This window comes from Mya arenaria, chromosome 3, assembly GCF_026914265.1.
Source record: "Mya arenaria isolate MELC-2E11 chromosome 3, ASM2691426v1".
NCBI lineage: Eukaryota > Metazoa > Mollusca > Bivalvia > Myida > Myidae > Mya > Mya arenaria.
The window spans coordinates 10466919-10518353 of NC_069124.1; the positions used below are offsets into that span (position 1 = coordinate 10466919).

General features: G+C 36.7%; 3 protein-coding genes and 1 pseudogene across 3 annotated transcripts; 2 read left to right on the forward strand and 2 right to left on the reverse strand.

The window, feature by feature from the left end:
- Nucleotides 1–14483: 14483 nt before the first annotated feature.
- Nucleotides 14484–19687, reverse strand: LOC128225657 (cytochrome P450 1A1-like; annotated as a pseudogene).
- Nucleotides 19688–22006: 2319 nt separating this feature from the next.
- Nucleotides 22007–25732, forward strand: LOC128225658 (uncharacterized protein K02A2.6-like). Its single transcript, XM_052935570.1, has one exon. The coding sequence runs from the start codon at nucleotides 22007–22009 to the stop codon at nucleotides 25730–25732; it is 3726 nt and encodes a 1241-aa protein (XP_052791530.1).
- Nucleotides 25733–29031: 3299 nt separating this feature from the next.
- Nucleotides 29032–31614, forward strand: LOC128226708 (enkurin-like). The gene is made up of 4 exons (XM_052936697.1): nucleotides 29032–29185; nucleotides 29815–29960; nucleotides 30190–30419; nucleotides 30649–31614. Exons 1-4 carry the CDS (start codon nucleotides 29121–29123, stop codon nucleotides 30961–30963), a joined length of 756 nt encoding a protein of 251 aa, XP_052792657.1. The 5' UTR covers nucleotides 29032–29120; the 3' UTR covers nucleotides 30964–31614.
- A 1751-nt stretch (nucleotides 31615–33365) lies between these two features.
- On the reverse strand, nucleotides 33366–40849 carry LOC128226774 (TCF3 fusion partner homolog). The gene is made up of 6 exons (XM_052936820.1): nucleotides 40746–40849; nucleotides 37855–37925; nucleotides 37424–37493; nucleotides 36323–36643; nucleotides 35563–35646; nucleotides 33366–34046 (listed from the first exon to the last, which is right to left on the reverse strand). The coding sequence occupies exons 1-6, from the start codon at nucleotides 40827–40829 to the stop codon at nucleotides 33903–33905; spliced, it is 774 nt and encodes a 257-aa protein (XP_052792780.1). The 5' UTR covers nucleotides 40830–40849; the 3' UTR covers nucleotides 33366–33902.
- Between the last annotated feature and the right edge of the window lie 10586 nt (nucleotides 40850–51435).

Sequence of the window (51435 nt, forward strand, 5' to 3'; positions counted from 1 at the left end):
TTGTTGATAAAATATTAGGCGGATGGGGTAAAGTTAATCACTTAATTATTCGGGAAGTTTGTACCACAAAGTTAAACAGTTTAAAAAGATGTTTGAATGATGATGAATGATAACATCGAATTGATGACCGAAAGCAAATGTTCAAACATTTAGCTTCAAGTTCAAGAAAACGTTTGAAAAACAGGATGTTATGTTTATTTGCAAAAATATCCTTATTCAAACATATGCTACCTTTTTTAATATCAAATAATTCTTTTTGCAACATCTACTGGTCAACATTGATGATCAAGGGGAAGTAACAAACCTTGATTATAAATCTCTTAGTTGATATTTGTACTCCTTAGTTTACAGAATGATACTTTTACTGTTGTTATTAAACTGAATTAACTCGATATTTATCGAAAAGCATGAAAGAAACCGCTTGATTCGTTTCGTTAGTGTCAACGCTGAAGAAAAAACGCTACTCTATAACAAAGAGTGGCTATCGATCATAATTTCCCCAACCTCGTTTGCGTTTGTCTCCCTTTTAGTTCCCAAAATAAGTTTTTATTAAGAGTTTAAACCGCTCAATTTAATGTGACTGTGAAGTTATACTGCACCCGATAAAAGGCCATTATGATTTTACAACAACAATTTGTCGCAGGCTTATTTGTATATGTGTTTGTCATTGTGTGTTTCTTTATGTGTCTAATAGTATTCATCATAGTAATAGGAGAACTTAACCCCTGTCACTCACTTTCACTTTCAGTCTGGTCTTCATTATTCTTTCACTTTCATTTTCACTTTATTTTTCTATATCCGTTAACCTTAACCTTTCACTCGTGCACGAGGAATCCGCGCACTCGTATATTAGATTTTGGACATCACAGACGTGTTTTGTTTATTTCTTGTAATTATACTTTGCGTGGCTATTTCTTCAGGTAAATTCCATTTATATTTCATTCTGTATTCATTTTATGTCTTACATGCCGTATTTGTATTTAGGCACTCGTATATTAGATTTTGGACATCAAAGACGTGTTTTGTTTATTTCTTGTAATTATACTTTGCGTGGCTATTTCTTCAGGTAAATTCCATTTATATTTCATTCTGTATTCATTTTATGTCTTACATGCCGTATTTGTATTTAGGCACTCGTATATTAGATTTTGGACATCACAGACGTGTTTTGTTTATTTCTTATAATTATACTTTGCGTGGCTATTTCTTCAGCACGCCTGGGTTTGGAACCCTCGTACTCCGAGTATCGCGACAAATTGAATCAGGTTATAACTTTCCACAGACGGGCTGCAAAAAGATAATCGGTCATCGGCTCGGACACACCGAGTCATGCAAGCAACGCGAAACCCCTATACAAATGTGTAGCTTTATTTAGTAACTTGTAAGTATTTGATAAATGTATTTAGTGATTTTGCTAGTACGTAAGAATGCGGAAGTTTCAAATGGACGCAACTAAGCAAACTTCCTTAACAGTACCGTGACAGGAAATGGAATATGTCTAAATGGTTTGTACATTCACAATCAAAAAAATCATAACTTATTTTTGGCCAGTCTCGGTATGTTGACATACACAATGTCAAAATATGTTTAAAGTTTGATACCGTCTTGTTATAACTTATGAATGTGAGAGTCGCGTGACAGTTTTAACTTTATTCGATTATCCCGTTATGTACCAGTTACACACATGTCGCGGGTAGCTAAGTCTATCTGCACATAGAAAAGAATTATTCCGTATCGATCCGTACCGGAGCTGTACCTCAACGTAGTATTCCGTATTAATCCGTACCAACACTTGGTCGAAAGATATTCAATAATTATCCCATACTTGCAAGTTTCTCAAACTTTGGAACATGCACAAACGTTTGAGCGATCGGTGGCCATTGGTGCAGTATTGTTTGCAAAACGCTATGCTCCGCTCACTTATCGAGTGCATTAGCATATAGTAAGTGAGTAAACAAATTCGTGAATCCGTAGGTATTTCCTACACATTTTTATTAAAAGGCATCGTATGATCCTCGGGGTTTTATCTAACATTAACTGAGAACCTAAAAAACATATTTGGTTTATTATATGGGTTCAACGACTAGATCATAATTAGGGTAACATTATTATAAAACATGTGTTTAGGTGTATATATCCGGCTATAATAACTGGTAGTTCTGAGACTTATAGAGTATTAGGAAGCATAAATCAAAGACAACATGTTCAAGGGCTTTGGTATTTCGCTGGCATGGACGTTTCAGTGACGGACATGGACATGTGCGATTTAAGGCGAAGCGGCAGGCCGTCAGTTGTGAGTGAAAGTGACGTATGTTAAGTGCGGGACATGTTACAAATAGACCGGCGGAGGACAGTGAGTGAAATTGGCGACTCCGTTCAGCTGAAGAGGACATCTACAGAGGAAAAGGCGGTCTGTGTAACGGCCTCCCAAGAGTTCATTTGTAGATACGAGAAGTTCTTACAGCGAATAGTAACCATAGACGAAACCCACATTAGCCTATACGAGCCAGAAACAAAGTTAGTCCCTATGGTTTGAAAACATCCATCTTCTCTTCCCCAAACCTGAAGGCAAAAAGATCCAGATCAAAAACACGATACATGTTCATCTTTTTCATGGACTCTCAGGAGATGGAGCTCCAGCACGCTGTACTAAATTATAAGTTGCGCTATGTGCAGTTAAACATATACATATTTGAAATACATAATTTTAACCCTTATTTTAATTCAAGCAAAAGTATGCGATGACATCTTCAAGTATATCTGAAGGTTACAATTCATAATAAAAATTTCAAGCACATGTTAAAATTAGGCATACACATGTGATACGGATGGACCTGATGAACGCCATACTTAATAAGAGACCTTACGCCGAGGTTAAAAATCTTCTTTTTCACCAGGACAACGCCCCTCCACATCCATGCCACGACACCTTGATGACAATCGACTTTTTGGAGTATTAGAGGATAAGTCACGCACCTTATAGCCCGGACCTGGCCCCGTTCGATTTTGCAATATTCTCGAGGGTAAAGAATGATATACGGGGAAAATCGCTACGAAGATCTACATGACCTTCGCTTCGCTGTGAGAACAGCAATGGCACGATATCAGAAAGAGTGGTACGGACAGATATTCAAACAATGGGTTGAACGCCACCGTAGGTGTGTACGTGCAGAAGGAGCGTATTTTGAAAAACTATTAATGACGTGACGCAATGAGACTACGAAGTGCTCCGTGGCATGTAACCTGTTCTTTTTTGTAATGTTTGTTGTATACGTTCACTTCGTAGTAAATTGTTGAATTTTTCGGGATTTGTTTATATAAGATAAAACTGTCAGCTTATAAAATTTTAAATGCATCCTATAAGTGGTTTGTTTTTTATGAATGCAGTCTCAAAACTTTCCGGACAACCCTCGTATTATGGGATTCATCCTCTTCTTCAGCGATTTTGTTAATTCAGTCACTGTATCGCCTACTATATTAATGGCGGTCATCATGCTCATGCGAGCGAGTGTCCAGTTTGTCAGATGACTTGGCTCGTGATTTAAGGTCATCTATTTATATCATGAGTGGCTGTACAGCTTCATGTACTCATGCTTTCAGAAGCATGGCGATCTCCATTTGAATGGAGGCTTTGAAACACTTCAATAATTAAGAAAACAGATACTTTGAATTGGAGAGGCGGCATTGAAACATGGTGGGGCTAGTTTTGGTTTGACATGATGCTTGGCCTCTGCAATGACTGAACGAATATCTGCTGTTGACATTGGCTGTGCTGTCTGTGACTGATGACCCTCAGCCGAAATAGGTGTGTTTACATTGACACAGTGTTGGTCAGCAAATAAAATACCTGTTTTATGTAGTTATGTTGTAAAACAGGTTGGCGAAAGAACAGTGTTTTCATACAGGTCGTTTTTTATACTGATAGTACTAGTTAGACTCGTAACACTTTTATTGTCGCTCACTCTCAGGGTCTTTTTCAGACAGGCGCCGAGGTTTTTTAAACTTAAACAATTCAGGGGAAATCACCCTGCGTTTATTTTCAGTTGTATCACGCGATTTCTTGTCATTTTGTATAAATATATTTTTGTACGCGAATAAAAAATCACAATATCATCATTTCTTATCACATTTTGTTCTATATTTACTGTGAAAATTATCTGCACGTTTTGGTACTCTTGCTTAGGGTTGTTAATATTTTACGAAGCCGTTATCTAAAAGTGTTTATTTCGAAACGGTTTCTAATCTGCTTTACGTTTCGACTGTCCGTTGACAATTTAGCTCTGTATATTTATATACTTACATTCTGGTGCTCCCTTACCCATATGCAATAACAGTCAGCATTTGTTTAAAGATGCATGTTCTTCTACGGGTTTGAATTTTTCTTTACCCCGAAACGTTTGATTTCTTTGTCTCTATGTGGATTTTAACGACTGTATTGCATGCCTTTTTGACGCTGATTTTGATTGTATCGATAAGAGTGAGGTTGTACACACATCATGAATTTACTGACCATGTCAAAGCGGTACCATTGATAAACACCACTATTTCTTAAATATAATATATGTGGTGTGCTGTTTGTAAAGTTTTGGGTTATTGTTCCATGTTTCTGATTTAAAATTGTGTTTTTTTCTGTTCTGTGTCATTGTCGTTGACCCTGAGCCATTGAACAGGTTTATCTTTTAACTTTCGACTACTGGACTTATTTCTGTAGTTTGCCGTATAAATATTATTATTGGAATGATATCTGTAATGTGAGCTTGAAATAGAACAATGGCGTTTTCAATTTAATTAGAGTAGAGTCTGTGTTGTGCGCATCATCTAAAGGTTTTTGTTTAATTTTGCAAGATTTCTCCAACTTCTGAGATTCCAAGTCATATCCATTCCCGTTACATTATTTAAGAGACTCTTGGGATCGAGTCAAGAAAATGTTTAACAAGCTCTGTTTAACTGTTCGGAACTATTTCAGTTTTGCTATTACTTGAGACCGAATACTTGATCTCGCTGATTTTGCAGAGATGCTTTATTGCTCTTCAGCAAGCAATAAGAAACGTACTCGAACGAGAACGCAGGGCATTGCCCTTTTTTATTATATGCCCGGCAATCTGCGTAAACCAGGCCACATGCAAAAATGACGATAGGGGAGAAATCCCTTTTTTTCAACACATTAACATTTTAAGAGTGCCATTGGTTTTATTGATGCTTATTCTGTGTTATTTGACAGAAAAAAAATAGAACCACTGTCAGGCTTAAGAAAATCAGCGTGTCATTTTCGCATGAGGCCTGGTTTTCGCAGTTTGCCTCACATAAATAAAAATGGAAATGAAAAGATGTCAATGAAACCACCGAAAAAAGAGCAAAACCATTCATTTCATTATTACCACGTCAATATCATGGCAATAAAAGCTGTCGGCGAATTCCGTTATTTATTTTTTTACAAGGCTGCACTAAATGTACATGTAACTAATATATTTAAGTATTTTACATGGTTAATATAAAAGCTTGTATTTCCATCATAGACTAAAAGTTTCACCATGATTAATTATGCTAAGCTCTCCTTATTTACATGAATGCGATAATTTACTCAAATTCCGGAACAAGAAATAAATAACACCGAATGATATTTATAAGTATTGCTAATTGTCGCGCCACAATAATAAAAACAAAACTATGTAATTAAATCAACGAACAGCCAAAATAACATAAATTCTTAAATCATACTTAACATCTATATTCATATGAATTCAAGTCAATGTTACAACAGTGATTTATGTTAATATTATACCTACCCATGTTACATTCTTATATACACGACAATAGCCAATCCGTGCCGTTACCCTGTCATAAGGCTATTTACCGAGGGATATATCAATGTTGCTCTCGCGGGGGCTATAAAAGTCAATTGGATTTTCCAATATATCGAGTCGAGTTTTTGCAGAAAACACACTTTTTGTCAAACAGCTACCTGCCTTGTCAAAAAAATTATTGGGAACTGATCAACAAACTCGTTATTTCATTAATTGTATACAAAAATGAAGTTACTCATGTTGTGTGTGTTGAATTCATTTATAAATGTACAAGTAATTTTGATAAATTGAAAATCCGTGATAGAAGACGCAAAAGTCAATAGAAATTTCAATAAACTGGAAAGTTTATCAAATGATGTAATAAGAACACCGGCAAATTTCAATCACTTCGTAGTTGATAATTGTGATTCCTTGTTTAATTGCAGACGTAAACAGTGTAAACTATAGTTGTTCGGTATAATAAAATAAATATCAGATGCCGTGTATGGTGATAGCATATAATGTTAAACCTAGAATCCGGAAAAAAGAATTTGCCGGATATTTATTTATATTTGAATTTCAAATACTATCAATCTCCACATGAATGAAATATTAATGTATTAATGACAAAACATGCAAGCAACTGTATACATATTAAGGCTGATGTGGCAACACTGAATGATTCAAAGCAATGTATGGATTACTTTTAAACGTAATCCGTTCCATACTTAAACCGTTCAGTTATGATGACCTAGTGTTTTGTTAAGGCAATGTACACGAACAATATCCGAACCCGGCCATGTCATTGTCACTGTACCAGATTCATGGTCCTTACAACCATTGATCGTTTTAACACAAACGTCATTTACATCCAAGTTTTACACCTCCTGCTATATTTTGTATAGCCGTCATTTCAACCTTGTTCTGAGCAACGTGAAGCGAATAATACAGAACTTTGCGTCATACAAAAGACAATAAAGACAAGGCTAACAAACACATTTGGTTGCCCTTAAGGCTTGTTAGCAAACGCAATGAACCGTATAGTTAGGTTAAAGAGTGCCTTGTATTGTTTATTGTTCCCAAATTACAATTTCAAAGATATTTCATATTTTGTTTTGACCTATATAACGGATAAGAGCGATATAACATACATATTTAGGGGCATTAAATGGAAGAACCAAAGATTAAATTCCTATTAAAATGTCTTCGGCAGTGCTGTTATAAATTATAACCCTCAAGTGGTATATTCGCAGTCGGTATATTTCATAATATTGCAAAATCTGCCAAAGAACTTAACGGATGGATTTAGCACATTAAACGGCATCTTCATTGGTTAATATTCTCATATGATGCATATATAAGTGGGTAGATTGGCACAGAAAATGATTTGAATTGCAAGGACAATATACTTTGAAAACCATTGACTAGCATACAAGAGCCTATGCTGACGTAATTTCATTAGTGAACGTTAAACAGTACGTCATTTCCGTACGAAATGATCAGTACAGTGTGAGTTATGGTTTTTTTTGCTATGTAAAAAATGAGTGTTTTATTTGTGATTAAAAATTAAAATATGTACAGTCTTGTAGAATATAGTTTTTGCTTTAGTTCGATGCAAAAAAAAATTCTAATCCAAAAAATGACAACAGTACAAAGGCAGTCCGGGAACTTTTTGACTGCACCTTGTATGACTCGTTTACTTAATAATACAATAAAAACTACAGGGACAAAGTCTAGAAGTTGAACATTCGAAAAAAGACCGTGTTTAGGGGAGGGGCACAAGGCAAGGGTCCAAACGAAAATGAACAAGAAACACAAATATATACACAAACACAAAACACCACAACCGTTTATTATGAGATTAACGCCTTTGAACACGAATCTACTGGGGGCCTTATCTAGTTCATATGGCCGTAACCTCACAATTGTCCACAATTTAATCAACAAAGTATTTACAGTACGAGTTCATGGTCAAAACGAAGAACGGAAGACAGAAGAACACACTGAATGCAAAAGAAACAAGCAGTATATTAATAAACATTGTGGTACTTCAGTTGATTGTCAATAAAAACTCTCAGGATTTTAATTTTGTTCTAAACTAGTGTGTATGGTCAAAACTTCAGACTTCTCTCAATGTTCATCAATACTTACAATAAAAAAATATAAGCTCCATATCAGACAGTATCAAAGAATAAAGCAAAACAAGACGGCCTTAATTACTCTGATTCGCTCACCTGAGATATGTGAAGAAAGACACTGCTTATAATATGTATTTGTTGGTAACGACCAATAGGAAATACTAAGTACGTCATTTACAGGTGTTTTCCATCTATTCATTTTCATCTTTGTTTTTCATCAGTCTTTAAAGGATTGATATTGGCAATGCAACCAGTTCAACTTTTGCAAGAGATTGACAGCAGTCTGACATGAATTGTTGACAGGAAGCGACTGATTTCGACATATATCTTAAATAATATTTCTTTGGTGGCTGTAACAAGTTTGAATTAGAACTGATTCCAAGACTTCTGGTTGTTTAGAGGCTAACAATCTGTGGTAAAGTAGGTAGGCCGTTATACATTTGGGGAAACAGAAGTCTGTGTAGGGTGGTTAGTAATGCATGCATATCAGTGAGTTAGGATGGACTACTGTATAACATTGTGACAACAAGAGAAATGTAAGTGATAAAAAAATAAAATAAAATGAAATGAATATTTGAAACATAAATTGTCAAACATGGTCCTTTTCATGTAATGTTCTAAATAATGGCCAGCGCTATGTAGCGATACTTGCACCGTTGCTTCTAATGTGTAGTGTAATTATAAGATTGTAACAATATGGAGTTTACACTCTGCATAACATTTCTTGATTTTACAATTAAACCATACACAGCCTGTGGAATAGTTGCGCGGTATTTATTGAAGTTAAATCAGGTATTAATAGTTTTGCTACATCTTAATAAAGCTAGAGCAAATGTAAAACAGAAAGTCGGCCATTTTTGTTGTTGTAGTACAACCATGACGCCTTGTTGTATTTTTGAGTATGGTCATTTATGAAAGCTTCAATCAATTTGACGCAGTTGTTTCAGAGGAGATGGTTCTTTTAAACAAATCAAGACGTCGGCCATTTTGATATTGTTGTTGGTAAATTGCAGCGTCTAGTAGAAGGTCAACCTTGGGCTCCCTGTGAAATTTCATTGAATTTGGCCCGATGTCTTTCAAACCTGTTGAGTGACGTACGTACGGACGGACGCCGGACAAATACCGATCCTATTACCCCACCTCGAGCACGTGATATGTAAAAACAAAATGTATCCAAACCTTTAAGCACAGGGGCAGCATCGGTGTTAAGGCAAATTGAATCGCTGAAATTTTCATTCATCTCCCTTTGACAGAGCAAGAAATGTAGTTGGAGAACCTACAAGGACGCTCTTCAATCTTAACTTATTTCAAAAGACATTTAAGATAATTTCCTGATAGTCATCTCACAAACATATCGTAGTAAAAGCTTCCCGTTGAATTTTGATCAAACTATATATTTGCTATAAATGGAACTTCCATTTATGACAGATTATATATTGTTTAATTTAATGAAAAAGAAGTATTATCTAATGAAAAGGCTTTTAAATTAACGTTCTCACTTAACAGCTGTCCATTTTTTCTTGGATTTAATAATTATTTCTACAGAACATTAGACAAATCGTTCATTTAAAATCGGTCAAAAACTGCAAATGCTTCGAAGGAAAGGGCAGCATCTGATGTCTAAAAGGAATGAAATTAATTTATGCACTGTAATAGAAATAACTACATTGTAATTTTAAAATTTGCTACGGTATAACGCCTCCATCGTTGAACATATATGCGACCATAACACAAGGGATACATAGTCGCATATATCAGAATTACAGCACAATTACTTATAAATTTTAAAAGAATTTAATGCAAAACGGTACGAGTATTTTGAGTGAAAAGCTGCGGTGTTCAACTATACTTGTTTACTCTAATGAACGTTCAAAAGGACAGCGAGTAAGACTATTTTCTATATCATTCATTTTTATCGCATTCTGTAATTGTTCCTGTTAAGAACCTTGTCCTAGTTTATTATATGTGCGTGCGAGTTTCTATAAAGTCCATATACCATAATATATGACACCACAAACTACCTTTTCAATGTAAATCACGCCCACTTTTGCAGATCCAGTAAAAATAGTTGATATATCTAATTCTGATTTTTGCCCGATCAAATTGCATTTTAATATAACTTCATTAGACTAAGCTGATTGGCATATCCATAATCCATATTAAGTGCGAACACTATCGTGAGTGAATGTGAGATGGTGATCTATGACTTCTTTTGTGGCTTCTCCATCTTGTGCGAAACATTCAGGAACATGTCAACGTGATTTTATTTAATAATGTCAGTGTTTTTCGGAAATTCATCCTTAAAATCAGAAGTTCGTAAGTATCGAACATTCAAATGCGGTGAAACCACATTAGCAGCATGTGACGGAGGTTTTATTCCAATTGTAAACAGTTTAGTCGAAAATAAACATAATAGAAAGTGCATGTGGTTTCAGTTTACAATCATTCTGTACACACTTATGTTTGCTTTTAAGCTATTAATGCATGAATATGCAAGATAGATTACAGTGACAATTGTCTGCATCTTTAATTACATTTCAATTCCTAAAGAACTTCATTTCATTTCATCCTTTTAATCTTTCCATACAGAAACTTAATCATTCAACTCATTGCTACGACTAATTGAATTAAACTAATGGAAAATTATTTTTAAACAACTTAACATTTGTTTTAGATTACTTTAAAACATAAGATCAGCAGATGTTCCGACATATTTTAAAAGAATATTTACAGGAGAACGATCGTATCACGTGTAATAATTTTATTTACTTGTATGTTAATTACCAATCTTTGCAAACCAATATGATAATACTGATCATGTTTTAATGCTTAAATTGGAAACTTGAAATTGGAAGTTGTGTTCAAGTTCGTTAAGATATCCTTATCCTTTTAACATCAATGTTCCCTTTATCTTAATTTTAAATGATTTATTACAACTTTTAAATTTCTGTGGGTGTCTCCCTTTGTTTTTAAGATGAAAATGAGTCATATCTGTTCAAACACCGGATTGACTCTGGTTTTATGTTTCTTAACGATATAATTTCATTATCTGGAGAGATGGACATGAGAAGAAGTGTGCAAACTTTAAATGTGAAATGTAACTGGATTTTAGAGGTGAACACAATAAGAAGAGCTATCCCAAACAAATGGTCAAAAGCAGTAAGACGAACTTATCAAAATTAGGCAGTTATGATATGTATTGAAACGTTGTATTTGAAAAACCCTATATACATTAATAATGGCAAGAAGCCTTCAACAAACCAATCAACTAGCGATCATGGTGTTTCATTTTAGATTGGATCATTCCAGAAAATAAAGTTCAACAGTTCAAGTATAAACTACTTCATACCATCATGACTACAATTCTAAACCTATTTCTCTTGAATGTCTCGGCAAGTTTTATTTGTAATCACTAACCAAGCCGAAGACTATAACCACTTTCTTATTAATTGCCCGTATATTTTTCATTCTGGTCGTTTATAAATGGCACCTTTAAACATTGTGATATACATTAACAGATGAATAGCCTCGAAATACTTATAATTGGATATAAAATTGAATTCAAAATGATATAACATTTAATACAAAGAGTATAATATTGTCAACTCTATTCTATCTCAAATAGGATACTCTATTTACAAATCGTACTTCCTATCTCTAAGAAGGCAGAGTCGTTTTAGCATTATTATATGCTGACCTTTTAGTTATTCAAACACTATATCAAAATTGACGGAATTCATTGTCCTCTTCTCAATAAATTGATTATGAAATGTAAGTTCATCTAAGAAAATTTTGTTAAACATTAAGTTATATTTATCTCAACATATGCAATACTTTACAATGAAATAGTTGTACATGATGATTTTCTTGTTCATTATTTGTCATGTATAAAACTAGTTTGTAATTCTATGAAAATAACAGGATCATCATTTAGTGATTCCAAATAGAAATGAAGACAAATCATAAGTGACAAATCAAAAAGGCCAGATAATCCAAAGTGACGATCTAGGAGTGGCGCTGAGATTCCAAATAATGAGGTCATCCGCCGCATCAAATGTAAAGTGCAACGTGTGAATTCCGGACGAAATCCCAATGAATAATCCGCCGTTTCCGTTAGTGTGATTCACCGTGACGTTAACAACGTCAAAACTTGGTTTAGCGTCTACATCTAAAGAACCTTTAGCGAATAAAGATTAATATAAAGTTAAAGATGGCGCCCCCCCCCCAAAAAAAAAAAAAAAAAAAAAACATTTTACTTCTATGTGCCAAGTTATTGTATAGCAACTGTGCGGTGTATACAACACAACGGTTATTGCAAGTAGGGAGGCGTAACTAATGTATATGTATTTTCGCGGCCGATGTAAGTTCACATTGACAACAAAGACAGGCAATACAATAAAGTCATTTACTAGAACTGTTTGAAACGTACTCAAAGCCTATCACATTACAATAGTATTATGTGCATCGAAACAAACAGGTCGTACTAGAAATGTAATATCTTCATATTAATTATGAATATTTGAATATCAAAACACAGTTTTGTTGATGAAAACGTTCATTTAATAAACTTATTTAATACTAATGTTAATATTAGAATTTAATGCATATTTCAGTTTTTGTCAGTCTTATCGAAACAAACATTTATAAGGACTTTTATACACATTTTTCTTATAGACAGCATTATTCATGCTGACCTTTTTAATAAAAACAGAAGCTTAATACCCAGTCACGAATTCCAAGCTCCCCGTCAGTGTTTGATTTAATTTATTACATAAGGATAGAAAAAGTCAAAATCAAAATTTATCATAGTTGATTTTGTGCTATGATTGTTCCATGTTGATAGAAATGTCTATAGTGTCACCACTACATGCAGTTTATGAATGTATTCAGAATAGTCAAAAACGATAATGCTGACGTTTAAACAGACGGATACACTAAACGCAAATGCGCTTGACCCATAAACTGATTTTGATACACAAGCTTTTTATAATTCTTCCTGAGAAAGTATGAACCTGTGTAGTTATGATGATAGTCGACAATTCGTTTGTTCATCCGTACAGACAAGCGAACGGACATAATCATAATAAGGAACGGACTGATGGACAAGGGCGACCGGACTGGTAGAAAGCGGAACATTAAGAGCCTAACAGACATTCCATATCGTTTGCTCTTTTGTTTTTTAATAAAATCGTCTTAAAGAACATTGTGTCACACATGCGTACGGTCTGCGGCTGATGAACCAACGGATGATATGCGGCTGATCGACAGACTAACATTAAGACGGAAATGCCAGCCGACAGACAGTCATATACCGAAAATAGATATACATGCAAAAAGACAGACAAACAGTTGGCAGATGCAACGAGATGTTAAACTGACGGACATGATTTGGAAAATGAAGTCACAGGCAGACGCAGACACATTGGCGGATGGACAGACTGTCTAACTCTACTACACAGTTCTGCTTACAACGAAAAATCTACAGACTTTCGGATATTCGTGTCGGAAAATCTTGAAAATAACAAAAATACCTATTGCGCAATTATTCAAATTATAACATATATTTACACAGACTAATTCCTGAAAAACAGTGACGCGTAGCATTAAGTCGGCGCGATGGAAATAGAAGAGGAAACAAACAATCATTTAGATCAACAATGAAAAGTTTTTGTGTACATAGTGATTACATATTTAGGATACATGTATTCGGAATATTTTTTTGATGATTTTACTGCGACAAATGCATTTGTTCATGTGAACACCCTTTACTGTATTGAGTAAATAAATGCGAAAAATGATTATATAAAATGAGGAAACAACATGGAATGTATTGCAAAACGAACAATCAAGGAAGCACAATAAATGAATTATGCACAGTATTAGATGTTAAAACGTTCTTTTTCAGGGACAAGTAGGTATTTAATATCAACTTTTCAAACAAATAAATATACTTGGTCATTACAATTGAAGACTTATTAATTAATTTTTTTTTTTTCAAATCTCATCGTCAATCACATATTACCATGCAACGTGGAAATTAACAGCCAAATTCTTCTGCAATTTATTTACTGGTCCTTCTGTGAAGCCACTCCACTAGTACCACTCAAGATGTCACTTGAGGGTCACTTGGGTGAACGGTATTGGAGTGTGAAATATATTTTAAGCGCGACTTTTTACGTACACACTGACGTTCTCAGGGTCATACCCAAAACCAGAAATCGCAGCAACTTACGGATTTACATCAAATTCGAATTTAGAATTGTGCCTTTCTTCATTAGCTCTCTTCATTAATCCTAATTAGAAAAAGGATCATGATCGTGAGCTGTCACCAACGAATCGCCTGCGACCCAGACTTAACGGATGGGATATTGCTTTCATCTTGATATCTAAGCCACGATTTTCCCTTACGAATATATCTGATTGGAATTATCTGAACTTAGCTGTTAGACGGGTCACTTTATACTGGATTTTGGAATTCTATCGTATAGTCTTCAGTGAAGCCGATTAACTGTCTGTGATCACGTCAGTATAGGTCTTTGATGTTTGTTACTAACTCGTCTTTTCAACTATCACCGCTGGACTCACAACAGTCAAGACACTTGATGCCGTTCTGAAGAGCCGACATCATCTCTTCAACCTGGACAACTGTAGTGGCACAATCGATGGACTCGATATCTTAAAAGACATATAGGCAATTGCTCTTGTGAAAATAATATCACATTGACTGCATCAAATCCTTGACCATTCGACCTCATGCCGGATTTCAATCATAACGATTTGCTGATTTAATTATAAAAAACCCATACAATTTGACATATGGTACATACATTGTATTGCCATATGCGTTATACCATAACCTTGTGTTACCGAAGTCGTAGTCCTATTATTTTGATAATTTGCATCAGAAATATATGAACACTGCACATTGTTGAAATCTTTACATTATATCATGCATCCAATAGTTCTGGTTGAGGTATGGTATATTCAGTGTAATTGACCAGCAATGGTTTGTGTATTAGTGGCGCCCTTGTGCTCCTCAATGAGACTTGCTGTCATACGGGATGCATGACGGGGCACCTTAATGGGGCTGCTGACATTATGGTTGATGTTGCGGACAAGGATTATACGGCGGACCTTACCTGAAAACATGTTTGAAGTAACTCAGATTACAAAAACAAAGTTCTAAATTACATTTTTACATACAGATATTGTTACTGTAGCCATTGGTTTTATTTGACCATTTTCTTTTTCACTGTTATGGACTCCATTCGTTAATTGAATCCGACCAAGAAATAAGCTAGTTCTCTGGTAACTCCCTAAATCTTAATGTTAAATATAGACATCTGATGACCCATATAATTAAGTTATCATTTAAAAAGTTTTTACTAATGAGTAAAATAAATTATCAAAGTTATAACATTAGCTCTTCAATTAAACTAAAATTGGATCTAAACTGTCCTACTTTGGAATCTTTGTGGTAGCATGTTCATGAATAGTTTAACATTTTCATTTTTCCACACAATACTGATAATGATACTAAAACAATATGGGGTTACGAGGTTCACATATCAGTGGGGTAGGAAACCGTTAAAGGTATGGGAACATTATACTAAAAGCAATATATTATTAGGTATGCATTATATCGATAACTTCACATTTCGCTTTTTTGACAATTAACAATTACCTCAAAGTCAGTTATGCTACCATGATTTACACTCCCTCATTCGTTTTATAAATGCACTTTTTCTTGACCTTCACATAAAACAGTGATTATTTTCATCAGACTTTTAAGGTATAAGAAGTTTTAAATCAATCTGTATCTTTAACTCTAAGAGCACAGGTAAAATTAGCTATGGATGACTCAACGTTTTTCCGTGATGTCAGGGGAAGTAACCGAAGGTATACGTCTGAGTGAGAATTTTCTGAGTTCTCGGAGAGGTCACATGATAAGTGCACAAGAAGTAACTGTTTATATATATATATATACAGTATACTTTAACGTTAACCCTAACTTAGACGACTTAATCTATGTTGCGTTGTTGGTTTAGTTCTTACAACAACAAGCGGAATGGGTTAGATTCATAAGATCTCAATTGGAGTTACATGTTTAATCATTCATGCCCAAGCATCAAATGAAATACAATACTACAGGCATAGCTATATATAAAACATAGTATTTAGTAAGAATAACTACAATAGAGAAATATCCTGTAGTATATCAAGAATTGTGTCCCTTCGATACATTTAGATAAAGAATGCAACAGCAACAATCTATGCGTTCGATTTGTTGTTTTCCTTTTTTATGCGTAAAGGACAGCAGATGCTCCAGTTAGCATTTAAATTGACAAGTAACAGGACCAACGTTCGTGACATGTGTAATAAATTATATTTACTCATAAGTAAATAAACACTCCTTGCAAACAAATAAGATACTGTAACACTTATAATATTACTTTGATTAAAGAGTATATAATTATATTTGTAAATGTTCTTTTCATGATTACGTTTCTTTTATATATAATCTAGAATCATATAATACAAAATTTACATTACTGCAGGGTGGCTCTCTTTCTTGTAAAAAAAACTAGTACGAAAAGATTTGAAACAGTTATGTATTTAAAGATTCATATATGGCAAAACAGATGTGAAAGCTGGCGTCTGCTGCGCGCTCATGAGTTATACTCTCCCGTTCCTTGATACTTGGTGATGAGGTAATGGCAAACATTTATCCCAACACCAATCAGAAACCCGGAAAACACAAAAAAGCATTTTAATATATTAGCTGGATTCATCATCTTGAACAGTATAATATTCAAGAATATTCAAGAACTGTTTGGCAATTGTGCACAGCCAATAACATTACACTACTATTCACTGACATGGTTGGAATTTAAGAGTCCATCATAGGTTTTTTATTTCTTTTATCTATTGTTCGAAGGTGAAACAAACATATTTGTGCTACAAGTGTTCCATCGTTATGGAAATGTGTATGATATCATCACTATATAAAGCTGATGAATGTATTTGAAATAGTCAGAAACAACACTACTTTAAAACAAGATGCCCGTGAGGTCATATGCTCTACTGGCATGATACTTGTGGTCAAGGCCATTCGGGTCATACACAAAACCAGAAATCGCAGGTCATTCCATTACTGTAGCTTCAAAATTAAGAAATTAGGTCAAAAGGTCACAATCAAGGTCATCCAAGCACAACATTGATGTTTGTTTTCAAAACTGTAAATATGGTCCAAATTTCATTGCTGTAGCTTCAAAAATAAGAAAATAGGTCAAAAGATCACAGTCAATGCCATCTGAGGACAACATTATTATATGTACGCAGTGTACACATGGTCCAAATTTCATTGATGTCGCTTCAAAAATAAGAAAGTAGGTCAAAAGGTCACAGTCAATGTCATTCAAGCAAAACACAAATATTTTTCATTGTTGTAGCTCCAAAAAAAGAAAATATTTCAAAAGGTCACATACAAGGTCATCCAGGGACAACATTGATAATTGTTTTAAAAACTGTACCAATGGTCCAAATTTCATTGCTGTAGCTTCAAAAAATAAGAAAGTAGGTCAAAATGTCACAAACAAGGTCTTTAAACTCCAATATAAATATTTGTTTTCAAACTGTGCACATGTTCCAAATTTCATTGCTGTAGCATCAAAAATCAGAAAATAGGCCGAAATGTCACAGGTTATGTTATCCAAGCACATCATAAATATTTGTTTTCAAAAGTGTATATATGGTCCAAATTTGGTAAAGGGCCATCATAGGATGCTCCACCACAAATATCAGAGGTATGAGCCTTGTGGTTTGAAACATGAAGATTTGTTCTTTTATAAATATCTAGGAAACTTGTGACTCCTGGGGAAGGGCCAGTTTTGACCCGAGGCGCATAATTTCAACAATCTTGGTAGAGGACCACTAAATGATGCCTTATTCAAAATATCAAGGGTCTGGGCTTAGCGGTTTCAAACAAAAATATTTTCAAACATTTTCGTATATAAGTATACCAAACTTGTGAACCCCGGAACGTGGACAGTAATGACCCCAGGGGCATAATTTGAAAAAAACATTCACAAGCAATGATGCTCAGACAGACGCAAGAACAACAGACCCTACACCATCGCATAAAGTCAACCAACACCTTTAAACTGTAGATTTGATCTCTTTTTAACAAGGGCAAGGGAGAGTAAAACATTAATCCAAATGCACAAGCTAAAAACAACTTGTCTCTCTTTTATTCTAGACTTGGCTAAAAATAGCATTTTTTCAATAATCCACTCGTGCTTGGCATACGTATTAAAGTCTCGGGATTTGGCCAGTAGAGCTAAAACCGGAAACTAAATTTAAATTTACTATATTTATTCACTGGTTTTATACATGAGGTACATGAGAATACATTATGAGAAAAGTAGGGCATGGGAATAATGAAATGATGATGGTCGATAATTCGTTTGTTCCTCCGTACAGACAAGCAAAGGGAGAAAATCGTTATCAGCGGAAATTAGTCGGGTCTCCCCAAACCGTGGAGTCATGAGCCAACGAGTAAAGTTGAATAATACAACGGTGTCTTTGTCAACTGTTTTACCCTGGATGCAAGAGTCCTTCATCGCGTAATGCGGAAGTGACGTCGGGATGATTGTTTCGATACGCATGACCTCATGTATCACAGCGTGTGTGTACATCAGGTGAGGTTTATCGTCTAAACACGGCATATTTATTGGGTCCACAGTACAGTCTAATTCTTCTTGAACGCGCTTTTGTACAGCTGGGTATTTAGCCATGTAAAGTATGAGCCACAATATTGTCTTACTTGTGGTGTCAACCCCTGCACCTTGTAAGTCATACAACACGTTAAGAAGTCTGCCTTTTGTAAGTTCATAGAAACTGTCACCCGTATCCTTAAGTTCATCTTCTGCAACAATAAGTGAATCCGCAATATCCCTTACGTTTCCGTTAAACCTGGTTTCATAATGTTCGGCTACCTGGGACATGGCAACGTCGTCAAACAAATGCATCAGGACCTTGAAGTCTTTGATTTTTTTAGGCATCACATATGCTAGCCATGACATGACATCGATAGGATTTCCACTTTTAGAAAGCTCATCAAATTTTGTGAGAGAATCAGCGAGAACACGAACGTGTTTGTCAGTGTCCACTTCTTTGTCTTTACCGTAAAGAATATGATAAATTACACTCACAACAGCAAAATAAACGTCGTCTGCAATAGAGCCTGATTGACAAGAGAATTTTCTGACGATATTTGTTGTTAAAGTCTCGACCTCAGAAGTAATGAGTTCCTCTACAAAATCCTTGCGATCTTTGGTAAACAGTCTTAAAGCATGTGTAGTGATTTTTTTCTGGTGCAGGTAAGCAGGCGAAAACGTCCCAAAGGCAATTGGATCGTCTCCAGTACGACTACGTAGAATTTCTGTTGTCACAAAGTTAGGGCGTCCGGAAAAATGCGTCACCCGCGGTTACCGCTGCCTCATGAATGGCCTTGTGTCCGTTTACTACAACAGTCGACCAGCTGCCCAGTCTTATCTTAAACACATCTCCATATCGTTTCTGCTAAGCTGCAAATGTCTTCCGTGTGTCATTACCAAGCCATGGTAGATGACCTACAATTGGGAAGCCCCAAGGTCCGTCTGGATATGTCTTCGTAAAGATGAAACCGCGGAGCTTTAGATAACAAAATGTAAAGACGAACACAATCCCAAAAAGTGCCAGTGAAACCAGGTCTTCTGTCTTCATTATGAAAGACAATGAGTTCTAGTCGAAATCAATGAAAATAGCTGTAGATATTCAAACACGGGTTCAGAAAAAGGTACACGGTATGACATATTTAAACTAGAACACGTCAAGGTAAAGTACATCATTAAACTGTCAGATGTCAATAGAGATAGCAAGCGTTCACCAAAAGCTACACTGATATCACTCAGATTAGGTCAACGACTTAGAGGACATACGAATTTCAAATATATATTACAGTGGTATTGTGATATCTGCTGGTGTTGAGTGTGCGTGGTCTTCTTTGCGTTACACTCACATGCAGTGAATATAAAAGCGTATGATAGACTCCAGAACATATTGGACCATTGACTTTGCTATGCACTCGGAGTATTTCGTAATTCATTTGCAATCATTTCGCATTGTGGCTTATGGGAAGACTGAGTTTGATGGCAAACTGTCCGACGCCCATTGCGTCGTCGGTAACAATTAAGTTTAAAAGAACTCATTTCCTTCATATACTGTAGGTTGCAAGCTTCTACGAAAGATTGCCATGGCATGCTACATACGTCCTAGGAACACAATAAACGAGTGTAGTTTAGTCATTTTAGCAGTAAGTTTAACAAATGAATGGCTAATCCACATGAAGGTCGCTCGGTACCTATATATAAATGTGTTAATTTTTAAAGGGACTATACACCAGATGGCCCCAAAGTCGGCAAATACATTATTTCCTCAAAAAAAAAACCTAGAATTGTCAGAACGAGCTTAGTGCGAAGCTGATAATACATTACTTTACATGATTTAAAACATATTTTGTCACCTTTTTAGCTGTGTTTACCCATTCAAAAATAGCGCATAGTGGTTTCTCAGTTTATAGTGTGTATATTTAGCATGTGATAGTTACGTGATTAGTATAGAAACATATACGGACGCTATTTTAAATTTTACTGGTGTTTACTTGGTAGACACCACCAGTGAATTTGAAAAATACGCAAAAACTAAGAAATATGGATGTGTAGTAAACGATGTTAAATATCAGTAAGTAAGATTCAATTCGTTATACACAACGATATCAATTTCATGCAAGTGTTTGACAAGTTCTTTTTTCTTGCAATGGTATCATCTGGTGTCTAGTCCCTTTAAATCTTCATTTCAGCTATAACAATATATATTATGCCATTATTGTAAACGCTATTTTTGAGCATGCCTTTCCTTTTTCAGTTACTATAATTGTGTTCATTCATGATCAACATTTACTAAAAAAATGCACATCTTTTCAAATATTATGTCACGGGTGCGAAACAGTGGCTCCAGCTCTTTTAGGAGCTGTGTATAAAAAGGAGCCAATGACACTTCCGAGCTAGAGCAAAAGAACGGATATCATCGTAAAAGGTAAGTATGACTCGTTATTTTATCTAATATCACAATTATGAGGGCTTATTTGAGAAATCGGGGAATGCAGTGCCTTATAAATATGTTTAATCTTCACACGTATTTGGGTTATTTTGTAAACATATTGTTTGTGGAGTTATAAAACCGATTCTCCCATCAAACACATCAATGTTTACAAACGAAAGTAGAACATTTTCACCAATTTTCAGCTGAATTTCACTCAAGAAGCTTACATTTAAGATAAAGCCAATATTATCGAGTGCTTTTATTTTGTCGGGAATAAAAATGACCGCCTGATTACCGAAATAAGCTTGTTTATACTCCTTTTCTGGGTTGAGCTGGAGCCAAAGCCAGGGAGCTGGAGCCAAAGCGTGGAGGCTGAGCCAATACGCTAATATGATAATGCCTGTTTTGATCGGCCAAATTCCGAACGCTAAATTCTTTATTAATAACGATTATTGCATAAAATGTGTGTTTTCGGTCCACTATTGTGGTGTGTTAAAATGCAATTACCCGGGCGTTATCGGTAAAAAAAACGTGCATTATTCAGTAAATTCACGTGCCGTTAATTCCCGGCTTTTTTGTTTATCACAAGCTCTATCAGGGCCCGCATCATAACAATGGAGACTGAGCGACCGAAAGTGGGTCAAAGATGCAAATAGTGCACTAAAACATATTTCAGCATATATAGCTTTATACAAACTTTAAAGAAATGAAATAAACCACATATTACTTACATATTTCCTTCTGAAATATATTTTCCTGGCAAGCTGATGTGTGTTTACTAGATAGTACGTTCTGCAGTTGTTTCGACTATGTGTTTGCTCTAAAAGCACTAACATGACTAAATTAAGTCTAAAACGTTTAACTCCTCCCAACTTTAGTCATTTCTGTTGATTTTATTCAGAACAAACGACTTATATGGACATGATGGTTTCAATTCCCAAAATGGATTGGGAAAGCACGAACTTACCTCAAGCCTGGGATAAGTTTCAAAGGCACGCCGAACTAGTGTTCTCTGGGCCCCTAAAGAACAAAAGTGACGAAGAGAAAGCGTCGTACGTCCTTCTTTGGGTCGGAGACAAAGGAAGGGATATTCGCCAGACGTGGACGACAATTAGCGAGACTGACGCTAAAAAGCCGGCAACGTTTTTTAAGAAATTTAAGGAATACGTCCAGCCGAAACTTAACCCGATATTTGCCAGGTTCAAGTTTAACAACATAGTTCAAGGTGCTGACAATTTTGAATCATTCGTTACAAAACTGAGATTAGCGGCGACAGATTGCCAGTTTACCAGCTCAGACGAAATGATTCGCGATCGGATCGTTTTTGGAATTTCGTCGGCCAAACTGCGCGAGAAGCTTATTAACGAAGGAGAGAAACTGTCGCTGGACAAAGCTGTTCAAATAGCACAGAACTTTGAATACGCCAGAGAGCAGATGCGAACCATGACGACGACTTCCGGCGAAGAAGCCCATTCTTCAGCTGTATACCAGGTGCGGCGGCAACCAAATGAGCGATACCGGAAGTACCAGCCAGAGAGACCAGCTGCGGCGTATAAGCCGAGGGACGACAACAAAAACTGTGGTAATTGTGGAAACAAACATTCAAGGACAGCCAACTGCCCTGCAAAGGGAAAACAATGCCATGCGTGTAAAAAGTGGAACCACTTTGCACAAATGTGTCGTACGAATGAGGTGACCAAAAGGGTAAACGAACTGAGAGTGGATTATGAATCAAGTTGTGAATCAGACGACGATGCATTCTATGTGGACACCGTGAAAACAGCAGGTAAGCTGGTTTCACAAGCCCATGCCACTCTTATCATTGGCCCCGTCAAGAAACCTATAAAGTTCAAAATTGACACAGGCTCTATGGTGAACATTTTGCCTAACAATGTTTACAGGCAGCTTAAAGTTCACGGCCCCTTATCAATAGCATCACACAAGCTGACCTCTTACACTGGGGATTCTCTGAAAGTACTCGGCACAGTAGACTTGCCATGTGGCTACAAAGAGCACATGGTAACAGCCACTTTTTACATTGTAGAAACAAATTCCCAACCTCTACTCTCGCTGACTACGTCTGTTGACTTAGAGCTCATCAAACTGACATACGCTGTCGATAAATCGTCCTCTAAACATGACATTGTGACAGAATATAATGACATTTTTCAAGGTGTTGGTCTCCTTCCAGGTAAATGTCAATTACACCTGCGAAAAGATGCAATTCCCGTAGTAAACGCTACTAGACGGGTACCGTATGCAATGAAAGACAAACTCAGACAGGAGTTAGATCAAATGGAACAAGAATCGATCATTTGCAAGGTCACAGAGCCAACAGAATGGGTCAATTCTCTTGTTTGTGTAGAGAAACCCCAAACTGGCAAATTACGCATTTGTATAGACCCTAAACACTTAAACGACGCCCTACTGCGACCTCACTATCCAATAAAAACACTTGAAGAAGTGACCTCTGACATCTCAGGTGCTCGCTACTTCTCTGTGTTGGATGCCAAATCAGGTTACTGGAGTATCGAGTTGACAGAAGAGTCTTCATACATGTGCACATTTGGCAGTCCATTCGGACGGTATAGATTTCTTAGACTTCCTTTTGGAATCAAATCAAGTCAAGACGAATTCCAAAGACGAATGGACGAGTGTTTAGAGGGTCTCACTGGTGTAAAATGCATTGTTGATGACATTCTTGTTCATGGAAAAACGCTAGAGGAACATGACACTAACTTACGCAACGTACTAGGACGATGTAGAGAAACGGGCATTCGACTCAATCCTGACAAATCCAAAATCGGACTGACAGAAGTCCCGTACTTTGGTCATATTCTTACATCCGACGGACTCAAACCAGACCCTGACAAAGTGGCATCCATCCTACAAATGAAAGCACCAACGTCACTTGCAGAGCTAGAGACTCTGTTAGGAATGGTTACATATCTCAGCAAGTTCTCACCAAAACTGGCCGAGTTGACAAACCCATTGCGGGCACTGCTAAAAAATGACGTGCACTTCCATTGGGACAGACAACATGACAAAGCTTTTGACGATGTCAAAAAAGCCCTGACTGAGAGCCCTGTGCTAGTATATTTTGACACGCACAAACCTGTGACGCTTCAGGTAGACAGTTCAAAATACGGACTAGGTGCATGCATATTGCAAGATGGTAAACCTGTCATATATGCATCAAAATCATTGACACCTACAGAGGTAGGATACGCACAAATTGAGAAAGAAATGCTTGCTATTCTATTTGGGTGCAAACGTTTTCACCATTTCGTGTACGGACGTCAGGTTCTTGTTCAATCAGACCACAAACCGATTGAGAGTATCGTAAAAAAACCACTCTCTGCTGCCCCAGCCAGACTTCAACGTATGTTATTGCAACTGCAAGCATACGACATTCTGGTCACGCACGTACCTGGAAAATCAATACCAGTCGCTGACACACTTTCCAGGTATTATGCCGAAGACACATGTTCAGACTTAATTGACGGTCTAGATTTCCAAATCCACTCAGTCAAGTCAAATCACAACATGAGCGACACAAAACTAGACGAGGTTAGGATATCGACTGACAAAGACGCCGAACTTTGCACTTTGAAACGTGTCATTCTCGATGGATGGCCTGACAAACGCACACATTGTCCTTCGTCTGTATTGAAATACTGGACATTCAGAGACGAACTAACTGTCACGGACCGTATGATAGTGAAAGGTGAGAAAATTCTCATCCCTCGCGAAATGAGATCTTCCATGTTAGAAAAAATTCACATAGGTCATTTAGGAATCGGCAAGTGCACCAGCCGAGCACGTGACGTAATGTTTTGGCCTGGAATGTCGAGTGACATATCCGACATGGTTCAACAATGTGACATTTGCCTGACGCATAGGAGTTCAAATAACAAAGAACCAATGCAACCTCATCAGATTCCAGAACAGCCCTGGCAAGTTGTTGCAACTGACATTTTTACACTGGACGGTGTTGATTACCTCGTTACCGTTGACTATTACTCCAGATTCTTTGAAGTTGACAAATTATCGGACACAAAAAGTATCACCGTAATACGCAAACTAAAGACACATTTTGCTAGATACGGTATCTGCCAAAAAGTTGTCAGCGACAACGCAGCTCAGTTCACATCAGAACAATTCATTACATTTGCGAGGGAATGGGGTTTTGAGCATACGACTTCTAGTCCCCTTTACCCTCAATCTAACGGTCTGGCAGAAAAGACGGTACAGACGGCTAAACGACTGTTACGAAAGGCAAAATCTGACAACAGAGACCCATACTTAGCCTTTCTAGAGTATCGAAACTGCCCACTGGAGTGTGGATACTCTCCCTCTCAACTGCTTATGTCACAACGATTGAGATCTATTATCCCGACGGTAAAATCTCTTCTTAAACCACAGACGGTTAACACAGACATTGTGCAGGACAAGATCAATAAATCGCGCTCCAGCCAAAAACACTACTACGATCAGACTGCTAAATCGCTACCGCCCTTGGCAGACGGACAGACGATCAGGGTTCAAATGAAAAAAAGATGGGTTCCGGCAAAACTTATTAAAGACAACCATGACAGATCGTACACAGTTCGGACTGAGGACGGTGGTATTTACAGACGAAACAGACGATTTATTATGAGTACTTAAGAGAAATGCCCCGAACTTTCGGAAAACTTTCCAAATTTGCTGCATCAGACAGATTGCGGCAAGTCTCAGTCCAATGAGTCAGCCGAAATATCTCCCTTAATCTCTCCACAAAATATGTCTGCGTCCCACGAAAATCAGCCATACGTAACTAGATACGGGCGCTCTGTGAAACCAACTTCCCGCTTAGTAGAACACGCTTGAATGAAAGCATGTGAGGTTTGTTTACTATTCGTAGTAAATGCCATGCATAGTAAATTCCCGAGTGCCACAGTCCAGACTGTAAACAGCCTCTATAGACTGGCACGCGGGATTAAATCACCATGCAGCACATGTTTTATATGACGTGTTGATATACCGGACTACATCAAACACATGTTATTTTTATACTGTTTATATAAGTTATCAAATTAAGATTCTTTGATGAAATATGTATCTCTCATAAAAATGTTGTTCAATCTCAAAAGAAGAAAGATGTAATGATATCATGTATGTGGCCAGTCTATGGTCACATGGTCAAGCATGCTGTAATTTGATAGGCACTTCCGCCCAAAGGTGAAGCGCCAGTTCTTAGAATAAACTCACACTGCTAACATCGCTGTTCTCTGTGTTTATTACAATCCTAAACTTAAGTGGATTTAATGCATCCGATTAGCATATCTTTACAATGATTCCATTACTTCGTATGCAATGAACAAATAGTTTTCAAATATATTTTTTTCTGTTAGATGCTGAAGATGCTGAACATTTTGTCAAGAACATTTTGACAATTTTTCCCGGTTTAAATTAGTTGCCAAAACATATAAATGTTAAAGTAGGAATATATCGGTAATTATTCGATTACCCGATAGGTATTGTGTGTAAATAATCCAGGTAATCCAGTAAATTACTAAAAAAGAAAACACCTTCCAATCGACTGAACACTGAAAAAAATGGCGTTGAAACAAAAATGAAACTGTCGAGTTTTTTTGCAGCCCCATTCGGGCTTAATGTAAAACTTTTTCAGTGACATCACTCGTGACGTCACACAAGTACATGTTATTGAGGTTATTTTGAACTAACTGTTTCTGTATTTTCGTGACATTAAACAGCTTTTCAACAAAAAAGTTACTCATGGTGTGCAATTTTATGCAATAATGGTAAATACACCTTCTTGCGGTTGTTACCACCTGCAAAGGCCCTTCAAATGGTTTACAACCCTCGCGCTACTCGTCGGGCTGTAAACCATTTTGCGGGCCTTTGCAGATTGTAACGACCTCAAAAAGGTGTAATTACCCTATATTAATTAATAAAAAAATGTTAATATGTTATCGTAATAATAAAGCAAACCTGTGTTGTGTTATATTATGACAAAAAAAAAAAGTTGTAAAAACGGTTTATCTGTGAGAGTGCAGCTTTAATATCGTGTGCTTACTTATGCTGTATAGACACCTTGCAGGTCCAGGAAACAATGAATTATTGTAAGAATTCACACTAGTTTTCTCTTAATCTAAGCCAAGCTCGCGTTTAATGTCGGTAAAAAGGGTACCTCATTTTTTTAATATAGCAAATATAAATCAAATGTACAGAAAAAAAGAAAATTAACACTTACACGTATTCAATCCGATTGATGTACTAGCGGTCAGTTGATGTAATTTAACACATAGTTTACCAGTTTTTCGTCTATCTAATCTTTGTTAAATGACACACTTTTCTTTCATCCACTACTATTAATTTATTTTGGAATCTGATTGGAGTTAGAAGACTGTTCAAGAAACAGTAACCATATAATTATACAGATGTTGTGAACGGATTGTTTAGCTCCATCGACATTTCTGAGATTGCAACGCCCATTATCAGATGAATTGCATTAAATAATCAAAAATAATTATATATTTTAAAAAATACAACACTATCTTAATACTAGTTATAAATAAATAAACTGCAACTATTCCAAATATGACCAGTTGAATGCATTATTATACAGCGTATTGGCTCAGCCTCCACGCTTTGGCTCCAGCTCCCTGGCTTTGGCTCCAGCTCAACCCAGAAAAGGAGTATAAACATACTTATTCCGGTAATCAGGCGGTCATTTTTATTCCCGACAAAATAAAAACACTCGATAATACTGGCTTTATCTTAAATGTAAGCTTCTTGAGTGAAATTCAGCTGAAAATTGGTGAAAATGTTCTACTTTCGTTTGTAAACATTGATGTGTTTGATGGGAGAATCGGTTTTATAACTCCATAAACAATATGTTTACAAAATAACTCAAATACGTGTGAAGATTAAACATATTTATATGGCACTGCATTCCCCGATTTCTCAAATAAGCCCTCATAATTGTGATATTAGATAAAATAACGAGTCATAATTACCTTTTACGATGATATCCGTTCTTTTGCTCTAGCTCGGAAGTGTCATTGGCTCCTTTTTATACACAGCTCCTAAAAGAGCTGGAGCCACTGTTTCGCACCGTGTATGTGTACATATTTAAGTATCTGCATATTTTTCGTAAAAAGAATCAAATATTGATATCTATGAAATTAAATTCAAATCGACAGTAGTTGAAATATTAATGTCAGTAAAGTTTCGTAAAGTAAAGAAAATGCATGTACAATTACAATGTATAATAATTTGAGTAGTATTTCTTAATTGAAGAAATACTACTACAAATAGTATAGCTGTAATTGTATATGCATATCATTTGGCTTACATGAATTAAGAAGATTCCGGTGAGTATATTATTTTATCACTAGAGTATTGGTAGTTTCTACTATGTCTGACTAACAGAGCAGAAGAGAAAAATTATGCAATAAATATATGCATAATTACATTACAAGGCGTTGTTTAATATGTTTAGTTTAAACTCATTTGTTTAACAACGACTGTTTCAACAAGTTATTACAGCATTATATCAATCACTTTCGTTGACACCATGCTACGCCAGAGTGTGGTCTTGCGTTGTGGGGGAAAACCAACTTTTCCGGCTTAGTGACCACTATTTTACACATGTACAGCAAAGCCGACAACGCTTGCTTTTATAATTGTGAGTTGTCATGCGGCCCCTATTTGCACTTCAAACAAAAAAAAACAGACGAGCATGGGCGTTCACTCCGCGACGTCTTATTCAAACCTGCTGTAAAACTGTGTTAAAAGAAATCAACACAAATTTCCCTGTTAAAAATTAATACCTTTCAAATCCGTGAATCGTTTCATATCGTTCATGCAAACTCGTACGATCGTAGCTTTATCGGTACGATTTAAAACGGGGATTAGCAATTTGCAGATTTCACGATACAATAAAATAATAATTTCCTGGATACCGTTGCTATGTTTATTTCCTTGTAACTTGACAGTCAATATTTTCAACAGGAATTATCATTTTAGCCACTTACATTCCAAAATAAGGATGGAGCTAGGGACTATTTACAGTCTTATTCCTCAGGAAGAGGTGAAGCAACAGAAACCACCGAGGTAAATGTTCTTTTGTGATATTCTGGATTTTTTTATAAAAAATCTCTCACAATCTCGTAAAAATAAGTCGTTGTCAACAATGTCTGATTCTCATTTCGCTTCATTTTCGACTTTTTTCCTTCAAGTAAATGCCTCATATTTGGTCAGCATTGACAAGTCTTAGTATTTCAACAAACATGTTTATTTTGTATTATTTGGAGGTGCCTCCACTGCATTTTATTTATAAACACTATCCACACAAAAATGTATCGATACTTTGTAAGTTGTAGTCATCAAAATTAGAATATTAAATATATTAGCTGTATTCTTACACTAGCTATGCTACCGTTTAATAAAACAAGAATTTGAGCAAGCCTAGAAAGAATGTTACCAGTGCTCACTGCTGAGCTTAAAGGCGTGTTCTTTTTTCGACCTCTGACACTTGCACTACATAAAATAAATGGTTACATTATTCATGTTTATCATTTTAATCAGTCATGCATGATTGTATGAAAAAGTGCTTGGCAATAAAAGTGGCCATTTGGGCACAAATGTAGTTATTAACACACTGTGACAAAGACATTCCCTCAGGTATGTTTTAAACTTCTATTTCCAGTTCATTGAAATATTTATTACACATTTATCTCCAGACATGTATCCAAGTTCAAGCAGCCAGTTAAAACAGAGTATGTCTCAAAGAAAGCTGACTACAAAACTATGGGTCAGGCCAAGGTTCCTGTTCCAACAACAGATAACTTCCTCAAGAAACACTCCAAGGAACCACAACTGCCAGACAGTAGGTTTCATGTTCTTTCGTATTTATTGACTTCACAGATACTGTATGTCTTGATCATAGGTGAAAGTTGATTCCATCACCAAGACACACAACTTATTAATTGATAAAGGTCCAGAATGATTTTAAAAATAATTCATATAATGATTAAGCCCTGACAGAGCTGCCTTCTTAAAGGGAAAAAATAGACACTTTAGGAAAATGTTGAATTTAATGTTGTTATATATTACAGAGAGAGAATTCAAATACCCAGATGGGGAGAGGAAACGACCAGAAATCCCAGAGAAAGCAGACCCTCCACTTATGGGACTGAAAACAACAAAGAATTTCATCACTACAAATGCAGTTCAAAACATCACATCAGTTCCCAAGAGACCAGAGAAAATTTATGTTGACACAAGAAAAGGAGACAAGAACTATCTTCAGCCATCTGGTCTTGAGCCAGTGTTTATTCACAAAAAGGTATGTTGAACATGCTGGTTGTACTATCAAAGGCTCTTGCTTACACTTTATAATGGCCTACATATTGTTTGGTAAAAAATAAGTCTGATTCTCCTATTGTTGTTTGTGACTTTCGATTGAAGATTAGAAGCTGGTAAAAGGTTTATGTTTATTTGTAAAAATGTATATTTTAATGGGTTTTTTAAATGTTACTCACAACCAGCTTATTCAAATTCTGTGTTTTTTTCAGGAATATGGGAACAAACCTCAGTATCTGAGCCGGCGACAGGATGAAATGAGGAAAGCCCAGGAGGAGTACAATGCTTATGTTTCGGAGCATTTCCGACGTGGCGCAATGCAACAACTTTCTGAGGATGAGAGGAATGCAATCTTACAGGGGCTCAAGAAAAATTGGGAGGAGATACATGACCAGTATCAGGGTCTTTCTGTGGTGACCGATACCGCCCCCAAAAAGAACAGGAAAGAAAGAATGGAGGCCGAGATGAAACAGCTTGAAAGAGACATTGAATCAATTGAGAGGCATAGAGTGATATATATTGCCTAAACAAACAAAGTTACCTTTGATTGAAAGACCTATTTTTGAAAATGATCATCTGGTTAGCAAGGAAAGTGTATAAAACATATAGTATTGCATATTTTTAAAGTAAATGTGTTGGTTTAAAAAAATAAAGCAGGTTTATTGAACAAATGCATTTGGTTTGTTCTTGTTTGTAGTAGCATAAAGAGATATGTTCTGAATTTGATGATTCACATCGTGGCTTTTAATGTCAGATAATTACTTAACGGTATATGATATATAATGTCTGTTTATCATGAGAACTTTAAATTCAAGACAACTTCATTGTGGCTATTTCACTTTAGTGAAATTTTACTATAGAACACAACGTTTTTGTTAAGATGTGTGTCTGTTGCGATGAATGTGAAAATTTCGTTGTATGTTGATCGCTGTGATGTACATCATAATATAAAGAGTACAACTACCTTTGAGACACACACATGATCTTCTGTTTTCTCATTATTCTTTCAAATGTAAATGGTCAATTGATAGTTTCAAGTTTGATGTGACTTTTCTCAATTTAAAACTTGTGACAGGAGTTTGGCTTTGTATGACTGATCTTTTTAGTTGACAACATGTTATCATTAATGAATGTTGATGTATTAAATAAAAGTATTTACTTCTTTTATAATAACATTTCATAGGAGTTTGTTCTCTCTTTTCAAGCCAGTTGCCGTCCTCTTTCATTTATGGTATGACAAATTTAGCTTGATCAGCTTGACTAAATTGAGCTTAAGAGTAAGTTAATACAAAAAGACTATTCATTTTTCTATTTGCTATGTTCAGAACTTCTGTAAAACACATCCACCAAGGATGAAGGAGCCATCTGTTCACAAACAATTGCAGACAATAAAAGAAAATGGATATCTAACTGATCAATAGAGATATTATGTGTGTTCACATCCTATCAAAAAATGGACAAATAAATTAAATTTAAAGACACAAGTAAAGAAGTGTTAGGTAAAGTCTGGATAAGCACAGGTCAAGTAAGAGTGTGGATAAGTTGAACTAGGTTACATTCTACCAACTTACCATATGTAACAGTGCAAAAGTGGATTTGAAAGATCATAACACAATCTTTCTAAGGTTTTAGGACTTAAAAGGTTTAAAATTTAAAAAGGTTTAAAATTTATTAAGTATAATACATACAGCCTTGCAAACATAATTGGGGTTTTCAGAGCTAATCAATTATATGAAAGAAGATTTTAACAAAGCAATTGTATTTGGGCATATTGGAAGTGCTACCAAATTACGGATACATGTAGTTCCAGGTGTTCGAAAATATCTAATCAACAATATCTTGTGGCTTTGAATTGTGGTAATTTCTTTTATTTCAAGAAAGATACAAAATGTCTTTGGATTTTAGAAAGAGGAAGTCACTGTCTTTTCATTATAACTCTAATTTGAAAAGTTGTCATCAAGAAGTCATAAGACATTGTCATTGTGGATTGGATACTATAAAGCTTTTCTGAAACAAAAACATTTTTGTTGTAAGACTTCCCATTTGAATAAAAACATAATTTCAACAAACCTCTGATAAAATAATCATTCGTAAAATTTGCTAAACTCCTTATTACACCTCGACAAGTAGCAAAGGATATATATAATATATATATATATATATATATTTATAAATGTTTCACAGGATAGAACAGGCTGTTTCACCAATGCAAAAGATTGTACCTCAAAACTAAATTTTGGAATGTTTCTATTTTTAACCTTTCCAATTCACTTTGAACTGAGGAAACCCCTTCATTAAGGTTCATAACTCAGGAGTAACTGAAGTGATCAAGCCAGTTATCAAAACTGTTGAAAGATAATATGACCTTTTAACAAAAATGAGATAAAACAAGGTCAATTAGGTCAAATTTTGACAATAACAAAGGGTCATAAACCAGGAGTCACTGAATTCATCAGGATGGTTAGATAGTATGCCCACACACACATGACCAATATAAGAATAGTTAAGAGCAGACAACTTGGATGGATGCTGACCTAACGCATGCCTGCCATATCCTAGGTGTTAATGTTCCCAGCATATAATAAGAAATGCTGGGCATCCAGTTTATAACATGTCATCACACTAGACACAGGTAAATGAGCACTCATGATTTCAAATTGTGACAAGCCTCATTACCTTATGGACTCCGACATACATAATATATATTTATAGGACTGGATGAACATGACATGGATTTAGTTAACCTGACGTCAATGGAAGCCTCCCTCTGCTTGGTCACTTGTCCAGGGTTGTTTTGTCAGCTAGGTGGTCATTGATAGAATTTAATCACTTTGTTGGTCAATTGCATGATTGAATGACAACCATAGTCATATTAATTGTGTACAGAGCCATTCAAAGTATTGCCTATGACTTTCAAACAAATAAGTACTTCTTTTCACATATTTATTACCTTAAAAAGAAGCAAGTTTCAATATGTCAAAACATGCAATGCCAATATTGTGGATATCAAAGGTACAGTTTGACATTACAGGTACAAACATGTATCTGCAATCAGAAGTTGTTCACAACATGAGCACAACAAGATAAACCTAAAGATCGTTCGTTTAAGAATAAATTATTGTCATTCTGAAAGTACATAATCATGGGTATTGTCAATATATCAATAAAACATGATCATCTACTAAATGGTTTACTTGAATCAGAAGAGTTGAAACCAATGATGCTCTCTTAAAAATTGTGTGTAAATGAACACAAATACATTGCAAGTCAACAAGTCCTTTCATCAACTTTTCTTACTGGTAAATGAACACAATCTCAATTTATAAGCCCTTTAGTTTAAACAATATCTTTAGGACTCCTTCTAGTATCGCTCTTCACCGTCCTGTATGTAATACTGTAGAGGCATTGTCTACCACACTCAGACTCTGATCAAGACTGTCCACCACTAACATCTTATCCAAAGATATCAAATTTCCCCATGGCCAGCTAACAAAGATGAGACTGCTGCATCTGCCTCAATGTACATGTTGTCTGCGCTTTGATCCAGGTATGAGCTCCCGAGGTCGACCTTGCGATTCCGATGCTGAATGTCCATCATGTCTTGGTATATCTGCAAAATGTTACTTTAGTTTACATAAATTTATTGGAGACAGTTATGAGCTGATATGTTTTACTTTGTGGGAATAATTCAGTACTGGTGTCCTTTTTCAGAAATCAAGAGAACGTATCCCTGTTGAGGCTGAAACCATAACTCCTTGGATCAGAGGCAGATACATGTACCATAGAGCCATTAACAATAAAGCATCATTGTGTAAAAATATTAATTTTGCAACCAATTTTTTAAAGTTGACAGTCAATATGGTTACTGACCTTACAATTAGTTTACCTGCAACCCTGTATGACACAGTTCAATAAATTAACATTAACCAAAATTAAAAAAAATGTTCTTTTAATTCCTCAAATACATGCCAGTATAAGTGATGTAAATGACCTAACAACTGAAGAGCTGAAACCATTTTGGCGAGGGGCTCAGAGTCCACTGCCGGCCACCAATGAGGGTCAAAGCAGGCAAATATTTTACCACTTTTAACCAGAAATTCTTAGTGTTATTATAAAGGGCCATCATTTGCATTACATGCAAGATAGTTATCTGACTTGATTAGTTAAGTGAGTTGGATTGTTTGGGAGCTCTTGTATAATGTGTTTATGCAATACATCAAGTAGTTGCTCAGATATTGACTTATGCATGCTTACATGCAAAAATTTAACATGAATTTCAAAGTTGAATTTACACTATGTGCAAAGTAAAGTAATCTGACTTCATTAATTAAGAAGGTTGGATGGTTGATAAACACTTGTCAAAAGGTACATTGTTACATGTATTGAAATACATTAAGTATTTGCTAAAATAGTGACCTAAATGTGATTACTTGCGAAAGTTAAAACATAATTTTTAAGTCAAATAATAAAGGGCCACAATTTGCATTATATGCCAAAAGGAGACATCTTACTTATTTAATTCAGTAGGTAAGATGTAAAAGATGGTTGAGTACCACTGCATAAAGTATCATTAGAATACATCAAGTAGATGCTCAGACAGACATTAACTAATGTGTGTTTATATGCAAATCCTGAACCAAAATTGCTTAGTCAAATAATTATTAAGAGCCATTCTTTGCATAATATGCAAAATAGAGTTAACAACCTTGATTTATTAAGTGGGTTGGATGGTTGGGCACACTTGTTTTAATTTTCATGCAATGCATCAAAGTTGTTGCTGAGATATTGACTTATTTGTGCTTAAATGCAAAACTGTTACCAGACTTTCTTAAATTGAATAATAAAGGGCCATTACTTTCATTATATTCAACATAGAGGTATTGATTAATTAAGCAGCTTGAATTGTTGGGTACACCTGTCTTAAGTTCCAATGCAATACATGAGGATGAGTAGAAAAGCTGTCCTTATTTATGGAATAATTGAGCTAAAAGTGCTTGATTGATTCAAGATTTTTTATTAAATTTGACTTTTTGGTCCCAGGAGCCATCACGTTCAACAGAAATCTGCGGTCAAATAAATCACACCTCTGAGTGTCTATGAATATACATATAACACAATGTCAATACCTTTTTATCTTCCGCAGCCAAGGAGTTCCACTTCAATGTCAGCCTTTTGGTCAATTCTGCCTGGCTTATAGGAGTCTTCTTCTCCTGTAAATACCATCCAGGTTATTTACATGAATAAGAAGTTAACATTCAACAATTATAACATTTATAAAACATTCTTATATAACTTTCTTATGAAATAAGTAAACAAACAAGCTTAAGACATGTAAACTCAATAAAAAAGTTCAGCCGAAGCGATTGGAATTGCCACAAGTATGCATATTGTCCTTGTACACATGAACGCACAGTATCATGTATATATCTTAGTTTTGAATTCACACCCAACAGTCTAATGATTTAGCTTGACATCAATGCTGCTGTGAACACAACTATGTTACTATAAAGACTATATAGAGGATAGCTTTTTTAGTAGTATTCCATCGAGTGAGCACCGAAATTAATACATATAAAAGTGGTAAAAAGTGAATGAAAATATGAGCTTTTAGTGTTCCCAAGAATATCTTGACAACATAACCATTCCTTCAATGACTTCATTAATATTTTGTGCAAGCTTAGTATGTGCTGATATTGGAATTGGACAGCAGAACAGCAATTATTATCAAAATGTTAGTTCAGTGTTTCAAATAGTGACATATCAATTACATCTGATTACTTAACTTCTATTTACAACCAGTAAACATGAAAAAAAAAAACATACTTTCAGTGTTTTCATCTATTTTCATAGAAAAAAACAGCTAAAATAGTTCATTTGAAGCCTTACCCTCATAAACTCGTTTTGTATAGACAGCTTATACTGGTCACAAAACATCATAAAGGCGCTGGTAGGTCTTTTAATAGGTGAATCGGAATCTGCAAGTCTAGCAAATACGGCCTCACTCTGGTGACTGCTTGGTGACATCATCAGACCATGTGACCCACTTGCTGATGCTTGATTGGCTGGCGATTTATCATGTGACTTAAGAAGAGATTTATGTTTTCTGGGTTGTTTTTGCTTTACAGCTGGGGAGACAGTCACAGTTTGAGGAACAGGCATTTCTGATGGGTCTGGACGAGGTTTTAGCAGATTATACATATGGTCTTCCTGAAAATGTAAAAGACTACAGTAAGCATGGAATCCCAAACAAAATATGTGTGAAATAAAATGTGAATAAATATAACAGGTGTGATGTACTATTTTCTACATGAATAACTGTAATCGTATAACTCATTCAGTTGTACTCAAAAGTTGGTGTCAGTTTTTTAATAATAACTCAATAATGTCATCTGTTCAGAAATTGAAACATATTTTTTTTAGTTGAACTTTTAAGTCAGACAAAACAAGTGACATTGTCATGAGGACCATAAGTCCATTATTTCCCTTGACCAGGGGTGTCTCTTGAATTTAAGGAATGGGGCCAGGGTCCTTTAAATTTATGGAATTTTGCCAAAAAAGAGTGCATCCAATAAACAGAAATTATTCTCTTAAATAATCTTGTATGTGAACATTTGAGTTAGAAAGACAATCCCTTTAACAATAGTAATAATTGGGATCTAGTGAAAGCATATCTAAGGAGAAAAATTGCATATATCTTGGCTACTTTTTTGTCCATTCTAATAAAAAAAAATCTCATAAACAGGACATCCTTAAGGGAAAATTTGATAAATAAAGTTATAAACTGATAAAACAGTAAAGAAAAAATCTAACATTTATAAAATGGGGAATGGGGCCTAGTTTTTGCCCCAAAATCATTTGAAAGAAAACCCTGTTGACCAGTCTAGTGTCTGGAACAATTCCCAATCTTTACTACAGTCTTACTCCTGATAAAGTAAAATTTTAATAGAGAAGAATGAGTAAAATGATAAGAAAATCCATTATTTGCACCTCCCACATGACTGGAACTTGTGCATCCCAGTAATTGTCCTTATAGCCATCAAGACGTCGTTGCAAAAACCTGCAAGAAAAACATTCAATTGATATCAAAAACAATTTGTTTCTAAAATCTGATTATTTTCAAACAAGAGATAAACTATTAAACTTTAGTATATATTGAAATGATGCATTGAAAGAAAGAAAATTCACATTGTGGTCTAAACATACATGTATAGTTTGACCAGCCTTCGAGACTAACAGTGTCCCAGTTAGTGTTGACTCCTGCTGTAAGACACATGTTTAGTTTACTTGATGTAAATGATCAGGTTACCGTAATTTATTTTTTGATACTTGAATAAAATATTTTCAGAAACCAAACAGCTTAGAGAATACTAATTTTAATTATTAAATTAATAACATAACTTATCCATTTAATTACATACTTTCTTTGCCTATTGTAGGTTCTCACTAGTTTCTTTACATGCTGCAATCGGTTGACAAGCCTCTCATTTCCCTGAATAAAAATATAAATAACATTTGAAATGTTACCAAGATTTCTTTTATTTCTATTACTATTAGTCAAGGCTGTTCGCTAATATAATTTGTCTATCTGCGCTGTATTTTCTTTCAATCCGGGATGTAGTGGGGATGGGTTGTATTGACTAATGTCTTTTTATCCACATAGACATACTTTTGGGATTCTTATAATCCTTTGAAAGCATTATATAAAGAACTGTACAAAAAATATTAGCCCCATTCATTAGCTGAAAGAGTATATATTTTCACCTATTTTGTGGCAAGTCCCCATCCAGACTGTCCCTTTTCATGAAGAAAAAATGATTAAAATCAGACCAAATCTTACCACCAAAGATGCATTTCTGTTGCAATTTAAAGGCTGTCATAAGTCAGAATTCAGTTGAATGAATGTGAAATCTAAATACTTAATATATGGAACAACATAAGATTTAAATTATATTTTATATAATTAAATGAATGGGTAACAATGCCAGTTTTTATTATATGTTTAGCAGGGTTCCCCCTGGATTGAAGTTGTCGCCACTTTTTCGCAGGGGGTTAAGGGGGTTGCGAAAGGCCCCCTTACGGGTCCAGGGCAGCGCCCTTGTGGGGATTCAGAGGGGGCGAAGCCCCCTGAAGCTCATGGGGTTTAAGCATTTTAAGAGCCTTATATTGCATTTAATTAGCACATTGTCATGCAGAACATAATATAATATTGTTGTACATGAAGCACAAGATATTAGCAAAGTTTTATTCTATTGACAAAATATATGGACAAAAATATATAAATTAAAAAAAATGAAAATATTGCCAACAAGAGCTGTTACAGAGACAGCACTCTCGACTATTCCGCCGCTTTTCGGTGAACAAGCGTGCTACCGTAAGTTTTAAAGCCAGATGTCAATGGACTTTGAAAATATTTGAGGTGGTACGCAAACTTTAACGTAAATTCTAAGTCGAAAAAGGGGCATAATTTTGTCAAAATGCTTGAAAGAGTTACCTCCTCCTGTGTTCAGGTTGGGGGCATGATGGTGAAAAAGCATGCTAAGTTTCAAAGCCAGATGTCAATGGACTTTGAAAATATTTGAGGTGGTAGCCAAACTTTAACGTAAATTCTAAGTAGAAAAAGGGGCATAATTTTGTCAAAATGCTTGAAAGAGTTACCTCCTCCTGTGTACAGGTTGGGGGCATGATAGTGAACAAGCATGCTAAGTTTTCAAAGCCTGATGTCAATGGACTTTGAAAATATTTGAGGTGGTACGCAAACTATAACGTAAATTCTAAGTCGAAAAAGGGGCATAATTTTGTCAAAATGCTTGAAAGAGTTACCTCCTCCTGTGTACAGGTTGGGGGCATGATCGTGAACAAGCGTGCTAAGTTTCAAAGCCAGATGTTAATGGACTTTGAAAATATTTCAGGTGGTACACAAACTTTAACGTAAATTCTAAATAGAAAAAGAGGCATAATTTTGTCAAAATGCTTGATAGTGTTACCTCCTCCTGGGTACATGTTGGGGGCATGATGGTGAACAAGTGTGCAAAGTTTCAAAGCCATATGTCAATGGAAAATATTTGAGGTGGTACGCAAACTTTAACATAAGTGGTTACGCCGACGCCGATGTTGACGCTCGGGTGACTAGGATAGCTCACCTTATTCTTCGAATAGTCGAGCTAAAAATGAGACATATAACATCAATACATTGATTTCAGTCTAATGCCTGCATACAATAGTGTTATAGAATTAAAGAATACAATTATGAAATTATAAAAATAAATTTAAAATAAATGGAAACTTTAAGAAATATACATTGTCAAACTAAGGCCATACTGTCCTAATAAAATAGTGTCTACTCTTTACTCCAGCCAACTTATTTGAAGCCATATCAAATTGGATGTAGTTCTATTTATCTGTAAGCATACCCAATGACTTCTGTTTATCTTTTTGACACTTTTTAACCCCCTAAAATGCAGCATTTATAGCAATTACAAAATGTGACAAAACCGAAAGCAAATCTATCTTTAGCGCGTAAATGTCATTACGAAATGTACTGTACACATTAAGTGTCTTTTCGACAACCTAAAATTCTATGATTTGCATTTTTAAAACTAACATGTTAATTACGCAACAACAAAGCTTTTGAGCTAAATCTTAAAATTGTTTGCTATTAAGAGACATACTAGTTAAAGGATGTCATTGTTAATCTGTGAGCTCAATAAAATTCCGCAATAATTAGCGAGGCGTTGACTTGGCCGTGACTGCTTGCCCTGATTATCGGATTTGATGTCTCACCAGCAGATGCGCTCGATTTATGACAGTGACAGAATCGATTATCATGCAGGCCGCATGGGCACTGCTCACGTCATTTTAAGAAAATATTTTCACAAAAATCATTGTCTCCATAAATTATCCAAATTTGTAAAGTTGTCGCCACTTTTGCGATTTTGCTGCAAATGGCGATCGCCATCGGGAACCCTGGTTAAGGGTAAACAAAATTGAAAGAAACACCTGTGAATAATGTGTGCATTAAAATTATCATTTGCTAGCTCAATTCCCCTTCTTAAGAGGTCCTGACTCCATTTCCTTACAGCGGGAAGACAGCCCTTGAGAGACAAACATCACAGAATGATGCAGCAATTGGTCCATCACTTTCAAAGCCTTTAAACTAACCATATTCCCAAATCTTACCCTAACTGACTAACCTATACTACAGTATAGATCCGAAACTTAAAGCGTAAAAGAACAATATAAACTTCTTATCACAAATGAAATTCAATGACACATTCGCAAATACTTAAGACTAAGAATAAATTTGCTATACCTGTTGTATATGCTCGCATTTATTTCGCAACGCGAGATATTTCTTCATAAATACGTTTTCTCCGAAATTTTCTTCCTCCGCCATTTTTTTATGGTCGTGTTGATTACAACGGTCCCAAAACTTTTAAACCGGTTTTAAAGCAGAACATATCATATTGTTAGATCGGGAACATTGTGACAGTTTTAAGAATAATGCTTGATACAGACAGTTTGTTACACAATGCTTTTGCAGAGAACTGTTTCCTATACAAAAAAATAAGAATGTTATAGCTGGGTATCTAGTTTTTTTCAAATTGTTAGCTAAAATGTCTTCAAATTATGGTGGCACAGAGGTGGCATGTGTATGTTTTTATTTATCTCGTGCCCACGATATTATAAGTCGTGCGCACGAGTTACTATGTCATACGTTCGAGTTACTTAGTCGTGCGCACGAGATACTTCGTCGTGCGCACGACTTACTAAGTCGTGAGCACGAGAATCAGATAATTAAGTCGTGCGCACGACATAATTTGCCAATAGAAATAAATATTTGCACTTTAATCTCAGACTGAATAACGTGAAAGATACGAATGTTCATTGCCAGTCAAAAAGGCCGGAGTGTCTACTACTTGACAGTCAATCGGCGCTATCTTCATGATGGTGTTTTCTGTTATAAACGTTGCAAAACTAACCAGTGATGTTGCAAACGTACCCTACCATTACCCGTTCTAACGTTGCGTCCACTCAAAGCTTAACCCTTACGGCTGGGCCCCTTCTCATCTTCTAGTGACCGGCTTCCATCACAGAATCACCGATACCACTCAAAAACTTGTAACTGTGACATATTCATTCCCATATATGTTTATTGCATCATATCAAATATCTTAATTGGTAAATATCCGAGCTGACAACAAAACTCGATTATTGTGCGACTGTCCGGCGGATCAGATGACGCCGTGATAAGAAAGGGGTAGTAATGATAAAAGTGCTATTCACTAATGTAAACGGAAATGATTGTGAGAAATTGTCAAATGACGTCCCCGATGTCAAACAGTGTATGACTGGCAGTGTACATATGCGTTGGTGTTGAATTTCGTTTGTATAAAATGATTAATGACTTATAAATCTTATAAATGACACCACCACCTCCGGGTTGCTTTAGTGATGAATAAAATAGAACAATGAAGTTATACAATAATAACAACAAATTGCTTTGGCATGAATGGAAGTGTATTTCTGAGTGATATGTGTATATCATCCTGATCGCCTAAAAACGAATTTCTTCAAACGTTAACCACGTATTAAAATTTACTAGAATAAAATCGTTTCTGCTATCAGCCATTTTCAAACAACATTCATGTATGTAAAGTGTATTCTGATTGGATAATTATGTCTTGCACACGACTTAAGTATCTCGTGCGTAGAACTAACTTAACTCGTGCGCACGACATAGTATCTCGTGCGCATGAATTAGTATGTCGTGCCCACGACTTAGTATGCCGTGCGCATGAGACAAGTAAAAACATACACATGTCAACTCTGTGCCACCGTATCATATACCATATGTAACCGGGGGTATAAAATAACGCCTTTGTAGGTCTTGTATATATATATTTAAGATGTTGAAGATGAAGCCTGCAATATAAAAGATGATTCATCACCTTTTTGCAAATAACACAATAATTAATGTTAATTACACAATATATGCATATATATATAATGAATAAAAGTAAAACAATACACTCGATCTAATATGAAATAACAATCTAACCTACCGGCAGCAAAATACTCTTTTGCAAGAATATTAAACACAAATAGTGGTCCGTTGGTTGCGGTGTTCAGTACAGGAATGAGTGACCGGGAAAGTTAGCACGGGTAAATCGATTAGTAAAAGCGCCCTCTATAAATCTATAAATAGGTAAATCACTCATACTGAACCAACTACTTTCATACGTCACAAACTTAAACATTTACATACATGTAACATACATAACAAGACACTGACAGAACATTAACTACGGGCAGAACATGATCGCGCTTTATTAATAAATATAATGAATTTATGAAATGATCAGGTTGTTACATTCTTCCCTGCAGGGTTAAATTCGTCCTCGAATTTCCAAAATCATTTAAACTAATGATTTCTAAACGATATTCATTAATTGCTTCTAAACAAAAACTTTATTTCTGTAATTCTAAATGATACACAGATGAAATCGTAGTGTATATATTCTAAAATAAAATGTCAATAGTTAACGTATATATATGTATGTCAGCAAATCACTCGAACACCGGTCTCCTGAAATTTCCTTAACAAAATGATTATCCTGCAAACTAATTTAAATTATTGTTTCTAAAAGTTAACTGTTCGACAAGACGAAAAAACACACAAGTATCTCCAATCTCAATTCGCTTAACCTACCCTGAAATCAAATAGAATATTAAACAGATAAAAACCTGGACTGTGAAATTTAATACCTGCAACATGAGATATTATAGTAGAAAATTAAACGAAATTAACTACTAAACGTAATAAATACAGTCATTAGTTTCCGTACAGGAAACCCACTCTCCATAACGGTCTGGTGGCTTCCGGTGTCTTACTGGCCGGGCTTCGTGCACCACAGGTTCTTCCGGTGGCGAAGGCGGCAAAGACGGAGTATTATGGATGGACGGCGACGCTTGCTGAGCTAACGGTGGAACTGTCGACCTTGACCCTATCAGCGAGACTGGTGGACTCTCGTCCGGCCCGATAGCCGTGTCTGCTGGGATCGAAGGACGAAGCGACGAGGTAGAAGATGGATGGGGCTCGTTAGGTGTCAGACTTGCGTTTGACGTACGAGACTCCTGCCTCCGAGTACCGATAGGTATCTGTCTGACGTTTGTGCTCCTCCGTTGCGGAATCACATAGTGAATGACACTTACGTCAGATGAACTCGAATCGGACTCGGAGCTGCCGTCGTCGTTGCCCATTGCTCTGGTCACCGGTCTATGCATCTTGATCGGTTTCCGTTTCGTCACTTCCGGGATATCATCTTCCTTAGGGACAGACACAAACGGAAGTAGAAAATTCCTGTGTACAGTGCGAACAGGACCCTTCTGCGACTCCATGGTTACCTGATAAACAGGAACATCTGGGTTAGGAATGCCCACAATAACATAAGGGTCCCGCTCCCACTTGTCTGCCAGTTTGTGCCTGCCCTTTAGTCCAACTTTCTGAACTAAAACTATGTCTCCTACTTCTAGGCGATTCTCGCGGACCTTGGCGTCATAGTTGGCTTTATTGATGTCGGCACGCTTCCGAATACTCTGACCAGCGAGTTGATATGCGTAGCTCATGCGCTCCTTGAGTCGCTGTACATAGTTGACGGGTCTCACAGTGTCCTCGTCCTTCCCTGTTCCTAGAAAAGCATCTATAGACAACCTAGGATGCCATCCAAACAATAAATAATGGGGTGAAAACCCAGTGGAATCATGTTTGGTTGAATTATATGCTTGAACTAACGGTCCTATGTACGTCGGCCAGTCTAGTTTTTGGTCGTCCGTCAAGGTCCCTAACATTTTCAGAAGCGTCCGGTTGAAGCGTTCACATCCGCCGTTTCCGGACGGATGGTACGGTGTCGTCCTTGTCTTACGTACTCCTGCAAGGGCACACAAAGATTTTATCAATTTACAATCAAAATTACGGCCTTGGTCGCTATGCAATTGTTCTGGAAAAGAAAAGTTAGCAATGAAATGTTCATACAAGGCTTTAGCTGTGGCTTGAGCTGTAATTTTCTTGCAAGGAACGGCTTTTGCATAACGAGTAAAATGGTCCGTTATAACAAGAATATCTTCGTAGCCGCCTTTGCCTACATCAACCTTGAGAAAATCAATGCATACAAGTTGCATAGGTCGATTTGTAACGATGGGCAGAAGTTCAGCCATCGGCTTCGTTGGGGTTTTGCGGCAGATACAATTAAGACAGCCGGTGACCCTCTTGTCGACATCTGCTTCCAAACCAGGCCAATAAAATCGCTGCCTAGCAAGCCACATGGTCTTCTCCTTGCCAGGGTGTCCTACATCACGGTGCACGCCGTTGATCGCGGTCGCACGGTGGGCTTCCGGCACCACTAGTTGCCGTACTGGTTGATTGTCCTGGGTAGCGTTCCGGAATAGAATTCCCTGCACAACCACGAGTCTATTCCGTTCCCGAAGGAGACGCTGCACTGCAAGTGGCTCGTTCCGGTATCCTTCCTCCCCTGGCAAAGAATCGCTACCCAGGATCTGTATGACTCGAGCAATCACTGGGTCCTTCTGGTGCTCCTCCTTCCATGATATTCTCGGCATAGTCGGAAACTCGTATATCTCATCTGCAGCTTGAAAATTAGGGTCACCGGCTAGGCTGAAAACATATGGTACATTCTCCGTAACTGAAAGACATACAGCCTTAACAGCGTCCGGATATACAATTCTGCTCAAGCCATCAGCGTCTGTATTAGTTTTGCCCGTCTTATACACAATATGAAAATTGTAGTTGGCAAGGGCCGCTACCCATCTATGTTGTGTGGCATCGAGTTTAGCGCTGGACAAAACATAAGTCAAAGGGTTGTTATCTGTCATGACCTTAAATGTGTTGCCATAGAGGTAGTCATGGAACTTGTCCGTGATAGCCCACTTCAGCGCAAGGAACTCAAGCTTATGAGCGGGATAGTTCCGTTCAGCAGCACGAAGACCTCGGCTGGCGTAAGCTATAACGCGCTCCTTACCATCCTGCTCCTGTAGCAAGACCGCACCCAAGCCAAGACCTGAGGCGTCTACGTGAACCACGAAAGGCAAAGTGTAGTCGACAATACCTAGGACAGGGGGCTCGGTAAGAAGCAGCTTAACCGAGTCAAATGCGGACTGCTGGTCCTGTCCCCATTCCCATGATGCAGGAGACTTGGCCTTCTTCTTCGACTTGCGGGACTTCTTATTCGTACAATGGCCTTCCAGCAGCTTATTTAAAGGCTGGACGATTTTTGAATAATCTGGCACAAAGCGACGATAATAGCCCGCAAAGCCCAAAAAGGACCGTAACTCCTTCACATTGGAAGGGACAGGCCAGTCTAAGACAGCGCGTGTCTTTTCTGGATCTGTCGATATGCCATCGGCAGAAATAACATGCCCCAGGTACTCTACCTTTGTCTTAAGTAGCTCGCATTTAGATGGTTTAAGCTTAAGACCATGCTCCTCTAAGCGTCTAAAAACTGCATCTAATCTCTCCAAATGTTCGTCGAATGTTCTGGAAAATATCAAGATATCATCCAAAAACACGAGACAATCGTTTAAATTTAGGTCAGACATACAGAGCTCAGCTAATCTCTGAAAACTGGCCCCAGCATTACAAAGCCCGAAAGCCATCCTAGAAAACTCCCAGTGACCAAGATTGCCAACTGAGAAGGCAGTCTTCTCTTTGTCAGACTCTTCAACCTCGACCTGCCAATAGGCTGCTCTAAGGTCCAATTTGGTGAAGAATCTTGCCCCTGACAACACATCTACCGTATCGTCAAACCTGGGCAACATGTAGGCATCTTTGCGTGTTCTGCTGTTCAACATACGGTAGTCGACACAGAACCGCAGACTGCCATCTTTCTTTCTGACCAACACAACATTAGACGAGTATGGGCTATCTGATGGCCTAATAACATCACAAGCAATCATGTCTTTTAAATGTTGTCTAACCTCCTCATACATGGCTGGAGGTATCTTACGATAGGGCATTTTAAAAGGAGTGTCATCTATTAGTACAATTTTATGTTTGATAGAGGTAACCTTACCAATATCAGTGACACCAGTACTAAATATCTGTTTCCAGTTGCCTAGCAACTGCCGAGTACGTAAGACTTGGTCAGGCGTCAAGTTGTCAACGTCAATTTTTAGACCCAACGTCTCTGCAAAAGACTTGGTATCATCTGCACTATCAGATTCACTAGTCGAGCCCATACCAGAGGCTAAACTATCTAAAATCTTAACCTCATTCACAACACACAGCTCAGACTTAGGTTTAATCTTAATAGGTTTGGCAGAGACATTACAAACTCTTATCTGTACCTTAACACTATCGCTAGTCTCAGTAGACTGGAAAACCTGCGGTCGAACTATGTAGGGCTTGTCGCTTTTGGAATTATCTGTAACAAAATGACAAACATTGTTGGCTACGCCCCTGACGAGCCCGTTAATTACAACCGTCTCATAAGGTCCCACTTCTACAGTACGTCGATTGGTAGATCGCATTGGCAGAGAGTTACATGTCAGAGCGTCAAATGCTGTTTGCCACGATTCAGGAACAGAATCCTGCGATGTTTCCTGAAAAGAATTTGCCTTACATCGGCGTATCACATTAGTGCCCACTACCACAGGACTCGGGCCGCCATCAGGAACAATGAGAACTGGAACATCAATTGTAAAATTCGAGAAAAATGGTATTAAAATTGTTGTCTCTATGTATCCATAAAGATTCAGCTTGCTACCATCGGCTACACTGACGTCTAAATTGAAACTATTGACGTCAAGTAGAGGTGGTTTGTTCTGCAATGAATCGAAAAATGATTTAGAACAAAGGGTTACCATGCTACCTGAATCGATAAGAGCTGGGGTTTCTACTCCGTTGAAATATATGAGGTCTATATTTGAGGGACCTACTAGTTTTTCACGTAAACTAACCTCTGTTTTAACCACAGAAGGATTTTTCTGGTGTCGCGGGCCTTCACTCTTTGCCGCCTCCGGTTGGCCATAAACGGGAGCGGCTAAAAGTTTGGGTGACTCTCGCCATACTCACCTTGGTAACCATGTTGTTGTTGTTGTTGTTGTTGTTGGTGTTGTTGTTGTTGTTGTTGGTGTTGTTGTTGTTGTTGTTGTTGGTGTTGTTGGTGTTGTTGGTGTTGTTGTTGGTGTTGTTGGTGTTGTTGTTGTTGTTGTGGTGCGCGCTGCTGCTGCTGTTGGAACTCAAATCCTCTTCCACGCCCACGTCCGTATCCTCCACGGCTACTACGACCACGACTATAACTACCACTACTAGAAGTAGAAAATCCCTGGTTGACCTGCAGTTGTTCCATCAACCGATCAAGCTTTGCGTCATACGCCGTCATCTGCGCCTGCAGTTCACTAACCTGCTTACGTACCTCATCTGAAGTAGATGGCGTGTGGGTCGCGACGGCTGACGTGTGAGTTGGTCGGCGGGGGCGTGTGCTAGCACCATTACTGGGGCGTGGCTGGGAACGGGCGATCTCTTCCTCGACCTGACGCAACTCTCGTAGTAGCTCGTTGTAGTCACGTACCGTATCATACTTGTGTCTTGTCTGCAACCTGAGGATATCCGACGACAAACCTGTCCAAACTTTGTGTCTGAGAAGATCATTCCTGGCAGAATACGGGATGTCGCCTTTGTCCATGATCATCTGCAAATGAATTTCTAATCTACAGGCGAAAGTAGTTATAGACTCACCCTCTTGTTGAGTAGAGTTAAAAAATTGTTGTAAAAGATCCTCCTTAGACGATGCATTAGAATACATAGCATCTAACTTCGCAACAACAGTAGCTAAACTAGCATCTTCACCTAAAGGTACCATCATCTCACGCGCCCTGCCCCGTAGGGAGGAACGAATTACCTTTAAAATGTTGACTTCCGACAGGTCTCCGGCCCGGATCAAACACTGCACCTCATACCGCCAAACCATATATTGAACCTCACCTTTTGGGGTTGGCAGATCTCCAGAAAAACTCGGAATCTTGGGTAATGACGGCATTGGTACTGCAACCATCGATGGGTGTAAACTGGAAACCTGTGGATTGAAATTGAAATGGTGACCATTAATAGGTGTTGACATCGGCGGAAAACTTGGCGGGGGTTGTACTGTCGGGGTGGCCCGCGGTTGTGTTACCAACACTTCTTCCAGTTCCACCTTGGGTGATGTCTTGGGCGTGATATTAAAATGGGTCATCATCGCCCGAACAACATCTTCCACAGAAACGTTCTGTGACATACTGGAATAAAATATAAAAACCAATGCAAAATGTAAATTTCAATTGTCAGCACACCTGAAAATTGAAAAGGACTACATGATTAACTTTACTTAAAATCAGCAAATCACGAAATCACTATCTTAAAATGTAAGATATTTCTGTAAGTACTATTTAATAATTAAGAGCAATGAAAATTAAATGTCAACTGCCAAATGTTAAATATGAAACCAATCCCGCCCGTCTGAACAGTGTGTGTAAATGTATAATATCAAACGTTCGAGTATCAGTATACTAAAACAAATCAATACATAAAACTCAAATCTGTGTCACTAATTAATGTATGTCAAATAATGAGCATCGTGAGAACATTTCATGATATAAACAACTTTTGGTACGATCAACGTAATCTGCACGTGGACTTTGCGGTCGGCTGACTACTATTATGTCGTCTGCCAATCAATACGCCTCACATCTAAGCAGACGAAATTACGACAGTGGATCAGCTGATAACTGTCAAAACCTTATAAATGAAAGAATGGTATTTGGTCAGCGTAATTAATACCGAGATAATCGTATAACTTTTGAAAACAAATAACTATTGTTGCAAAATGCGCGACTATAGAATGAAATCCATGCACGAAATAAAATATTCACAAATAATGGTGTACAGCTCTGAAAACAAAAACCAAGGACAGTTTAAAACAATAAATTTAATGTTAGTGCAAAATAATGTGGTCAAGTGTCGACTTATCAACACTGAAAACTAAATAAACGGAAAGCAACAAAATAGGTTTCAAATAAAATAAGCAAAAATAAGCGGAAATGAAATCACGAGCGCAAGCAAGCGGAAAATTCGCAACAGAAAACACTAAACAGCAAAATACAAATGAACTAGCGCGCTAACATATACTCACATACGTACTCACTAACTCCTTAAATAGAAAAAAAAAACTACATTAATTTTTGGAAATGTTAGTTGGTGTGAGAAATTACAGTCAAAATGTCCTGTATACGTCAAAATATGCAACAAAGCAATTAAAAATATATCTCGAATGAATACAAACACAAATGTCAAAATCAGAATTTAAATCTAAATCAATGAAATACGTGGAAAAATTCAAAGCAAAGTGAATAACACGATAACACAATCAAAGTCAATAAAATACGTACAAATAAACACAATGTATAGATGAATATCGATGTGAAATGTTTTAAACAAGACCCTTTTTCTAACTGAAATAAACAGTAACTATATTTACATGTATATATACAACATTAAATAACTAACCTACATGTACATTGGAGGAAATAGACCACGTGCGTCCGAAAAATCAAAAATTTAGGTCAAAATACAAAATTGATATAATACAATATCAAAAATTTACCAGGATAGACTACGAAACACGCAAATAGAATTTCTATTCTAATAAAATAGTGAAAATCTTAACTGATTCCAAAAATGAAAAATCCAAATATCGCACTGAACCTGACCGATGACCTCAACCTTACAGGAAAAAGTAAACAAACTTTGACAGCTGGGAAATGAACACACGTGTTTACTCAAAAATGAAAAATCTATGGAAAATGAACAAAAATAAAGCACTTACTTGTCCTCCAAAATAATAATCCACATTATAAATATTAATAACACAATTACACAAATCCTCCTTTTGCGAAGATGATGTTGTCCGACGAATCCACACAATGTCAATGTTAATCGATATCGTGAGCGCTCAGAAAAATAATCTTTAAAACGTTATATAAAAAAGGGGTACAGAGCTCTGATAAGGGGAAAATGGGTGGTGGAGGGGACGAGGGGGTATGGGTAATGGGATAAAGGAGTATGGGTAATGCGGGACGAGGGACGGGGTTGCGAAATCACCTCCGGAGGTCCGTATCACTTGGACCTCCCGTCCGCTCTTGAACGCCGCGTCCTGACTGTACCGGGATGACTACCGTGGCACCAGACGTCTCTGGATGGAACACAGCCGCGTGTGAAGGGCGAGGTCCCTGTCACGTGGTCAACGTCAGAAGACGAAGGACGGAATGAAGAGCGCTGCCGGCTTCTAAACGTCTCGTCGGGGAGCCAAATGTAACCGGGGGTATAAAATAACGCCTTTGTAGGTCTTGTATATATATATTTAAGATGTTGAAGATGAAGCCTGCAATATAAAAGATGATTCATCACCTTTTTGCAAATAACACAATAATTAATGTTAATTACACAATATATGCATATATATATAATGAATAAAAGTAAAACAATACACTCGATCTAATATGAAATAACAATCTAACCTACCGGCAGCAAAATACTCTTTTGCAAGAATATTAAACACAAATAGTGGTCCGTTGGTTGCGGTGTTCAGTACAGGAATGAGTGACCGGGAAAGTTAGCACGGGTAAATCGATTAGTAAAAGCGCCCTCTATAAATCTATAAATAGGTAAATCACTCATACTGAACCAACTACTTTCATACGTCACAAACTTAAACATTTACATACATGTAACATACATAACAAGACACTGACAGAACATTAACTACGGGCAGAACATGATCGCGCTTTATTAATAAATATAATGAATTTATGAAATGATCAGGTTGTTACACATATACATTTTTGTACTGTAAATAAACATTTGCCGAATGTGAAACAAAAACTTGTATCCATGTTTAAATAACAGTTAAGATGTGTTGTCTTATACTAGTAAACTCAGTTCGAACATT

Coding starts and splice junctions, on each gene's coding strand:
- LOC128226774 (XM_052936820.1), bottom strand. CDS start 40,829: ATGGCGGAGGAAGAAAATTTCGGAGAAAACGTATTTATGAAGAAATAT. Junction 37,494..37,854: donor ACCTACAATAGGCAAAGAAA/GTATGTAATTAA, acceptor TTTTTCTTGCAG/GTTTTTGCAACGACGTCTTG. Junction 35,647..36,322: donor TACAAAACGAGTTTATGAGG/GTAAGGCTTCAA, acceptor TGGTATTTACAG/GAGAAGAAGACTCCTATAAG.
- LOC128225658 (XM_052935570.1), top strand. CDS start 22,007: ATGGATTGGGAAAGCACGAACTTACCTCAAGCCTGGGATAAGTTTCAA.
- LOC128226708 (XM_052936697.1), top strand. CDS start 29,121: ATGGAGCTAGGGACTATTTACAGTCTTATTCCTCAGGAAGAGGTGAAG. Junction 29,961..30,189: donor GGAACCACAACTGCCAGACA/GTAGGTTTCATG, acceptor TATATATTACAG/AGAGAGAATTCAAATACCCA. Junction 30,420..30,648: donor CAGTGTTTATTCACAAAAAG/GTATGTTGAACA, acceptor TGTTTTTTTCAG/GAATATGGGAACAAACCTCA.